Raw genomic sequence first — 70445 nt, 5'->3', positions numbered from 1 at the left:
CAGATTCCTCTGCAACCTGACAATGTCCCACGTTTCACCTTCTTGGTCCCTACCATCAACTGAGAAGCCTCGAGGAAACGATACCACTGGAAGTATCTTCCCCAGGGGATGAAAAACTCGCCATTTATTTGTCAGTGGTGCCTCTCTTCCTTGCTGTCCCCAGTGCGCGCAGCTGTGGAAGCCATCATCCTGCACTACATGGATGATGTGCTCGTGTGTGCCCCCAATGATGACTTACTGTCCCATGCACTTGACCTGACAATCGATTTTTTGGTTGCTGCAGGGTTTGAGCTTCAGGAGGAAAAGATTCAAAGGTGTTGGGGCTTTCCCCGGCATTCAGGTGGTTTTAGAGTCTTTCTTGCCCTCTGCAAAGCTCAGAGCCAAACGGATGAAAGAGACGGAATCTTTGAGCTCTGATTTTCAAGGTTGCATACTTATTGTTTCTTATCTTACAATTTTCTCAGAGTCCAACAGATATTTGCCACAGCTTGGACTTCTGACGTCTCCCCCTGAGCTGGGTTGTCCTTATCTTTTATACTAATTGCTACGTATTTCTTATTTACTATTTCTTACCAATGTCTATCACTATTACTAAAAAGGTCATCTTTACTCTGACCCAATCCTCACTAGCTACTTTGTGCCACGTCACTGCTGAAATGGAGTGAGGGAAGGAGAAGGAAGAAGAAGGAGGCAACGCCCCAAATTCTCCATCTTGTCCCCATTCACTTCAATGCTAGGAGTCTAAATATACTGTTTTTTCCACCCTGGGATATACTAAACAACAATCTTTCACACTCTTGTGGCCTGCAATGCTTCCTGCAGTGCAAGAAGCCTCTCCCATGGACTGAAATCAAAGCCAGTGTCTCTCTGAGCTCTGGGCTGGGGTCCCAGACCCCCCTGCCCAGGTCCCTGACCCTCCAGGGCAACCAAAGGAATGCCCTGGACTCCAACACAAAGGATGCCACCTTGGAAATACCTGGGTCTGAAGATTGGTAAGCGGACCATTGTGCCACAAAAATTGGCTGTCAAAAATAACATCAGGACCTTAGCAGATGTTCAGGAGCTGTGTGGGTCTTTAAATTGGGTAAGACCTTGGCTAGGTCTGACCACTGAGGACCTAGACCCCCTCTTCAATCTGTTAAAATGGGGAGAGGAGCTAAGTTCTCCTAGGACCCTTACCCAAGATGCATGAGCAGCCCTAGAAAAGGTAAAGAACTGTATGGCCACCAGACAGACCAACAGGTCTTGCCTGTCAGACTTGACATTTAAATTCATCATTTTAGGCAACCTGCCACACCTACATGGGATGATTTTTCAGTGGGAAAAAGTAGAAAAATCAAAAAAGGACAGAGACTGTAGGGATCCCTTCTTAATCATAGAGTGGGTTTTCCTCAGTCAGCACCGGTCCAAAAGAATGACCAGGCCACAGGAACTAGTAGCAGAATTGATCTGGAAAGCCAGGACTCGGATCAGGGAGTTGGCAGGATGTGATTTTGAGTGCATTCATATCCCAATTGAGGTAAACTCAGGCCAAATCACAAAAGTAATGTTGGAGCACCTGCTTCATGAAAATGAAGCTTTGCAGTTTGCTCTGGATAGTTACACAGGTCAAATTTCAATTCATTGGCCTGCCCACAAATTATTCAGAGAACAAAATCAGTTCAAATTGTCATTAAAAAGTGTTCAGAACAGGAGGCCCTTAAATGCTCTAACTGTTTTTACGGATGCATTCGGAGCATCCCACATGTCAATAATAACTTGGAAAGATCCTCAAACTCAGCAGTGGGAGAAAGATATTGTCAAGGTGGAAGGATCACCTCAAGCAGCTGAGTTGGCTGCAGTTGTTAGAGCTTTTGAAAAGTTTCCTGAACCATTCAATTTGGTCACAGATTTGGCTTATGTAGCAGGTGTAGTATCCAGAGCTGAGCAGGCTGTACTGAGTGAGGTCTCCAACACTGCATTTTTCAACTTGCTCTCAAAACTAGTAAATCTAGTCTCCCACCAAGAGCAACAATTATATGTGATGTACATCAGATCACACACTGATTTACCAGGATTCATAGCTGAGGGCAACAGAAGGGCTGATGCTCTTGCTGCACCTGTGGAGATGGCCCCACTCCCAAACATCTTCGAACAAGCAAAGATCAGCCATCAGCTTTTTCACCAGAATGAACCAGGCCTAGTTAGCCAGTTCCACCTAACTCGGGAACAGGCTCGGGCAATTGTGGCAAAGTGCCCCTTGTGCAAGCAACATGCACTCCCAGCCCTGAGTGCAGAAGCAAACCCCAGGGGATTGAACAGCTGTGAGGTATGGCAGACAGATGTGACACACATCATGTCCTTTAGTAGGCAAAGGTATGTCCATGTATCTGTAGACACCTTTTCTGGAGCTGTCTATGCCTCTGCCCACACAGGGGAGAAGTCTAACATGATGCCATGAAACACCTAGTACAGGCTTTCTCCTTCCTGGGCATCCCCAAATGAATAGAAACTGATAACGGACCCATGTACACATCCAAGGAGTTCAGAAGCTTCCTGCAGCAATGGGGAGTAGAGCACAAAACTGGCATCCCCTACTCCCCGACAGGTCAGGCCATCATGGAAAGGACCCACCTGAATCTCAAAAGAGTCCTCAGCCAACAACATCAGTCTCTAAAAATAGAAACACCCCAAATCCAGTTATCCAAAGCCCCGTTCACTGTGAATTTTTTAAATTGCACGTATGAAAATCTTAACCCACTGATTGTGCGCCATTTCAGAGAGAACTGCCAACTACAGCTGAAAGCAAAGCCACTGGTAACGGTAAAGGATCCAGCAACCAGGGAAACAGAGGGTCCTCATGATCTGGTCCCTTGGGGTTGTGGGTATGCCTGTGTGTCCACTCCTCTAGGTCTCAAGTGGGTGCCAGCCAAGTGGGTGAAACCTTTCATACCTAAAAGTGCCAAGCCACCTGCAGAGGCCCCACAAGTGGCCAGTGCTGCCTGGAGAAGGAGAAAGTGCCGAACCCTCTCCTTCTAATTATCCTTTTCCCCTTAACAGTATTTTTCTGAACAATTTGTTTGCACTAGATGTCATGTGATCACGACACGCAAAGCAACCACACGGAGACAAGAGATTTGCAGGGCAGAGATGTTCCTCCGAGAGAGCCCAAGGCCGAACCAAGGCCGAGAGCCCCTCTGCCTGTTTATTTCTTACTTTTTATACATTTGTGGGTCTAGTTGTGGATTGGCTTCTGGAGTTATCACCTCCCAGCCAAATGGCCAGACCAACTGCCAGTTAAAATTGTTTTCAGGTTGGAAATATGCAAAGGACAGGGAATGAAAAACAAAGGATTTTTTTATGTTACATGTGTGAGAAAAAGCAAAACTGCTCCTAATATTGTACAGAAGCTAAAGAGACTGACTCCATCTTATGAACAATCAGAAGATTGTTTTTTAACAATCTTTAAAAAACTCAGAAAAAACAGAGTGACCCTGTCTAAAGGAAAAGGTTCACAGCCATGCAGGGATCTTTGGGGGCCTGAGGAAAAATCCTTCCAACTCTGGTTAGTCTTTCAAGCTAGCCAAGGCAAAAATGGAGAGAGACAAACACAGACAGGGACCTATCAGAGGGTTAGTTAGAATATTGACATCTGTTTTGACCACTGAATAATGTCAGTTACGACTTTGGGAAGTACCATATAAAAACCCTTGATTTGCTGCAGGTCAGCCTCTTTCCCTTTGGCCAGAGAGAGAAAGGTAACATTGTGCAGTAGCCAGGGGTCGGCCAGGCCCCAGTGCCCTGGCCGGGTGGCTGGGGCTGGGCTTACCCAGGCCCAGAGGAGTGGCTTTGTCCAGGCTGTGCCTCTGGGCCCCATCTGATGCCAGCAAGCAGGGCAGGGCAGGCCTGCTGGCTGGGCCTCTGATAAGAGCTATGGGCCCCATTTAGGCCAAGGCTGCCCCAATTTATACTGAGGGGTGGGCCAAAAATACATTTCTGATCCTGCCTGGGGGTTTTTTGTTTCATTTTGTTTTGTTTTGTTTTTGGTTTGTGTTGTTTTTTTTCTGGACTGCCTGGGCGCTCTGATCTCTGATGCTTCTGCGTGAGTTCTTCTCCCCCTCACCAGCGCAGCCTTGAAAATCTTAACACCATGAGCTGCAGCAAGAGAGGAAAAGACTCTGGGCAGATTTAACCCTTTCCTGGCAACATGAAGCTGCCAAGGCTTAACTTTTCCCTGAGAGAGAAAAGAAAGGGACAGAGTGGACATAGAGAAGAAACAGCATGAAATCAGTGGAGTGAGAGTGAAAAGACTATTAGGACAGAGGGTTGAGGAGTTTGTCATTCCATTCTTATTGAGCCACAGAAATGAACTTTATATGTAGATTGTCCCTTTAAATCATGGGGAAAATATGCATTTAGGGAGATGATTATTTAGTTGCATATGTGGATTTGAGCAAAGATGTTTGTGATGGACTAAGTGAGAGTAATCCCATAGGATGCTTGAACAGAGATACAGATGAGAAGCCCTCTGCGCCAGTAAAGAAGTGAGAAGATATCTCTGTACCTTGAGATGAAGAATCCTTTGCTTTTGGAGTTATTTGTCTTTAAAAGGTGACACCCCAGTATGCAACAGTCTAAGACCCATGACCCATAAGCAGCTTGGGAAACTGCTAATAGGAGGGGTCACAAAAGCAGGTTTCCCTGAACGGTTGTTTTTGTGACAGTTAAAAAACCCACAAGAGGACTGTTCTAGGTTGTCAGTGGGATCCATGACTCTAAGAGAGACTCTTCTCTTAAAGAATTGATGAAAGACTATTGTCAGATAGTGAAACTGACTGAAAATTACAGGTTTTGTCTCTTTATATTGTTTTGTAAGAAAGTTAACTGTTTGTAGGAGGAGGGAAGAGCGTTTTTAGAGTTTCATTCTGTTTTGCTTTAGTTTTTTTCCAACTTTCTTTTTTCTATTCTTTTAGTATGTGTTAATAAAACTATTTGTTTATTTTTAAGCTTGAGCCTGCTTTATTTTTCTCCTAATCTCTCTCCCACAGAAAAAGAATAAACATTAGGACCACTACACTAAATTTGGCAACCAGGATTTGGCGAATGTGAAACCACTACATTAATTGGTGCTTCCGCCCGGTTTTTAAATTAAAACCATTACACCTTATAAACATTTGGGCCAAAGAACATGGCATTGAGTGGCTGTACCATATTCCTTATCATGCGCCAGCAGCCGGGAAAGTATAACAGTGCAAAGGCCTGCTTAAAAACCAACTGGAAGGCAATGGGTGGGGGGACTTTCAAGAACTGGGAGATTAATTTAGCTAAGGCCACAAGGTTAGTGAACACTCAAGGTTCCACCAGCAGAGCAGGTCCTGCCCAATCTGAGCCCCTGAGAACAAGAGATGGAGATAAGGTTCCAGTGGTACCCATGAGAGATATGCTGGGAAAAACTTTGGATTAATTCTGCCTCCAGCAAAGACAATCCCATCCATGGGGTTGTTTTTGCTCAGGGACCTGGTTGTGCACGGTGGGTGATGCAAAAGGATGGAGAGACCCGATGCATACCTCAAGGGGACCTTGTTTTAGTGTGAACATGGTGACTGTGTCTGTATCCATATCTGCATGTATATATGTATATAATTTAAAGGTTTAAATTCAATATAATATGTTGGTATGGGAAAAAAATTGGGGTGGATAATGTTGGGAGTTAGGTTTGTTCCTTTTTTTCTTATAGAATTTTCCCCCATATGTAGCTAAGAGACTAAGTACTGGTGCTTAGGCCATGCTTGACCAACACAAAGGAGGTGGCTGAAAGTCAGGAGGGGGAAGATCACGGGAATCTTGGAGCAGGAAAAGGACAGAGCTGGGGGAGCTGGGGGTTCTTCTAGCTCTGGGCATCAGGGAGGACAGCCAGGCTGTTGCTTGCTGTGGGAGGAGTTCACTGTCAACAGAAAGTCCAGTCCTGGGAAATCTACCATCATCTACTTATGTGCCCAGGAATTCTGAGTGCCTTCACCTGCCCTGCTGGAGCTGGGCGAGCCCTGCCTGGGAGTTGCAGCTTCTTCAGCGCTGCTCTTTTTCGCTACGCTGTAGCCCTGCACACCCTGCCTGCCAGGACATTCCCCTTGCCTGCCAGAGACATCCTGCCGTTCCAGCCACCAGCCTGGGAGTTTCCATCATTCCAGCTTGGTGCTCTCAGAGTCCCAAGAGATCAGACTGCCCTGGGCTTTGTGAAACAAAGCCCCTTGAGGTTCCTGGTTCTGTTTATTATTAATGCTGTAGTTGTTGTTGGTTGTTTGCCTTCTTGTACTTACTAGTAAAGAACTGTTATTCCTTTCCCCATACCTCTGCCTGAAAAGTCCCTTTAATTTTCTAAATTATAATAACTTGGAGGGAGTTGATTGGAATTCCCCATTCCTAGCAGATACCTGTCTTTCAAACCAAGACAGTGTGGTAGGGAGAAGTTTTGTTGAGGTTTACAATCCTTTTGATATGTATTTTTGTTGTTACAGTATAGTATTGAACCCTTTTCTGTTCTCCCTTCAAGGCTCCCCTCCCCTTTTGTGGTTGTTGTCTGGCAGCTCTGGCTTACAGGGCTGTAAAAACATATAGGGGAAGGAGTATATTTGCCCTCCTCAGAGGTAGCAGGGAGTGGTGACACTTGTTACTAGGAGGCCTGGCAAAGTAACATTGCACCACCAATCAAGAGACGAGAAGGGCTCCACCAATAAAAGGCATGGAAGGACTGATTGACAGGCCTTGGGAGGCACTGAGTATACATATATGGGCTGTGGACTGTGAGGGGGACCAGAATGACATATAAGGACTACTTATGAATATTAATGATGCTGATGCAGTCTCAGGTATAAAAGGCTGAGATGCCGGTCTGTGAGTGAGCCTCTGATTGACAGAAGGAGTATTATCAAATTCTCAGTGTTGTTCCTGCCTTTGCTTTGTAATTTTTAATAGTTTCAAATTAAATTTTGTTTACTCATTCCTGCCCATGTTTTGAGTAATTTATAACAGTAACAACTGTTATAAAGACAGGGCAGCTTTGGGGCTGTCACTGCTGTGGCGTCACAAGCAGGGAAATATTAGGGCTGCAACTGCTCTGGTGTTACAGACAGCCAGGGGAACGTTGGGGCTGTGAGAACTGTGGTGTCACAGACAGAGGAACATTGGGCTGCCACAACTGTTGTGTCATAGGGGAAGGGTGGAGCTGCAATCGCTGCGGTGTCATAGAGATGGAAACCCTGGGGCTGCAACCCCTGCCTTGTCACATAGAGGGCAATGCTGTGGCTGCCACTGCTGTGTTGTCAAAGAGGGGAACATTGGGGCTGTGTAGTGGTTTCACGTTAACTAAATTCTGGTCTTAGTACTTACTCTTTTTTTGTGGGAGAGAGATTAGGAGAAAAATAAAGCAGGCTCAAGCTTAAAAAATTAACAAATAGTTTATTAACACATACTAAAAGAATAGAAAAAAGAAAGTTGGAAAAAAACTAAAACAGAATGAAACTCTAAAAACACTCTTCCCTCCCCTTACAAACTGTTCACTTTCTTACAAAACAACATAAAGAGACAAAACCTGTAATTTTCAGTCAGTTTCGCTATCTGACAATAGTCTTTCATCAATTCTTTAGGGGAAGAGACTCTCTTAGAGTCATGGATCCCACTGACAACTTAGAACAGTCCTCTTGTGGGTTTTTTAACTGTCACAAAAACAACTGCCTGGAGAAACCTGCTTTTGTGACCCTCCCAGGAGCAGTTTCTTAAGCTGCTTATGGGTCATGGGTCTTAGACTTTTGCATACTGGGGTGTCACCTTTTAAAGAAGAATAACTCCAAAAGCAAAGAATTCTTCATTTCAAGGTACGGAGACATCCTCTCACTTCTTTACTGGCGCAGAGGGCTTCTCATCTTTATCTCTGTTAAAGCGTCTGTTGGGGTTTAAGTCTCCTGTAGAATTTTTTCCCCCCTCCGAAGTTGCTAGGAGACTAAGTGCTGAGTGCTTAACTTGGACAAAAGAACTGATAACTTAGTTTTGGGGGAGGGAAAAAAGCTCCCAGAGAGAGCGGAGGGTGGGGGGATCTCGCGGCTTTTCTTTTCTTCTTCCGGGGGGGAGCACCGATCGGGCCACGGCTGGCTGCTGCAGTCCACGGGTAACGAAGGAGTCTGGTCCTGGGAATTCTATCATCTGTTGGAGTGCCCAGGAATTCGGAGTTTCTTCGCTGTCGTGCTGGATTTTGGGTGAGACCGGGTCCCACCGCTGCAGCTTCTCCGGCACTGCCACCTCTGCCTGCCGAGGACACCCCCTGCCTGCGGAGGACAGTCCACCGCGCCCGGCTTCCAGCCATCAGCGCCGGAGCTTCCACCGTTTGCCCTCGGGGTTCTTGGTTCTGTTCTACTATTATTATAATTGCTGTTGTTTTTTTGTCTGTCCTGTTATATTTACTAGTAAAGAACTGTTATTCCTTTTCCCCATAGCTCTGACTGAAAAGTTTTTTTTTAATCTTCCAAATTATAATAACACAGAGGGAAGGATCTGAATTCCTCATTTCCTAGAGAGGCCTGCCTCTCCATAGCAGACACCTGTCTTTTCAAAACCAAGACAGCATCTTATAGGATGAGTATTACTTAGAGCATCACAAACACCTTTGCTCAAATCTACGCACAAATCAAAACAATCATCTCCCCAAATGCTTATCTTTCCCATGATTTAAAGGAATGATTTAAATATAGAATTCATTTCTATGGCTCAAATAAGAATGGAACCACCAACTCTTCAACCCTCTGTCCTAATAGTCTTTTCACTCTTGCTCTACTGACTTCATTTTGTTTTTTTTTCTTTATGTTCACTCTGTCCTTTCTTACCCTTTCAGAGAAGGGCCAAGCTCTGGACGCTTCATGTTGCTAGGTGTCTTGGTTTGAAAAGCCAGGTGTCCGCTAAGGAGAGGCAGGCCTCTCTAGGAAATGAGGAATTCAGATCCTTCCCTCTGTGTTATTATAATTTGGAAGATTAAAAAAAAACTTTTCAGTCAGAGCTATGGGGAAAAGGAATAACAGTCCTTTACTAGTAAATATAACAGGACAGACAAAAAAACAACAGCAATTATAATAATAGTAGAACAGAACCAAGAACCCCGAGGGCAAACGGTGGAAGCTCCGGCGCTGATGGCTGGAAGCCGGGCGCGGTGGACTGTCCTCCGCAGGCAGGGGGTGTCCTCGGCAGGCAGAGGTGGCAGTGCCGGAGAAGCCGCAGCGGCTGGACCTGGGCTGACCCAAAATCTAGCAGGACAGCGAAGAAAACTCCGAATTCCTGGGCGCTCCAGCAGATGGTAGAATTCCCAGGACTAGACTCCTCCGTTAACCGTGGACTCCAGGCAGCCAGCAGCCGCCCGATCCATGCTCCCCGGAAGACTGAGAGCCGTGAAACCACCACCCTCAGCTCTCTCCGGGAGCTTTCTCCCTCCCCCAAACTAAGTGATCAGCTTCTTTTGTCCAGGTTAAGCACTGTCTAACTATCAGCATTTAGTCTCCTAGCAACTTGGGGGTGGGGGGGTGGAAAAATTCTACTGGAAACTTAACCCTCAACACTAGGAAAGGGTTAAATCTGCTCAGAGTCTTTGTTTCTCCCTCTGTAGCTTGTGGTGTTAGATGTTCAAGGCCACGCTGGTGAGGGAGGAAGAACCCACAAAGAAGCATCAGAGATTAGAGCACCCGGGCAGTCCGGAATCACCAAAAAAACCCAGGCAGGATCAGAAATGCCTTCTCAGCTTTACCCTCAGTGTAAATCGGGGTGGCCTCAGCCTAAATGGTGCCCATAGCTCTTATCAGGGGCCCAGCAGAGATCTCTCCCTGTTCTAGGGAGGTTAAGAGAAAGTGGTTGTTGTAAAGCAGCAACCTCTCCTTCCACCCCACCCGGGAGCCGATAGAATTCAGCCAGGCCTCAGGCCAGCTCCCCCCCAAAAAGGGGGGAGCAGCAGGCCCAACTCGATGTTACCTGTCTCTCTCTGGCCAAAGGAAAGAAGAAAAAGGACCCACCTACAGGAAATCAAGGGGTTTTATATGGTACTTCCCTGTATGGGTTTTAGTGTTAATATTTTTGTGGGAGGGAGAGATTAGGAGAAAAAATAAACAAAGCAGGCTTTAGCTTAAAAATGAACAAAAATAGTTTTATTAACATACATTAAAAGACTGAGAAAAGAAAAAAAAAAGTTGAGAAACAAGAAAACTTAAACTAATGAAAACTTAAACTTAAACTTAAAACAGAATGATACCTTAAAACACGCTTCTTTCCTCTTACAAACTATTAACTGAGATAAATAAAGGATTTTAAAGTGTCAATCCCATAAGCTACTAAGTGTCCAGGTTATTAATTGACGGTAATTAGTTGTTGTATCCTAATGTTATCTGTTATTTGTAAGTTATCCGTTTAATGTATTGATGTTACCAGTTCTCTGTACCCCAAACCCCAGTTATGTGTGTTTTCCCAGTTGCTTCCCAGTTCCAGAAAGTCCCCACACCCCCTTACCTTATAATAAGTTAGGCCCCGCTGCTCCTCAGACAGCCTGAGCCGTCATTGCCTCGCCACCGAATACAACATCGACACCACCCACCTTACCATCAGCTCCTCCCCGCCTGCTCGTCAACCCAGAGACCTCGTCCACTCCTCGCCTGCTCTGGGCCCAGCACCACCCCTTATGGAAATCAGGCAGGCAGGCCGGAAGTGCACTGGACACCAACAACCCCCGAGGACGACGAGCCGACCCGAGATCTGGGAAGACGAAACGCAGTGCTGGGTGAGGAAAGAGCTCATGTACCCGCTGACGTCCTCCAGCCGCTCCTGAGAATGTCATCATAACCTCGGAGACCCTCGCTAGGAAACACCCCCCCGGACCTGAGAGCCCTGAGTGAGACCTATTGGACTCCCGCGAGGCGAGGCTCCCGACTCTGCGGCTGCGCGGCGGCAAAGTCGTCTGGACTTCCTCCTCGGCGGTGTCTGGTCTGAGCAGCGGTGGTGTAGGCATCCCATCCCCGAGCCGTCCCTCGTTTAAAGAGCTGAAATAATAAAGGCATCAAAGGAGCTAACACCGTCTCCTGCCCTGATTATTTCTAACATTAACTTTGTTATTGAACAACATAGAAAGACACAACTTAGGATTTTCAGTCAGTTTCACCTCTTAGAGATAACTACTCATTACTCTAGGAGAAGAGTCCTAAGATCTTTTTATGAATACTTTTGCTACAAGACAAAATAGTCTAATGCTCTCATTGTTACACATTCTGCTGCCACCCGGAGTTTTCGCAGACTGTGATGTTCTATCCGCAGAGCTTCTCAGTGTACCTGGGGTATTATTTACGAATATTTCTGATCTAAAATTATCTTTGTCTCAAAAGGCTGAGACCTCCTTTTTGACCCAGGAGCAGAGATTTCAAAGTTCCCAAATAAATCTCTATTACACCAGTCCTTAATTTTGATTAGAATAGCATTCTACCCAAATAATACTAAGATGTTGTAATGAACCGTTCATTTCTTCATAATTTACCTTAGAAAAGTCCGGTTAAAAGTGTCCACTTCTTCAATCCTATTCCAATATTATTAGTTCTTTCACTTCTCATCTAACTGACTTCATGCAGTGTCTGTTCCATGTACCTTCTGGTTCTTCTTTCTTTCTTCTTTCTCTTGAGGAAGAATTGTGCTTTAAAAGTTCTGTGTTGCTAAGAAAGGGTTAAATTTGCCCGGGCTTGCAAAAGCCACGTGCACGCGCCGAGCTGCAGGGCTAAAGAAAAAAATGCAAGGCCGTGCTGATAAAGGAAGCTGGTAAAGGTCCTTTTTTCCACCCCTCGGTCTCATCTAGGGCGGTCCAGCTCAAAGTTGTTATGGAGCTGCAGGCTTGCTTTCTCTGTTGCCAGCGGTGATTAAGCTGGGCCATGTTTTGGCCCCTTCTGCTGCAGTCTGAGCACATGGCCCTGCACTGCCTAACTGCAGCTGCCCCTCTCCCCTGCCAGCAAGCAAGGGAAAGGGGCTCAGCCGGCCTAAGCCTTCCCCATGCAGGCAGCGGCCCTCAGACACCTGGCCAGGCCCGGCCCGGCCGCCCAAAAGGGCAGCAAGGCCTGACCCAAGGCCGCCCGCCACCTCCGATGTTACCTCATTGCTGATCCTAAAGCAATAGAGCGAGGCGGTCCCAGCAGATTAGTTTTAAATGTTCTTTCCAAAGTTGCATTGACACTTCTTATTGGTTAACATAGCTGCCAATATCCCAGCCTGCTTTTTGATGGGTCCTTGTCCTCCCGCCCCTGCAACCCACCCTATGTTCAGGGCAGGGAAAAGCATTTTACATTTCTCTATATCTAGAAAACAAAATTGTGCCAACCCATGATATTCCCAAAGTCATAGCCAACAATTTTCAGTGGTCAGAATAGATGCCAATATTTTAACTAACTCTCTGATAGGTCCCTGTCTTTTCTAAAGCAATTCCCAGATCCTGACCTGGAGAATTATTCTACATTCTTCTATAATGAAAAAAACCAAACTGTACTAACCCATTACAGGCTGTCACCATAGTGATGTCAATCAGAGGGGAATTTTGAGGCAGCCACTTCTGTGGTGTCATAGGCAGGAAAACATTGGAGATGCCATTGCTGTGGTGTCATGGACAGGGGAACATTAGGGCTACCACCACTGTGCTGTTACAGAGTGGAACCCTGGGGCTGCACCTGCTGTGGTGCCACAGAGAAGGGGACTTGTGGCTGCCAGAGTTGCAGTGTCACAGACAGGGGAACATTGGGACTGCCACTGCTATGGTGTAACTAACAAAAGAATGCTGGGGCTGCAAATGCTTTAGTGTCAAAGAGAGGGGTTGCCATTGCTGTGGTCTCATAGAGAGAGGAATGTTGGGGTCACCATGATTGTGGTGTCACATAGGGAACGTTGGGTCCGACATCCCACTGGTGTCACTTAGAAGGGAACTTTGCGGTGGCCACTTCTGTGGTGTCATAGAGAGGGGAACGTTGAACCGCCACGATTGTGGTGTCAAGGTTAGGGGAACGCCGGGGCTGCCACCCCTGTGGTGTCACAGAGAAAGTAACATTGGGGCTGCCACTGCTGTGGTGACACAGATATGAGAATAATGGGGCAGCCACTGCTGTGGTGTTACAAAGAAGGTAACGTTAGAGCAATCACTGCTGTGGTGTCACAGAGAGGGGAAGGTAGGGGCTGCCACCACTGTGTTGTCATAGAGACGGGAACGCTGGGGCTGACACCGCTGTGGAGTCACAGAAAGTAGGACATAGGGGCTGCCACAGCTGCTGTGTCACAGAAGAGGGGAAGGCAGGGGCTGTCACTGCTGTGGGGTACCTAACAGAGGAACTCTGGGGCTGCAAATGCTGTACTGCTGAAGAAGGGGGAAGGTTGATGTTGCCACTGCTGTGGTGTCAGGTAGGGGGAACGCTGGGGCTGCCACTGCTGTGGTGTCACAGAGAGAGGGACTTGTGGTTACCAGAGCTGCAGCATCACAGAGAGAGGAACATTGGATCTTACATGCCAGGGTTGTCACCTAGAAGGGAACTCTGGGGTTGCCACTTGTGTGGTGTCACAGATAGTTGAACATGGGACCTGCCACCTCCGTGGTGGCACAGAGAAGGGAATGTTTGGGCTGCAACTCTGCAGTGTCAAATTTATGGGAATGCAAGGGCTGCAACCACTGTGTTGTCCTAGCAAGTTGACAGCTGGTGCTGCCGCTCTGTGGTGTCACAGACAGGAACATAGGGGCTTCCACTGCTGTGGTGTCTTAGAGGGGGTTATGTAACCAAAAAAAATGTGTATTCTATTTCATCTGTTGAAAGCCGTTGGGGAGAGATTTTTTCCTTATCTCTTGTAACTCCAGGGGGGAGAGAGGCGGATGCCTTCTGATAATGGCCCAGCCATTAAAACCGGGGGGGCAGTGTTTCTTATTTCTTTCACCACACGTCCATCCTCCAGGGGGATATATTCTGATAATGGACCATTAAGACTCAGCAATGACATGGCGCATTACATCATCCCATTATGAGATGCTCCACCCAGTGTGGGGGGAGCCAGCTGTTCCTAGCTAGATAAAAACTGAGACTGAAGAACACCAGGTATCTGGTTTTTCCACTGGATCCCTGGAGGAAGACTAGACCCATCTTGTCACCACTGGATTTTTCTACAAGATCATCTCTACTCCACAGAACCACATTTGTTACTCCAGGAGGATTTATTTAGACTAATTCCAGCACCCTGACCAACAGGGTGTCAGGTTGTGTCACTGACTCTTTGTTTGCTCGCCTTTTTTTTTTTTTTTTTTTTTAATATTCCTAGTAGAGAACTGTTACTCCTATTCCCATATCTTTGCCTGAAAGCCCCTAATTGCAAAATTGTAATAATTTTGAGGGAAGGGGATTTACATTCTCCATTCCAAAGGGAAGCTCTAGCTTTCCCTGGCAGACAACTGTATTTCAAAACCAAGACAGGGGGACATTGGGGCTGCCATTGATGTGGTGTCACAGAGAGGGGAATGTTGGGGCTGCCATCCCTGTCATGTCATAGAGAGGAATGTTGGGGCTGCCACCACTGTGGTGTCTGAGACTGGGAAACATTTTGACTGCCACCTCTGTGGTGCCACAGACAGGGGAACATTGAGGCTACTACTGCTATACTGTTACAGAGAGGGTAACATCGGGGCTTCACGCCTGTGGTGTCACAGAAAGGAATACTTTAGGGTTGCCACTTCTGTGGTGTCATAGAGAGGGGATTTCTGGGGCTGCTACCCCTGTGGTATCACACAGAGGGGAATATTGGTGCTTCCACTGCTGCGATGTCACAGAGAGGGGAATACTGGGGAAGCCACTGTTGTGGTATCACAGAGAGGGGATTTCTGGGGCTGCCATCACTGTAATGTCATAGAGAATAGAACATTGGAGCTGCCACCACTGTGGTGTCACAGAGAGGGGGATGTTGGGGCTGCCACCCCAGTGGTGTCACAGGGGGATGTTGGGGCTGCTAGTGCTGTGGTGTCACAGAAACAGGAGCCCGGGGCCTGCCACCCTTGTGGTGTCACAGACAAGGGAACGTTGGGGCTGCCACTGCTCTGGTGTCATAGGGGAATGTTGGGGCTGGCATAATTATGGTGTCACAGACTGGGGTAATGTTGTGACTGCCACTGCTGTGGTATCACAGAGAGGGGATCTTTTGGGCTGCACTCCCTGCAGTGTCATATAGAGGGGAACCTTTGGGCTGCCTCCCTTTTGGTGTAACAGACGCGACTGTTGGGGCTGCCACCACTGTGGTGTCATAGCGAAGAGGACATTGCGATGCAACCGCTGAAAAGTCATAGAGAGTGGAGCCATGAGGCAATGAGAGTACTGCAAAGTGTGTCCTTAGCAGCAATTCACCCCTTTCCAAATAAATATGTCCAGACATACAAGTAGCATTTTCAGCTTCTTGGTTATCATCCAACTTTCAGGACCTGCTCAGGAAAGTGTCATTGATCCAAATGCACTATAGAATGCAACTGGTACCTTGAGGTTTCCTTTATTCTCAGAGGAAGTCTTCCCTTGTGGTGGTGTGAGAAATGTTTTTATTAAGTTATTAAGTTATTTTTGTAAGATTTTAAAGTTATTTTTATAATGGTTGAGTCCACTGTATACCCCTGTGTTCTGCATTGGTTGTTTTGTCTACTGTAAAACCAGACGTTTTCTGTCATTCATCCCTTCCCTGCACCTGTTGCTGTCAATCCCCCCCCCTCTCTCCTCGTGGTCGCCCTGTCTGTCACTCGGAGACCCTTCCCTGGCTTCTAGAAAACTCCGGGAGGGGTGCCGAGTGATAGGCTGGGGCCCTGGAGACCCCCTCCCATCATTTCGTGGTTGGTCTCCAGTTTTAGGGTTCACACCCCGAGTTAACCCCCTGATTCCTGTAACTGGCTGACCGGTTGTCACCACCCCCGTTTCCACCCCCCCTTAAAAACTGCCGCGCACCTGGCCTCAGGGTCTCTCCTGGGCAGCAGGTGCAGAGTGCAGAGCTCCGCGCTCCCTCTGTTTCAATAAACCTACGTTACATCCTGCTCGGGAGAGTCCGCCTTTCACTTAGCTGCCGGGGTTGCTTACGTCATCTATGTGCCCGTCGCTGGCGGTGGGATCCAAGTTCCCACAGGGAGGAAGCGGTGCGCTTGCCTGTCGCTCCGACCTTACCACGTTGCCGCAGTGAGACACTGAGCTAGCCTGTGGCTGCGCTGGTCAGCGCGATTTCTGGACACTGCGACATTCCCTATTTTATATTTCATGGGGCAATAGGCTGTGTTTTCCAGAAGACAAAAATGCAGCAGCAAGAATTCAGTTATTTAGTATAAAGCTTAAACTTTCCTGCAGTGCAGTAACTCAGCAGAGCTTAAAATTTGCAACTTGCACACACATAATTTGCAAAAAATAAATGTTTAACCTTTTATTTCTTTCTGCCACTTTTTAAAGCCATTTCCAGTGATACTGGAGCAAACAAAACCTCAGTTTTATGACACCTTTTCCATTTACTCTCTCCCATCTAGACCTCCTACAACCAGAGTTCAGCAAGATGAACAAGAAAAGACAGCAGAAATTCATTGTGTTTAGGTAAATTAAACAAGTCCAGGACCCAGTAATTCCCAAATTCTAACCCCAGACCTGCCAATGACATGCTGTATGGCTTTGAATCACTTGGATTTGGGCATTTTGTTTTCAAATGGGTACATTGGAGAAGCACATACTGTGCAAAGACTGGAACAGTCTCAGGACATATAGATTAAATAGCATTAAAGCCCTTCATAGCCACTTCAGTGAGATTTGTTAACAGGCAAAATTTACCTTTTTAGAAATCTTTCATTTGAAATAATTTACTAATTTTATGGATGAAGTCACACTACTTAAAACTTTACCTAATGATAAAATACAGAGATAGTGAGAAAAGAGAATTACTTGCTAATCACAACCAAACTCTCTCCCATCAACAGAGCTGTCTCAGGACAAACGGGTCAGTACCATCCAGCAGCCAAATGTTCCATAAGTGATGCTGAGCTGCCCTCTAGTGAAGTCAGAAACCACTTTGAGCACCTGGATTTCTAAAATTCCGGTCTCAGAGAAGGTTAAAAGCATTGCGTTGAGGCATACTGGGGCAAGAATAAGGTACATTGTAACCAATATAGAAGGTAACAAAAATAGCCACAAGCTAGAATAACAGGATGAAATCTGGGGCAAGAAATAAGGGAACAAAACTTTCAAAAATGAAGGGCAGAGCTTGCTTTCTCAGTGAGAAAATCCCTGAAAGCTAGCAAGAGAATACACATGCCTAGAGGAGAAAGGTGAAAAGGGCACAGTGAGGAAGACATCCAGCCTTCATCAGGGGACCACTGAGGAAGATGCAGAGCATTCCTTGGTGTGACCACCAGGGTCCACTGCAACTGCACTTGCATATGCTAAGTACTAAGAAATAGTTTGCATAACCACGTATTTTCTAAGGAAAACTATGAATATGCATAAAGCATAACCATATATTGTAATCTGCTGCATACCTCTGTGTGCACTGTTAGGAGATTTCCTCGCACACTCGGCACGCTGAATAAAGAAAAAACCCACTTCTTGTCTTGGAAGTGTCTCTTGGCCTGGTTTGACGCAATTGAGTCCCAGACAGATTTCAGCCATATTTGTTTATAATTGAAGAATCCTACAGCAAGCATCTCAATACAGCATGCTTATGATTTAATTTTACTCTTCCATCCTAAGATCTTCAGTTTAAATACTGTACTCAATTTAACACCTCCAGAGCATACTCTGCTTTTTCCTAGATCTGTGAATTCAAGTTCTCATGTTACAATGAATCACTGGGAAAAAAACATTTCAAAAACCTAATTAAATTATAAATAAAAATATATAAATATATAATATATAAATAAAAAATTATATCTGAACATACAGTATTGTATTTTTTAAAACAGCATGACAAGATTTCACCAATTGGCTCTTATAGTCAAAATTTTTGATAATTTTTTAAACATTTTTCTCATGCTCAGAGTACATCTTCTGGGATGCCACTTTCACTGAAGTCTTCATGACTTCAGTGCTGGTTACTGGAGCACTTTGGTGTTGTTACTGCCTGAAAAACTGCATTGTGGGAAGAGGTCAGACATGAGTCACAATCTATTCTCAAATCAGGGTTTTACTGTAGCATTTCCCTAATCAACCTTTTTTTAAAATGAATTTAAGCAGAACAAAACAAGGTAGTCACTTCAGGAAGAGAGAAGAGATGCAGAATTTGGCAGCAGATGAAGAAGCAGTGGCAGCCCCTCTACCACAGTCCCTGCTGGGGGACCCTGATGGTATTACAATTTCATCACTGATTTAAAAATGTGATACTCGGGATTCTTTGCTTTCACAAAAAGATAAGACTGAGGTCTTCCTTATGAATTAAACCCATGTTAGACACAGTTGTTTCTGTGACACTGGAGGCAGGAAAGCATAAATGGAGTGGGTTTTTTTTCACCTCTTGCTTTAGGGCACCTCGAAGGTACAGCTGGGAAGTAGGGCTGCGCTGCAACACCAACATCAACAGGGTCTCAGGGGAATGGGCTCCTCCAGACAGCAAAATCCTGTTTCCAACTCAGCCTCAATTGAACTGGGCTGATGGAAAAGCTCCTGCTAAGTGCATGTTTACACAAAATTTGTTTCAGCACTGTAATATTATATAAGCACTAGCATGTTTATAATAATTAAGGCATTTAAGCACTTCTGGAAGAGATCAGCTTGAGTGCCAAGCAATAAACTCTTATTTGTGAGCTTACACAAAAAGCATTGGAGTAAGTTGAAACAAGTTGCCTGGAAACTTATCAGATATATTTATTTAAAAATCAATCAATCAATCAAACTTTAGAATACATATTCTATCAGTTCTTTGTAGCTTCTACATTAAAAAACAAAAACCACAAAAAACTTTGAGTTTGTCAGCATCCTTGTATCTGCAGGTTACAACACCTAGGGAAAGACCTGTAGAGATAATTTTGTTAGTATTTTCCAAACACTGAGCCATCACAAAATTCTATGCAAGCTCAACATGCAGCAGTCAGAGCTGCTTCCAGTCTAAACAAGTTCAGCCTCCCCTCATTAACACAGTTTTTATCAGTCAACTGTATTACCATCAAGGCTACAAGTTTTTCCAGCTTCCCAAGAAGACATTTAAGTACACAATAAAATCATATCCGCACACAAACTATGTTTCAAACATCAGTAATTCATGTAGTGGGAATTTGAAATGATGCAGACTTGTGTGGGCTCACAATACTTCAGAGCAGGATCAAGCCAAGTCCCTGCCAGCCTGCAGCTGTTTACCAACACTGCTGTTTGATTTAAATATAATCAGCTCAGTCTGGCTGACAGCAGTTCTTAGTTGAACTATCAGCTTGCTGCATTATCAGAAAAGCTGAGAGTGACAAGGCCAGTCCTACTCCAGCCCATGAGTGACCCAGGCAGGACAGATCACACAGGGCTAAGAAATTCTTCCTGCCATCTGCAAAGTGGTGGCAGCAAAATGAAAATTTTCAGGCTCCTCAAGTCAATGTTGTGAACAGTTCTAGTGCTATTTTCACCTAAGTTCCTGGTTCATTTTCTCCTGTATCTTCTTTCAGAAGGATGAATAATGTTTCAGCCTAAAGAAAAGAAATTGAGATATTTAAAATCTCTCAGTAATCTGTTGAGGGGACAACACAAAGAAACAACAGCTCTTCAGCTGAGTATCCTCAGCTAATCTGAAACATCAATGATAAAAGATAGCAAACATTCACCTGCTAGAATTACTTAAGTGCCATTATAATACGCAGTTCAAGTTAAAATAAAGGACAAATCACAAGATTTAGTCATATTTAAGAATATTTCTATACATTTTCCCTGTCCATCTTTGTAAATCACAAAATCTCATCTTAAAATTAAGCAGTTTTTCAAGCACCATGAAGTTCTGAGTTGAAAAAAAAAGAAATAGTCCTGCTTGGAGTTAGCACTGCTCCTCACCCGTGACCACACCAGCAGGGGAGAAAAATAAAAAAGTATGCAAATAGTGTATTGCAAAATCAGATAAATGATAAGGGCTGTCATCCAGCAGGGAAAGCCAACTCCACACTCCAGTACCTCATCAGGTGAAATTCAGGTCATGAATCACTTTATCACTTACAGTCATCTGCTCCATCTTACAGAACACAAACATTATCTTGGATTAATGGACCTAACTTAGCACCTACCTAAATAACAAAGCTTTGCCTTTGTTATTTGCTACAGAGAAATATCCACTTCTGGGAGAGAAGTCCATAGATTGAGTTAGATAAATCTGTTTTCTTCTGAACACCGGGAAGTTTGAGAATACAGTATATGAAGGAAGGTGCACCTATTGAGAAATAGGTCAGAATTTAAAGTTAGGAAAAAAACACTAAAAATAAGATTAAAATACAAATCTATAATTGGAGCTCAATGTTAAGTTCAAATATGCAGTTATACTCCTACCTTACATGACTCTACATATAGAATTCTATTGGAGAAAAGGAGCAGGGGAACACACCATGGAACCAATTATTGCAATTCTCAGGCCTACAAATCCCCTGATTAATTCAACAGTTCCACTGTTGACCAGAATTCTGATAAGGCTGGCAAAACCCTGCCCCCATAGTAAGAAGGTTACAGTTACCAGCTACTGAAAAGTCACATTTGTTGCTGAGCTATATTTACAGCACTGAAATAGAATCACAGACTGGTTAGGTTGGAAGGAACCTTAAAATTTTCATCCAGTTCAAACTCCCTGCTATGGGCTGGAACACCTTCCACCAGATCAGGTTGCTCCAAGCCTTGTCCAACCTGGCCTCAAACACTTCCAGACACTATAGAGGGCATTTTAAAAAGGTAAAAAGGTAAAGTAAACTACAAAATGCTATTTTCAGAGCAACTTTACTAAAGAAAATAAAATTATATTCTTGTAAATGCAGAGTGTCTTGGTCATGTCCTGATCTGGTTCGTCCAGCACCTTTTATATGGTATATGTATCTGCTTCATATCAGTTTTATTATGTGACCAGCAGTATATTTTTAGCAAGATATAAAACAAATATTGCAATAAAGAAGCTGAACATACCAATTTGACAGCCTCATCAGTGTCACGGGAAGCCACTGCCAAAATCTCTGTGGTGGGATTAAAGGTCACACAGGTGGCAGAAGTAACAAGGTTCATTATGGCTTTAACTGGTTTAGGATGGTTTTCTTTGAGGCAGGCATCAGTAGTGTATAAATTTACAACTCCAGAAGATGAACTAAAGAACAAAATTAACAGAGTATACCAAAAAGTAACAATTCAGTACATATTGCCTTGTTATCTATAGACACTACTCACCTGAAAAGATAATTTCCAATTACTTACTGAAGGTTGTAATAATATTGTTTGGAGGTTGATTTTTCTTTGGAGTTTATAAAAATATTTAGTGGAGGGATTTTCTTTCTACTTATATAATAAGAGACTCAACTGTGGAGAACCTTGATGAGCCCATCTCTTACCAGGATGAATTCAAAGCAAAGAGAGTGAGGTATCAAAATATTCTGAAATAATTCAAGTTTTTATTGTGGCTTTTTTTAATAACTGTAGCATAAGCTTATTTTAAAATCCTCTTCTACAGTGAACTAGGAAAAAATATACTGTACTCCCGTATTTATTTGCTACTCTCATTTAAAAGAATCCAGACACCAGCCAAAACTGCATCTCAATAAATTTGGAGAAACAGTTTCAGCTTGTGACTTTGAGTTGAGGCCCCCTTTGAAAGCCTAACATGCTGCCTTGCAGGAGACAAATTCAGAGTACAGGGAAGGGAACTAGAAAAGGGAGAAGATATTGAATCAACATTCCTGTTACAGAATTTGTGATTTTAGTCAGGGTGATTTCAAAATTAACTGCGGAACGCATAGAAGGCAATAGTAATACCAGTATCAAGCCTATTGTTTTAGATGTACTATGTTATTTTATATTTACACAGAAAAAAGTAAATTCTTATCATAAAACAGGTAATATTCATCTATTCATGTCTACTGTAAGCTTATTAGAAACAAACCATATTCCTACATTCTCACCAGCCACCCGTAAGTTCACTGAAGAGCTTCAAAACGGGAGCAGAAGCTGTCAAAGTTCAATCACTTACCCACATGCCACATAATAGTTATTTTTTGAAACAGCGATGCACTTTCCTTCCAAAGAACCTTCATCTTCAAATTTGTGTAGACACTTTCTACTTCTCACATCCCATATGAAAACTTCGCCTTCCTCTAGTTGCAGAATGAAGGATATTACAGAAAACACACATACACATCACTTTGTATGAACTTTGTTGGTCCATTTTGTTAAAATAAATTCAATTAGATGACAACTAGAAGCTCATTTACAACTATCAAATATAGGGTATTTTAAAAAAAGCCCAACAATTAAAGGCATACTAAAACAGTTAATTCCACTCTTTAATGACTGATCACTTAGATGTATTTTTAGGAGAGATAGTAGCATAAAATTTTAAAATTATTTTTCTAAAATGGTAAGTGACTTCTAAGAACACATTCAATTTGAATGGAATTATGATTAGAGCTGCTGGAATACTCACTTGAATAGCTATATAGTTTACTGCTGTCTGGGGTGAAAGCAGAGGCAGTGCACCTTCCATTCACCTTCATAGTGCTGATCAGTTCTTTTGTCTGTAGGATGAAGAACAACGCTGACAGAGATTCTATCAAAATTCTACAGAAAAGTTGTTTCTTGTCCCACAAGATCTAAAGTTAGCTACCCTGACATTCAGAGAACAGCACCAACATTTTCAGTGCCTGCAGAGCAGAGCACAAGCTCTTGTATCCAACTGCAGCTGGATCAGCAACCACTTGTCTGCCCTCTCACTGAAGGACCTGAGTTATACAAAACTGGACTTTCTCCTTTAAAAGTATTTTTCCCTGTAAAAGTTTAAAATACATCCACGTGCCATCATAAGGCATTTTAAAATTCAGCTGAAAGATTGCTCTATGCATTATGAATCAGTGTTTGGCATGATTCATGAATAGGGTACAGCAGCATGCACTAGTACAGCTCCCAAAAGAGCAGTCCTGTATTTTTCCCACCCCCAGGTGCCTGTTCCCATTCCTTTTGCCAGCATAGTGTTGTGCAAGCAGCTGAAATACAGCACTGACACACTACTTCTTCCAGCTGAAAACCTGATGGAACTGCCCTGAGCTCCACCAGCCCCATGGAGCTGCGGAACAGAGTTTCAGAGAGTCCAAGATAATTCCCTAAAGCTGCAGTGGGTTGATTCAGCAGCACATTTTTGACAGCTGTCACAGTACATGTTATACCTTGGCTTCAGCTGAAGGTTACATTCCCTTGCAGATGAGATAAAAGCAGATTCAAAAGGGAAAAGGCACCAAGGAAGTGAAGCTACATGAACCATGCAGAGAAAGTACCTTCATAGACAGCAAATGAAGGTAACCTGAAGTTCCAATTAGCAGCATAAATGATCCATCTGGAGAGAGTTCAAAATTTCTGAGAAATTTTTCCTCCACACCTTTAAAAAGAGATTTGAAACTTGAAATTGGTGTAATTTATTCTTTGGCTTCAACATTTAGAGGTAGGATGAAGATGACTAAGACCTGACTCCACTTCAGGTTTTCATTTCTGCAATATGCTGTCACAGAGAAGCTGAACTCAACCTTGCTCATGTGTGCTAACATATCCCAGACAAATTACCACTAATTTATTTCCTTGAAAACAAGTTAAAAATACAACCCCCAACAACTCACTGCACTTCCTTTTAAAGCAAATTCATGTGCCATCTCAACTTCAACTGTACCCAAACACTCAGAGCTGCAAAACATACCTCGTACTTTTGGGACAGGGATGATACTCCCAGCTATCATGTCATACACAAAGAACATGCTGTGATGAGTACCAGTGGCTATAACTTGTTCTCCATCCACACTGAAATGAGCCTTATAAATTGGAAAACTGTCTAAATAGATGCTCTGTATTTTTGGGTTCCTTATACCGTCCACCTTCAAAAAAGAAAGTAACAAATCAGGTTGTCATACTGAGGAATATATCAAATACTTTTACAGAGAAAAGTCATATCAACTTCTCAGCTGAGACTTAAGTAGTAAGAGGTACACCACTGTGAAGCATTAAACTCTTCATTTCTCCTACAAATGATCTGGCTCTTAGCTTCTCCCCTCATGTAACAGGCACTTCCTGCCTTTCTGATAGACTTCACACCTCATCTTGCCCATGCTTTGTTCAAATAATCACTTCTACTGTGCTTTCTCTAAATGGAAACATCTGCTTTGATTTGGATTTTCTTGCAGCTCTGTGGGGACATTCCACTTGTGTCTTGACTATTTCAGTGATACTGGGCCATGCTAAAAGTTCTCAAATAAAATTAGGATCTTTAGTTTTCACAGGAGCATGGCAGTGTCTCAGGATGAACACCTTCTTCCTGCAGCACAGCCTCTCCATCCTCAATGTGATTTCACAGCAATTTTACAGTCTCAAAGTAAAGTGGGCTGCTTCCCCCACTACTGACTCTCCAAGCAATTTAGGAACAAAAAACCTCATTAGTACTTGTCACTGCAAACCTTCAAACCAAACATTTTTAAACACAAGTCTTCAGCTAAAAGCTGAAACAAAAAGTTTGCCAGTACTCAGCATGTGCTTAGTGTGAAGTCACAGGTGAAAATTTCTTCCAAGATGCCTTTAACCAAGAAATTTCCATTGTAACCACAGACATTACACCCAGTGTGCAGAGGAAGAGAGAAAAGAAAGCCTACCACTCCAGACTATTTCATGTACACTCAAAAAAAAGCTCTATGTTAGTGACCATTAGCAGAGTACAAACTGAAGTTCTTCACCTGGAAGAGGGACACAGAGCGATCATGCCCAGCTGTCATGACCACTTGAGCTGAAGGATGAAACTGCACTGTCACCAGTTTACCATTGGCAAAACGTTCCTGGTTTGCAGGAAGGCAGGTGCAGATCTATAACACAGATCAGACAGTTAAAAAACCCCCAACAATCACTTATGCTTAATAAAACGCCAATTACTTTTTATGCTACAAGACCTCAAGCCCTGTGATGAAGTTTTGGACAGTATGAAGTGAGTACAGCACACACAGTCCATTCCAGGAGCTTCTCCAATGCAAACACAGGCTGAACTCACCAGCATTTCTACTTGCTTTAAAACTGAAGTGCAAAACCAACTGCATTCTAACTCATCAGATAGCTGTAGGAGACAGGTATGAGAAATACTCGTTTAAGGCTGTCTCCTTAAAGATCATTTCAGTATCTTCAAAGTTGTGGGAGAATTCCATCCTCCTTTTGCAGAAATTAAAATCCTACTAGAAGATGCTATTTAGAGTGCAGAAAATTCTTATGTCAAACAATCCACCTCAGTTTATAGTTTCATGCTTTCATGTGAACTGTTTAATTTGCTTATCCTCTAGAGCTTCTAGTCACAGAATCACTAATTTTATACACAACAGTCAAAGTGTGCACTCAAGTCCAATGGAAGTGGAAAGATAAGGTCTGTGTTTACCTTCAAAATCCCTCTTGGCAGAGACTCTGAGCTCGTTATGAAATTGCCAGTCCTGCGTAGCAGATCATCATCTTCGTCGCTATCACCTCATTAAACCAAAGCACATGGAAACAGCTAATTGCACAAACACTCACAGCAAAATCAACACATTCCTCACTGAAATGAATTAAATTAAAGCACACTGAAAGAAAGCTGACATATCCAGCCTATTATCACACTACTGAAACTAAGACATCAAAAGTAATTATCTTCTAGCAAGCTGAACAGGGAACCACAGAAACACTTAACAGAATAGTATTAGACATATTTACTATCACTCAAAGTCCTTTTGGATTTCTTCCTGTTTTGTAGATCAGCCCAGGCAGGAGCTCCTCCCATAGCTTGCTGAAACCTTACAAGAAAAGAGGAAGAGAAAAAAACCCATAACTTTTGTGAGACATTAATTTCCTTCTATGTGTTAAATACTTAGAAGAAGCACAATCAGAATTTTGCAGGACTACTTGCACTGCACTTAGAACACAATTCAAGTTTTTAATTAAAAAAAAAAAAATCACTTTTTCTTGCATAACTCCCTAGAAGACAAATTAGTTTGGGCACTTTGATACAAGTATTAAAGAAGTCAGTGTGGACAATGCTAATGCACATTTTATTTACTACTCTTAGTATTATTTGTGATTTTAAGACTTCAAGTACTGCAGGAAGCACTGGGTTTAAAGAGGCCACATGAGCACAGTGGATAAAGAAGAAAGTGACTTTGAATGTCAGATATATGTATTTTAACCTTCTAACCCAAAATTGTTGGGTTAGAAGGGAGATCAACCCTCTGGAGATCATCCAGTCCAACCCCCACACCAAGACAGTGTCAGCTGGAGCAGGTGACATGGGAACATGTCCAGGTGTGTTTGGAATGTCTCTAAAGGAAGACTCCCACAACCTCCCTGGGCAGCTGTTCCAGTGCTCTGTCATCCTCCACAAAAAGACATCCTTCCTCATGTTGAGAAGGAACTTTTTGTGTTTATGGTCACTGCCCCTCATCCTATTCTGGGCACCACTGAAAAGAGTCTGGCACCCACCTTGGAGACGAATGATCTCATCCGAATATAGTCACCCACAAAAACATTAGTGAAACTCACTGTTCCTCAAGTCGTTTCTTCAGCTTTTTCTTAGTAAGCGTTGTCTCGGCATCACTTTTCATGAGATCTTTTCTGTACTTATGGGTCATACCAACACTGGAGGGGAAAAACAAACCAAGGCAACTTACACGCACTCCCAAGTGTAATAATTAATCACACTCCCAAGTTTGATTGTTCAAACCAAGGCAGAACGATAGTATACGCTCCCAAATAACTCCCATCACCCAACCTGAACTTACTTTTCCTCGGCTTCATCATCCTCATCCACCCATGCCGGCTTTTTGGGCAGTAAGTCACCTTTCGCTTCATTTTCCACCCCCGAATCGCGGGACTCTTCCTGGAGGCCTTTCCCCTCTGCAGCAGTAACCTGAAAACAACCGAACAGGCCGTGAGACCGGGAACACGGCTCGGAGCCTGGGGGGCGAGCGGGCAGGGCCGCCGCTGTCGGGACGGGCAGGGCCCGGGCCTGGATGTGTCGTACCCGTCGGGGCCCGGCCAGGCACCGCAGCAGCTCGTCCTCCTCCACGTTGAGGCTGTCGCCGAATACCAGCTCCTCAAGCTGCCGCTCGGCGCCCGACGCGCAGCTCAGCGCCTTCAGATGGCGGGCGCGCCGCGCCGCCTCGGCGGCCACCCCCTGATTCGCCACGGACAGGAGCCACTTCGCTGCCCGCTTGGGTTTCGCCATTTTGGCCGCTTTAGTCGCTTTAGACACTGCCTTCACCGCCTTCATTCTGGGCGCTTTCCCCTCTTTTACAGCTCCCCCCTCGTGCCCCGCGGCCGCCACCGGACCGCGCAACGCGCACCAGACCCGGAACCGGAACACGTGCACCCAGCCACGTGAACCCCGTTTAGCCCCGCCCACGATAGGTTCATGCTGCCGACCCGCCCCCTCTCCACGTGATGTGACGAAGCCCCCGCCCCTGGCGGCGACCCTTGATCACGTGACTCCTTTCTTCACCTCCCTTTACCCCCACGCCCCCGCCCATCCCGAGTTCCACGTGACCCGGCCACGGCTGGGCCACTCCATTGCAAGCCCGGGGAGGGGGGGGGCAACGACCCAGCCGTGAGGTAACACGCGTCTCTCACCGGCTGCTTATCGGCCTCTCACCGGAACATCCCATACGCACCGCCATTCGCTGGCGGACAAGGCTGCTCTTACTCTCCGCGGTTCCCGCCTTACTGCGGAGCGCCCAACCCCGGTAACAAATGATTTCGCCCAGAGTGGGTGCGATATGGCAGTGGGACCGCCCCGCACAGCCCGATCCCGGCGGGGGCGTGCCCGCGCCTGCGCAGCTGTCCGCTCGTGTTGTTGATGTCCCGGCGGCCGTAGTCCGTCCTGGACGGTCCCCGGCGCTCGGAGCGGCTGAACTGCCCGGGCTGCCCCCACTCCGCCGGCCCCGACCCCGACTGCGGGTACCCGCAGCGCCCGAGCCCCTGGGGCGAGCGTGTAGAGGCAGCAGGCGGCTCCAGCCCATGAGGGCCTGATGGAAAACACAAAGGAAGTGGTGAGTACCGGAGCCCGGGGGAGGCGCGGCCGCGCGGCCCCGCAGAAGCCCCTTCGCCTGAGGGGGGGAGTGGCGTGGGCTGAGCCGTGGGCGGGAGCTGAGCGACCCTCGGTGCCCGTGTGTGGCGAGGCGGCCCCGCAGTTCATGGAAGGGAGCTGGAGCCACCCCCGAGTGTTGCGGGGGCGGCTCCGCGGGGCGCGCGGGATTGTGCCCGCCGTGGGCGGGGGCTCCAGGGGCAGAGCCGGTTCTGCTGCTCGCGGAGGGTCCTGGGGAACCGCGAGGGGTCTGGCCAGGGCACGTGGGGCTGGCATGCCTGCACCGCTTTGTTGCAACCTGGCTGTGCGGGGTCGGGTTTTGTCTTTCCCCCCTCTTTTCTCCTGCCTCGGAAAAAAGTTTCAGCTTCTCGAGGACGCGCTCGGGTCAGTTTCTCCCCCTGCTCCACTGTAGTGCCGGGTTTCAGCAACTTCCTCCTGCAGTTTTACTTTTAAAGTTCAGATTCCCGGCGTGCTCATGTTGAGTGCTGGAGTGTTTTGTTTAATATCAGCGCTTCGAAAGTTTTGGATTCTTTGCGGCCACTTCCTCCCTCCCGTGCCATTTTTATGACTTCTGATATAGTGCCTTCGTTCTCTTTGTAAGGAGTAGTAAACTCGTGAAACGAGTTTCAGGTTGTTGCTGGAAACGTTTGAAAGTGTAGCAATTTCTGCCCGGGGTGGCTTTGAAAATCAGACGTCCTACTACAAAGCATATGTTGATTATGGTAAAAATTCTATGTGTGAAAAAGCAATTTATTTTAAAATGTGGCTGGCAACTGTTGCAATTTTTCAAACCTAAACCTAGTCAAAACTGAAAGCTGCAGGGCAATCTCTTCTATTTTGAATTAAAATTATTTTGCAGGTTTGAGGACCTGCAGTTACTTATTTATCGTATACAACAGTTTGATTTTGACTTAAAAGAAATGGAATAAGGCTATGTGAGTCTAATCTGGAGCTTTTAATGAGAGGTAAAACAATATATTCCCTCAAGACGGCAACATAACTTGGCAGGTCAATTGTCTTTACTCATTTCTTCAGCCTAGGCATCACTTTGAAGAAGTGAGTAACGTAGGCTGTAGGAGACTATGCAGAGGGATCTTGTCTCCCAGGAATAGTTTAGGTGCTGTTCTTGAGAACATGTGGGCTTGTGCACGTGCAGAAAGACTGCAAACTGGAAGTAAGATTTCTTTTCCTTAAAGAGTGAGGTGCCTCTGGCAGCAGAGGTAACATGCAAAAAAAATTGCCTCTGGTTGGGTTTCATTTCTCTTACCTTCTAAAATTTGATTTAATTTTGCAAGGCTTTTTATATCTTCTGCAAACCACTGCTGCATTTCTTCATTTCTCAGGTAAGTTGGTACACTCTGGGCACGTGGGATCATTTGCTGAACCTGGCTCTGAGCACGTGGAATGAATTCAGGTGTTGAAGACTTGGGTTTTGGGTTGGTGGTGGTTTTGGGGTGCTTTACATTTAAGTTTGTTGTTTTATTTGGGTTTTTGTTTTGTTTGCTTGTTTTAGTGGTAACACAGTATTTAAAGTGAAATATTTGCCTCTTCCAGATACTCCTATAACGGCTTTGTAGAAACATAATGGAGTTTGTAACAGTTTTTTAGTTTTATCAGAATTCAGATATTTCACATATTAATTATCACACCCCCCCCCTCCAAAATTTCCTGCTAATGTGATATATTTTTTTATGAAAGAGTCTCCCCTCTTGTGTGAAACCCCCTGGGGAAGAGGCTATGGACAAAACCATTGGCAAACATCAGAAACTGGCTTCAGACAAAATGCTGTCATACATAGCAAATGAAGAGACAGGAAAAAACATTTCTGTAATTTTCCAGCAGAGATTTTACTTATAATAAGAGTGGAAGGCACATTTCCAGATAGAGGTGAGTTGCTTATATGAAAAAGTAAGTTTGGTTGGTTCTGATTTCCAAGAATCCCAAGATGTTTAGCTTTGGGGTTTTTTTGTTTGTTTTTAATGAAAGCTGAAAATGTGTTTAAATTGATACCATGTTTGAATTTTCTATTTTGGTCATGTTCTGAGGCACAATTAGGCTTTAGATCCACAGGGACAAGCTACTATTCTACTGTAAATTATTTTGGCCAACTTGCATTCAGAAGAGTTGTACTAAATTAGTTGTATTGTAGTGTTTCCTTAACATCCAAAGCTGAAACTAAGTTTATAGCATAAAGCATCGATGAACTTTTGAAAACAAAACCTCTGCATCAAATTTAAGTGTAACTTGGAAATACCTTTGGATCCGTTAAGGATACGTGATTAAAGCAAATCTGTCTCATGATAGACCCTTGGCTTGAAGGATGTTGTGCCCTCATTGCTGACCTTGGCCTCAGATCCCATCTGCCCATAGTTCTCTCCCATTTGGGGGGGTTGGAGCTGAATGTAGGAAGTGATGCTTTTGTTCAAGTGCTGGTGTACCTTTGCTGAGCTTACAGCTCTTGTACTCCAAGCTCCAAATTGCTGCCATTCTGAGTTAAAGCCCCAATTGCTGCCAAGCTGAATTAAAGACTGAATTCAAAAGTAACAACAACCATTTGGAGTGGTTTGAAACCTTTCTGTGGCTGTTTTGGATTATCCTCCTGTGGCCAGCTGCACTTACCTGGGAGCAAGAGGTTTGGTTACATAATAATTTTCTTGTAAGTTTTTACCTTCAAAACTCTTTTGCATGAATTTTGCCAATGCTTGAGTGTAGTCTTCATCAAGATACTAAAGCCATTTTGTGAGTAAGTGTTTGATTTCTAAGTAACATGAAATAGTTTTTGGTTTTGCCATGGATTGGTCACCCTTTGTGCCCATTTTTTTGTGTTGTAAGGCTAGATACTACACTCAAAGAATGTATGATATAATGTGTTGATCAAATTCAATGTGTATATATATATATGTGTGTGTGTGTGTGTGTGCATATAAAAATGTATGTTGAGAGTGAGAAAGTGGTTATTTTCTTATTTGTTTAGAGTTGCCTTCCTGCTCTCAGGGAAACCAGTTTCCTTAACTATATTATTTTTCATACCACTTGCCTTATGTAATGCTTAATTAAGAGTATTTCTTAAAAATACTCTGTCAAGTATTCACAGGGAGGAGGGGAAGAACAAGAAAATGGGAAGTTGGGCAGAATAAGAAAGCAGTTCTTAAGGGTTCCTTTCTCCACCCATCCCTTCAATAAAGTATGCAAGAAGCCCCCCGAGCAAGTAGTACAGGATGATTTGCCAGAGCTACATTTCACACTGCTCTGACTGAAAACCTCTGATGAGGACCCAGTAATCTTATTAGGAAAATAAGCCTTAGCCAGAATGCCTGAAAGTTTGTCTTGTTCTTTTGTTTGTGTATTACTTTTGCTTAATGTACAGAGAGACTCTGTTAGTGGAGTAGTTGCTCAAGCTGCTGTTCTTTTGGCATTAGCCAGATGCAACGTTCTGTTTTATAGCAAGCCAGGTTCCTGCTCCAAGCAGTTTCTGTGGATAGAGAGGAGGCTGTTCCCAGTTTTGTTAGAAATTGAACACTGATAGGGCTACGTTTTGAGCAAAAGCCAATCTCCTCAGCATGAATTTTGGTGCTAGGTCCAGCTTTTAAGAGTAGGAAACTGGTTTGATATTAATCTGAGGGTTGGGGGTTTTTTTGCACACCTGTTTTTGAATCCAAGGCTCTGGAGCTGCTGTGGGGAAATGCTGGTTCAGACAGACAAGGTGTTGCTGTCCCCTGTGGAGCCTAAAAGGACTCATCAAGAATTGTTTGTCCTTCAAATGCCTAGAAATGACTTAGAACATTGCTTGTTCCATCACCTCACCAGGGATGAGATGAGACTCTTTGACCTGTCATTTCATGGGTTCTCCTTTTGCCTTTTCCAAAGATAGGTGGGGTAACAACAAAGGAACAGAGGATGTATTCATAAGGTGTAGATAGTTCCAATTTCCTGGTATCACTTATGAAGCTCACCATAATGTATTAGAGGCCACCAGCACTTCAGGAACTGTTGATGAGGTGTTTGAGAGCTTCTGGAAAAAGACTGAGGTCCAAGAAAATCAGAAAGTGGGAATTTTTGTCCTTAATTTTCAAAAGAAAAAAGTGGAACCAGTTAGCAAGAACTCAGCAGGAATTGCAACCTGCTGCTGTACCAAAGCCTCTGCTTCATCTTGTTTATAGTTCTTTTTGAGGTATATATTGTCCTTTTTGTCAGGATGTTTGAGCTTTGAATTCAGAGCAATGCTCCAACTTTTTTCACTTCCAGATGTTAGAGCCCATTTTCTTTTGCTCTTCTGAATTCTGCAGGAAGGGTTGTCGAAGCTTCCTCAAGTTCATTTATTTCTACAAATGCTGTGCTTCAACATGGGTTAAAAAGAACCTCTGTGGTATCTATTATCAAAATAGAAGTGCTTTTGAGTACATTCGAGAACATTTTGAATAGTTTCCCCTACTGCAATCCAGGTAATAACTACAAGTTAACATTAAGAATGTCCTGCATAAATTATCTAGCAAATGTGGTCATCTTCTGGCAAAAGCTGGGATACAAATGTTTTTATAAAAGCTTCAGTATTATTTTAAAATTACAAGCAAAGCTGCTGATTTGAATTGCAGATTTGATATTTAGAGATTTTGAGTTGGAACAATTTAGCTGAATATTAAGTAAATGGAAAGGTGATACATGAGATTTGACAGTGTAGTTAAAATCAAAAAATTGATGATTGCTACTTTTGAAATGGTATAATGCTGAAGAATGAGTTTTCCTAAAGTCGAGCGCCCAACTTTCCATTTACAAAGAGAAACTGTTTCCTTCCCATCTGTGGATATTTTGGCAAAGAGAATTCAGCAGTAATATTGAGGTTCTAAATGGAAGTGATGCAAAAGAGCAACAGAAAGAGCCAGGTGCAATGTTGTGGTGGTCACCTTGCCCTGTGCTTCAGCTTCTGGTTCTTCACCTTGCCTCCAGCTTCCTGGTTTTTCATTCACTTCTCTAGCAGTGGGAGCAGAGCTGGCATGGGGAGTTGGTGGGATGGGGAGTGGGCTGCACTTCAATTCCTTCTGAGCCGCAGCAGCATTTCACACCTCTGCCAGCAGACCACTGAGCAAAGTTACCACCCTATAGGGCTAGGTTCTCAAGTCTGGAGTGGGAAGGGAATATCCTGAGACTGGCTTGTGCTGCAGCCTCCATAAGACAGCTGAAGACATCGAATCACACCTTGGTATGGGATGAGATGCTAATCTCTTAGTGAAATCAGACCAGCTGACTTAAAGAGGATGAGGGCATGAAGAGGGAGATCTTTCTCTGGGCTCTGAAACACCACGAGTATCTGTCTATAAAACCCTCTGTGCATCATAGTGCTCTTAGTAGTACTGCTGGGAATGGTTCATATGGAATAACACTTTATATCTTAGCAGAGACTGTGGTCAAAAGAACTGAAATACTGTGAGAAATTAAGGAGCTCCTGAAATCTTGAGGAAGATGACTAGTTTTCATTTTCTGCTCTGAAAATTCCTGACAATGTTGGCAGGACACTGTATCCATGGCAACGTTGTGCTCAGCTTCTGCCTTAAGCTACACACATGAGCACACACAAACAAGTCACTGGTTGTGAATGCTGGTGGCCGATTGTACAGGTGACACAGGATAGGTGACACTGCTGCCAGCACGTGTCAGGGCTGGGCTATGTCTACCATGGCTCAGTGTTTCCTCTAACAATCCCACAGGCACTCTGATTGCTGGTTTCAGTGCCTTGACAAAGTTGTCAGGTTATGCTGTATCCTAAATTTGATTTAATACAATTTTAATTTTTTTTTTTTGGCTGAGGAGTATATTCATAATTAACATTACATTGACTTATGTTGGTTTTTTGTTTCAGAACTACCGTAAGTGTGTTAAAAGTGTTTGCCTTGTTGCATAACCTTTTGTACTTACTGGTTTTTTGAGGAATATTTTTTTTTTAATAATTGCATGCTAGGGTTGGGTCAGTTTGGAAATCAGTTTTCTCTTGTATCTATTAGGAAATTCTTCCTCAATAGGATTTATTTAGATTGAAAAGGAGAATATAATATAATAAAGGGATAGCATGGCAGAAAACTGCTTGAATGAGATCTAACCATAAACATGTTCAGGCATACACTCTAGGACAGGGATTTGGGCAGTTGTGACAAAATCTTGAAGCTATGAATCCAAATGCAATTTAAGAAGGAAAAGCCCAATCTTTTTTTTTTTTTTTTTTTTTTTTTTTTTTTTTTTTTTTTTGTCTGCACTGACTTTTAAATAAATTGAGCTCTTGGAAAAGGAAGTCCAGCCAGAGGCTTTCTTAATTTTTCTTCCGTTTTCTGGTCTGTACTTCATTCCCCTCACTTGTGCTTTTATTGTAAAATTTCTTAGTTTTCTCTTTATTTGTTATTTCCTCTCAAACTTATTAGATACTGTTTAAGATTATGGGAATAATATGAAACAAATTTTTTTTTAGCTTAACGAGGGCAGCTCTCATGGGAGTAGCTTTGTTTCAATAGAGCTGTGTAAGATACTGATAAACGGAAAATTGTCACTGTATCAAAATGCATGTGGTGGATGTGCCTTAGAAAAAGTACATCAGTTAATCTCTTGCTTCTTTAATATCTTTGCTAGAAATTGCTTAACTGTCAGGCCTTCTTCAAAATTGTGTGGTTTTATCCTACTTCAGACTTTTTGATTATAGAAAAACAATTATATAACAAGTGTTTTGTATATGGTAGTGGCAAATTAGTCACCTTTCTCTCTTTCAGCATTTGTACAAACCCTATTGCCATAGTAACTGAGCTGTTATAATGGTTAATGTATTAATCCTCAGAACAGCCCTGTGAGCTAGAGAGGTGCTCCTGGTTCACGTGGGAGTCACAGACTCATAGGGGCGCTGAGTGATTTATGGATAACCCCACAAGCCAATGAGAGCACAGAGCCTCTCATTCCTGTTCCTGTAGTATAAGTGCCCTCTTGATTGAACTGTCTTTTCTCTGCCCAGCTTTCTCAAATGAATGAATTTTAGTGAAATTGGCTGCAGCCATCTGGAACGTGTTTATTTGCATATAAGATCCATGTGGCTGTCAGTGTTCAGCACCTCAGTCTTAATGAACTCTGAAAAATACTAAGGAAATTAAATGTATGGATGTCTCCTATGTATTCTCAGTGGATCATGATAGATTTTTTTCTTCCTGTTCATCACAACACCAAAAACTGGCCGTTTTTGGTCATAACAATGCTCATGTAATTGGCAATACATGGCTTATATCTGTGCTGATACAGCAGTGCCTTAAAATGCCTGCTTTTGAAGACTGACCTGTGAAACTTCTTAAGGTTGACTTGGAAATCTTTGCATTCAGAACATTCTGCTATTCTTTGGTGGTTTTTTTTTGGTTTTTTTTTTTGGTTATTTTTAATTTTTAGATAGAACGTAGTTCCCGAGTGGAAAGGAAACGCCGAGACTCGTTCGGGATGTTTGACGGTTATGATAGTTGTAGTGAGGACACCAGCAGCAGCTCCAGCTCAGATGAAAGTGAGGAGGAGGTTGCTCCTTTGCCATCCAGTCTCCCAATTATCAAGAACAATGGGCAAATCTATACTTATCCAGATGGCAAATCTGGCATGGGTAAGTATGTGCTGTGTGAGTACAAGGAATTGGATATTGATGGGTTTTAACCTGTGCTGGGTTTTGGGGGTCCCATCCCAAAGGTTAGTTGCAACTGAAAAGGGACCAAAGCAGCTAAAGGTTGGGGTTGGTTGGTTTTGGGAGAGGGAATTGTTTGGGTTCTGTTAAACTGATATAAGAGAGGTTTTGAATCCTGCTGACAGGGAAGAAATAGTTTGGGAACATCTGCTCTCTTGTCAAATGTGTTGTCTCTGCACATGGATGTGTGTTCTCACGTGCAACGGTTTTATTCTTGGAGCTTTGAGCTCAATGTCAGTGTGTTCTATCTATGCCAAGGCATACCTTCTCTCTGCCCTTTATGTTACATATACAGTATGTTTAAATATATTTCTTCCTATACTAGGGAAACTTCATTGCTGCTACTGTATAAAACCTGTTAGTGTGTACCTGTTCATTCCTCCTTAGCTGTGAGCTGGAGGATACTAGGAAAATAAATTTAAAAGGGAAAATTTCTTTTGTTATCAGGGAAAAAAATATTTTATGTGAAATCCTAGTGATTAGTGTAGAGCTCTCTCTGGGCAGAATTTGGGTATTGTCTCACTGGCATAATTGCTCTCTGAGTCTTACTCATCGTGGAGTACAATGTTGGTGATGCTGTCCACCTCTGAAACATGACTCTGACCAGAAAAAAACATTGGTGGGCTGGGGTACTTTGGATATACTAATTTATGAATCAAACTAGAGATCTGGTTTTATTTCAGGTAGGAAGTATTCAATATTTAGAGGAAATCAAGATTGGCAGGCCCAGATTCAAAGCAGTTGCTTCCTTGAGAACGGTGAAAAATCAAAAATCGCCTTGAGTTGATTTAGCTGGGTCATTCACTTTCACTGGGGGTGAAATTAATAGCGAGCAGAAAGACATACGGTTTCACCAGTGAACTTGAGGTTCTTGGTGTTTCACTGATACTAGTGGTGGTCTTTTAAATTTTTTTTCCACTGCAATTTTCTTTGGGGTCAATCCCTCAGACACTGATGGTACCACCTCCAGGACCTCAGTTCTGTCCTCTTTGTTCTGAATTTTTACTGCATTTTCAACTACGTTCTTAACATTTTGGGGTTATTTTTCTCTCCTCTGATTAGCTACATGTGAGATGTGTGGGATGGTTGGTGTCCGGGACGCTTTTTACTCTAAAACCAAGCGCTTCTGCAGTGTGTCATGCTCCAGAAGCTACTCCTCCAACTCCAAGAAGGCCAGCATTCTGGCCAGGCTTCAGGTAGCGGTACAGACACCATTTTCTTTACATCCTTTTTGTTGTCCGTGGTGGTGAAATTGGGTATTTGTACAGATGGCTGCATGTTTTAAGATCAGTTTCTTGGGTTTGAGGGTTTTCTTTATAGAGTTGCAAAATAGGTATATGTCCGTTGGCTTAAAATATTAGTCAAATAATCATCCAGGTGTGTTTGTAGTATTCAAGAGAAGACAGAGAAATGTCAATAAATATCATTATGCCCTGTCTCAATTTCATTGCAACAAATGCCAAGAAATTGCATTGCTGTGAGTTAGATTAAAAATTCTTTATTTTGACCTGCTTTTAAGGGTTATCTTTTTTTCAGGTAAACAACAGTGGATCTGTAATGTCTTTTCAAGTTGGGATAGTAGTACAAAAGTCATCTTTTGGACACTCCTTACTACTGGTTTTTATATTTATTCTATAATACATGTAGTTGTGTGATAATTAATCTCTGTATTTCTAATTTTAATTTAAGTCTGCCAAAGATAGCTGCAGACCTGTGAAAATTTCCTGATGGTGTTTGGAAAAATGGTATTTACTTGGGCTGGGTTTGTTTTTTTTGGTTTTTTTTTGTTGTTGTTTGTTTGTTTTTGTTTTTTTTTTTGTTTTTTTTTTTTTTTTTTTGTTTGTTTTTTTTTTTTTTGTTTTTTTTTTTTTTGTTTTTTTTAGGGTAAGCCTCCAACAAAGAAGGCTAAAGTTCTACAAAAACAGCCCTTAGTGGCTAAATTAGCAGCTTATGCCCAGTACCAAGCAACTTTACAAAACCAGGCAAAGACAAAAGCAGGTAACAGCACATAAATGGAGCTGAGACAAAAACACTGCAAGATTTGTGCTTCATTAACGGCTTCCTAACTAAAATAACTTTTCCTTAGCAGCTGTTCCTGTGGAAGGTTTCAGCTGGGGTAGCTACATCAATAGTAATAGCTTTACAGCAGCTCCTGTTACCTGCTTTAAACACGTGAGTATTTCTCAGTTTGTGTGTTCCTTCTCTGTGTGTGTGAGTGAATCCATGGAAGTTCTTGAATTCATTTTTCCAAATATTTTTCATGATCTGTGAAATATAACTTGATTATGACTACTTTTTAGAAAAAATTCTCTCCTTTAAAACCATTCTGAACACTATCAGTTACTTTCATCATATATACACTCTCATAAACAAAAAGGAAGGCTCTTACTTACTTGAGAATTGTTTTTTCTTTTGTTCAAGTCACAAAATGGTCCCATGTACTGCAGAGTAATGAACCAACTAAGTCAAGCTGTACTGAAAACAGTTACAAAAGGCTTTTTAGAGTAAGTCAGGCTTGTTCCATTGTGTTGGACTGATCTTTTTGTTACATACTTAGATTTGGGGTTTTCTTTCTTAATTTTTAGTCAGATTCTCCCTGTCAGTCTTGCTTCCAGGTAGTCTAGTATGGGGGAAAATGAAGGCTGTTTAGAAATCTGAAATTCAAAATTAATTTTCTTTGGTTTAGAGTTTTAAAAGCTTCAGATGTAAAGACATTCTTTAATGACTGAGGAGATTAGGGGTTGGGGAAAATATTTAGTATCATCTGTCTTTAATGTGTTTATGAAATTCCAGTAATTAGATATTAGACTGACAATTAAAATATTGTCAGTACTTTCTGTCTCTAACACCTTCTGTCAAAGCTTTTACTTATCTCAGCATATTTTTTAATTTGAGGAGTTGAAGTGTTCTGTATTACAAAATTTTTGTTTTGCTGGAAATTATGTACTGAAAGTTGTAACCAAAACATTTTGCCTCATGGAAGTTGTCCATGAGACAGAAGAGACACATTTTCTCTCCCGCTCAGGAATTTCTGCCGAGCCCTCTCAGCTCATAAACCAGTGGGAGTTGAGGGCTCCTGGCAGTTGGCACTTTGTGAATAGTACCTTTTATGTTTAGAGGCCTCAGCTACTGCCCAAAACAGAGCATTGCATTAGGAGGACTTGGGGAATTTGTATCAAATTCCACATGCTCGATTCAGCATGTTTGCACTTTGCTTTCACAGCTGTGTACATGTAATAAGTGATTTCATAAATTCATATCAAAAAGTGTAGTTTGATAACACAGGCTGTGCTATTGTATCTACAAATGTCTCAGGATGGGTGGCATCCTTTATTAGAGACAGCTACAATTGTCAGGTCACTTGTAAATTATGCTCCAACATAACATTTTATTAAAAGGAGTTGTATCTTCCTTTCTCACTGCTTCATTCATTCAACTGCGCAGTGCCCTAATAATGTGAACCAACACTACATTCATGGTCACATTGTACCTTGAAAATTTTCACAAGAAAATGGCAATAGTGCTACGAAGTAGCCTGAAAGTTGTTTCTTTTCTGTGCTCATTTTCCTTTTTCATACAAGTAAAATGCAAATCCTACAGTTTTCTTTAGAGATTTCTACTTCTTTGGTGGATATGAGTTAATGTTATAAGGGTATGATTTGCATATAACTTTACTGTAATTATTTCTTTGAAAATTACATTATTTAAACCAGTCAGAATCTGAAAAACACATCAGTGCTCTTTTGTTAGATCCTTCTTTCTCCCACTCCACTGATAATTAAACTATTCTTTTTGCCATTCTGGAAAGATTGCTGTTTTCTGTGCACTGTATTGCTTTGATTTGTAAAAGTTTGTATTAGTTGATGTTTGTTCACCATCCATGTTATGGATTTCATGCACCTCTATGTGTGTGATGGAATATGTAAGCTTATTCTGTTCAACACCAAAGTTTTGAATTGACAGTAAAATCATGACATATCTGCCCTTAAATTCATTATTCAACTAAATATATTGAATTTATTTGTTTTACTGGTATATCTGTATGGGTATTTGATAGGGAACATTAGGATCAGTATTAAAGAAAATTTAAGGGAATTATGAGATGTGAGACTTGGCTTTTTAATTATTTTTTCTAATAACCTGGCATACTTCAGTATCTCAGGTCTGATGTACATTTCACACAACAGTTTTTCTGGTTTTGTTTTCTTCCTGGGAAGTTATTTCTTCTTCAGTTTAAACCAGTTACATTTTAGAACTAAAGTGTCTAAATCTCGGGAAGTTCTCTCTCTTTCTCTTTATGATAAGAATTAATTTCAAATTTTTTTGGTGTGCTTTTTATGCTTCCATGTTACCTGTATTCCAGACTTGAGTGTTGAGTTACACTAATGTAATTCAGTAGCAAGAGTGGCCATGCCCATGACTTGAACATTTAGTAAACTGAAGTAGGGAACTACTTTGATTTATGTCCTACAGGAAGCCCTTGACAGTGCCAGAGTTCCCATTTGTTCACCTTGCAGCCTTTTTTTCTATTATTATTTTGTCAAATTGCATTAAACAGGTACACAGCAGTAGCTGCTGCAAGGAAAAAAGCTCAATTTAATGGTTTTAATGTTGAGTTATAGCTTAGTCATATACAGTGAGCTCATTGCTGACCTGCATTTCACTTTTTCTCCTCTAAACACTTTTTACTCTTTTCTGTAGTTGCTTTTATTAGTTCAAACCATTCCTACAACTGAAAGAAAATTACAGTGGTTTGAGTTGTTTTTCAGTACTACATACTGGACAATTTTATGCACAATTAAGATCAATTATTTATTTTTACTCTGTTGCTAGTGAGAGGCACATTTCCTGAAGTTCTTTATTTCAGCTGAATTTTATTCTGAGCTGAAGTATTTTCATTATATTGATTTCTTGTGGTTTTAAACTACATCCAGTGATTTAAGGGAGCATTTCCAGGATGCTACACTGGGTGGCAGTGCTCTGTTTTGAAGGTTTTTGTTTAAGCCTTTTTGCACGTTTTCTCTTCTGGCATTACCTGTTGTTGGGGCACTGCTCACACATGAGGTTTCAGCACTCCATACAATTCAGGAATTGGTAGCATCACTGATGGAATTGGTAGCATGACCATCAGGATTTGCCATTAAAATCCTGATCTAATTTAGTGTCTGGAATCATGTCAGTGTTGATGCCATCCAAAACCTTTAGAAATCACTTACTTAAGCCATGTGAGCTCTTTGTGCAGGTGTGTATGTGGGAATACTTGGCCTTTAGGTGCTCCTGTCAAACAGGCCCTTCCTGACTGCACCTTACCTTGCAGAGAAGGCCCTTGGTGCTCACAGATAGACTCCTCCCAGGTCATGTCCCGGAGCAGGAAGCCAGGAACCAGCTCTTCCTTGTTTGAGAGTGATGTGAAGTGGATCTTTTCATCATGAGTTTGAAAGGTAAATTTGTTCTTATCTGTAAATGATGGTTCTGCTAGTTCATACTATGCCAATCCAGACTGTAGTCACCTTCTAGCCAGCAGATAAGTAAGACCTAACACTTCTCTAGTGCGTTTTGAATTTTTAAAAGTACTCTTCAAACACTGATTGATTAATCAGATGAGGCAGAGGAGAGATGAAGGAACATGGCTGTCACAGCCCTGGTTTATCCAAGTCTTCCTGCTTCAAGAATATCCCTAATGAGTGAAGGAGATTAAGATGGTGGAGTGTAGCAGGTGTGCTGTAAACCATCCTTAGGACAGTACCATTGTCTGACATTTCAGCAGTGATGCTACACAGGATGGCTCCCTTCTTGAAAGGTGAGCCATGTGGATTGGTGTAGGAGAACTAGCAGAACCAATGTTTTCACAGACAAGGACAAATTTAACTTTCTGCTATTTCCGTCTATACCAATCCATGCTCTAGAAATGAAGTTTCTGTTATAGGTTGAAGTCAGGAGAAGTGTTTTGATATACTATTCTCTGTGAATCAACTGAATAGATGAGCAGGCAGTAAAATGTACTTCAATTGAGTGTGGCTGGATTATGAAATTATTCAGCGCTGTTATTTTTGATTGTTTGGCCTCATCTGTATCACTATACAGGCAACAAGATTTGCTAAAATATGCAGTTTGAAAAGTTTATTTCCCCAATTCAATACAAAAGCCTACACATGTCATTTTAGAGAGGGTAGTGAGCATGGGATGGGATTTAAGTTGTATATGCATGTTTTGTGTGTGAAAATAAGCCATCATCTTTTCAGTTGGAATTTTCTCTGGCTGCTAGTTGGCAGAAGAGAGCTCTGTTGTTTAGACTGGTGTAGATGGGACATAGCAGAATATGAAGAAACCAGGCTTCAAGAATAAAAACTGGCATACTTACATTTCCTTTAAGAGTTAAAACTTGTTTTAAGTTTTGTAAAACTCAAATACTTCAACTAGTGAAGGCTTTCCTTTTTAAGGTAAATTCAGCTTTAGCTGATTGCCAGCGAAATTCCAATATTGTAATTTCCAGTCATTCAGGATTAACCCAGATTTCTTCACTTGTAGCTCTCAGCAAAAATTCTGTGCAGTTGGAGGCTATTCCAATTGAGTGGTTCAGTTCTCTGGGTTTGCAAAGAGCTTTGTAAATGAGACACAGTGCAGAATCAGGGGATCCCTTCTTCAGTTGTCCCAGTGATAGCTGGTTAATCTCTGAACTGATAAGAATTTATTTTTTTTCAGAATTGATGTGACTGTTATTATAAAACACCCAAAATATGAATCTCTCTCTCCTGGGTAGTCTCAAGTTTAATGCAGACTGAGAAATTTTCTAGCTTGTTACCAATATAACTTCAGTTGTGTTAGGGTTAGAATTTAGAATTTCGGTTTAGCACTGTGTGTTTCTGATATCTACAATACCATCTTTGACTGACATTTCATGATTCTCTGTTCAACAAAATGTTCTTCTGGAGATAGCAAACTAAATATAATTTCTATCACCAGCTTCGGCAAACCATTACAAGTTCATCAGGTGGATATTCCTTCTTGTTCCTAACATATTCCTCACATGGGACAGTGTGAGGGATATTGTTGTGCCTTTCCTTCTGGGTATTCATTAAAAACGTGCTACTCAGAGCCTTCTGTTCTTTTTGCCTGTTCCATGGAGTGATCACTTGCAGGTGATGTGAAAGCCTGTTCCTCTGAGAGAATGTGAACCACTGGGTGATAAACCCCACCATAATAAATCATCAGAATAGATTAAATAAATAATTTTTAGGCATTCTTCCAGCAGCATGTCTGACTTGCAGAATGTAAAGGTTTTGATGTCTGTGCTACAGGTACCATGATTTTCTTGCAAGTAGAATTGCATAGCGGTTTCCACCATTCTTACTAACATTGGTAGTTTCTTCCTAATTGAAACATCATAGAATAAAACTGACCTTTGAGAATGTACAATCTGTGCTTGTGCTTAACTGCTATTTAAACTTGGAATGCTATAGTTTTTTTTCAGTAAATACACAGGAATAATTGGATACAATTACAGTATTACACATAGTACACATCAAATCAAACCAAAGTAAGTTCTCATAGAAACAGTGGTTTCTAACCATATGTTTGTTATATGTATAGTGAATGTTTTGTCTCTTAAGTTGCTTGTAGAACACTGAGATAACAAAAAATTAGTATTTTCACATGGTGAGCTGGGGACTTTTTAATCCCAACCTTGACAGGCACCCATGGGGACTTGCTGGGGTGATATTGCAGAAGGAGTGCGAGTGGAGGTTCCAAACACAGACTGCAGCCTACCTACCAAAGTCTTCTGGATAGCTGGAATTGTAAAATTAGCAGGTAAATGTATTTTAGTTGAAATTAAAATAATCAAAATAACTGTGTGTGAAGGAATCAAATACTTTAATCTGATCACCTGGTGATAGTAATGCTGACACTGGTCAGGTTGGCAGAGCTGTGTCTGTAGGCTACACATTGTAGTGCTGTCACTGTTCTACACTGGCTGCTGTAATGCTTGAGAATGTCTGTCCTTGGTTTTGTTTTTTTAATACTGCCTCAGTGCAGTAAGAACAGTGCAGGGCAGATAGGAGATTGTATAAGAGCTGTCAAGAAGCCTCATACGAATCACTTTTTCTTGGTAAAAAGTTAGAGATTCAAGGTCACTGATCTAAGATATGAAAAAGCAGATATTGTGCATAATTAATTTTATCCTCTTATGTACAACTTCTAAAGGTTTATATTTCAATAACTTTAATTTTATTTAAATTGACTTACATGATAATACATGCACATTTATCAAAGTAATCCATTCTGTGCATTAATAGCATCCAGAAATGTGCCTTAAAAAACCCTTGCTATTAAAAATTGCATTTAGAAAACCAGTGTAATGTTCAAGAAATATTCATACATATTTTATAATCGTGTTTCATTCTTGTATCTTTCAAAACGCTTTTTTTCAGGCTACAATGCTCTGCTGAGATATGAAGGCTTTGAAAATGATTCAAGTCTTGACTTCTGGTGTAACATTTGTGGGTCTGACATCCACCCAGTTGGTTGGTGTGCAACCAGTGGGAAGCCCTTAGTTCCTCCTCAAAGTATGTAAATAGTAGACTTACTGTCTGATTTCAAAGTCTCTTTATTAAACTAAATTTGCTCATGGTCCAGATATCAAAGTAATCTTTTACCGTAACAATTGTTTCAGCAGTGATGAATTGATAATTTTAACTTTTGGAAAAATAAGAGCTTGACTGATGCTGAAAGTGTTTCTTGGAGTAGCCCATCTGATGGAACTCATAACTTTTAAGATTGGGGTAGCAGCAGTTGGCTAATCAGTGATGGGAAAGTGCACTAATTTTATTTATACTTTGTTATTAAATTCTTTATCCTGGCCTATAAACTTAGTCTTGGGTAGCACTCATTCTCTAAAGAGGCTTTTTTTCATTATTGTCATCTAGGCATTTTAATAGTCATCTGGGATATCTTCTTTACATATTCCAGGCTGTATTATCGTCTCAGATTAAATTCAGGCACAATTAAAAATCAGTGGCTTATTTTTCCCCTTCATTTGCAACAGCCGTCCAACACAAATACACAAACTGGAAAGCTTTTCTTGTGAAACGACTTACTGGTGCCAAAACACTTCCTCCTGACTTTTCTCAGAAGGTAAGGCCAATGCAATATCAATGGTGTTCTGTAAAGAATACTGCAGCAGTGTGAAGAACTGAAATATTTTATAGTGGCACTTCAGCTTCTCTTGCAATGAGGGAGATACAGTAGTTTCTTCCCTTAAATGCAGTTTTTCTTGGAGTCCTTTCTCCACTTATGTCCATGATTGTCAGTATGTATTTGGAAAACTGCTCTAGAATGAATAGCTTGCTATAAAAACTAGTTAGTCAATTTTAAAGTACCCCATTTAAAAAATCCACAGAAAACCCAGAAGAGTTCGTTAGTTGTCCTGTGATATATAAGAGAAATGAAAACTGATTTTTCTGATTGAGGAATGACTTTTATCATGTATTATTTCAACAAATTGAACAGAATATGTTAATATACCATGGATGTAAAAGGAATAAAGATCACACTTAAATCTTAGTATTTATTTCCTGCTCTGGACTAGGTTTCTTTCTGTCTTAGTCGTGTCTTCAGGTGTGACAGGTACCGTACAGTGTGCTGTAAGTTTACTCACCAATATCGTGAGATGATGGTGCATATAGTTCTTAGTAGAAATATGAGACTTAATTTGTTGTTTCACACTGCATGTAATGTTTAAAAACAACCAAAAAGCTTTCTGCAGTTGTTATTTTTTTTTAAAGTTGGCTCAGTTAGAAGACAAATTATATTGGCAAGATCTCAGTCCTTTGGGGATGAAAATGGCAAGTGACAGATACTGATTTTTAAATACAGTCTATTTTCACAAAGCAGATTAACTTGTTTCTTTTCTTTTGTGTATTTTGAATCAATACTTCTGTAGATGTTCAGCTTTGATTATGTTGAAGGTTTATGTTCCATGCCTTAAAATGACTTATTTTAATCCTGTTTTTAAAATGCTGTATTTTGAGTGGATGACAAAGCAAGAACAAAAAATCTTGAGGTTTTAATTGTTAAAGTTGTTTCTCAAGGTAACTTCACCCATTGTTAACAGCTGAGCAAACTTTCATTTTGTCAGTGGAAAATTCCTTGAACTTATGTGAGAATTGTATCTCCTCTTAAGGAATGACCTTGAAACAATTAAAGCATTGTAGGATCTATTTTTAGTTTTCTGAAACATTTTGTTACAATTAAATAACATACAATTAAATAGAAGAGAAATAATTTGTGTTGTAATTTCTCCAGGTTGATTAAGAAGTTCAATTAAATGACAAGTGCATCAATACTGTGCTTTAATAGATGGGTGATGGAAAACCAGAGGATATTCTTACAGAATATGTGTTCTGTGTTGCTTCGAGGTATCTGAGAGTATGCAGTACCCATTCAAAACTTCCATGAGGGTAGAAGTAGTGGACAAGACACACCTCTGCCGGACAAGGGTGGCGGTGGTAGAAAGTGTCATTGGGGGCCGCCTGAGGTTAGTGTATGAAGAGAGTGAGGACAAAACTGATGACTTCTGGTGCCATATGTACAGCCCACTCATTCATCATATTGGCTGGTCTCGAAGTATAGGACACAGGTTCAAAAGATCTGGTAAGTTTGGTCTGAATTAGAGGTGTTTTGTGGGCAGAGTTGGCTTAAGCAGTTCTCTTGCTTTATAGAATTAATCTAACTTGAATAATGGTATTTTAAAACATTATGTAATGTGGCCCAGAGGTTTTACCCATTCTATTACACTCAGGAATTTCAGTTAAAATTATAATTAACATATTATACAGAAGTGGAAAAGGCACAATAACCTTTAGGTTGATTTTTAGTGTTTAGGACATTCAATGATAAACAGAGTTCAGCAAACTGTTGGCAGAAAAACCTTTAAATGCCCAATTCAAGCTTGGTAAACTTCACTTTTCATGCTGATAACTGGAATTACAGCTCTGCTCCACAAACTCCTAGTTTCTTCTCATCTAGCTCCTTTTTTTGTACAATACAATGTGGACACGTATCCTTGTAGATACAGAATTCCTCTTTACTTGCAAGTATAAAGACTGTCCTTTATATTGCAGTATTTATGTGCTTTAGAGGGCATTAGGGAATGGACTGGGAAAGTGAAATGAGAGTTTGATAGAAGGGACACAATTAAGTCCTTTGCTACCTAAAATACAAAAGCAATTGTAAATTGAAATAGTTAAGGTTTCTAAACAACAACAACAGCAAAAAGTCTGGGTTTTTTATTATTTCTCTCTTCCTTTGAGCTGGTATCCCTTGTCAGAGAGAGAATTTCTGTAAAGCATTCAACAAGGCTTCCCTTCAGGAAAAAGCCTTCAGTTTTCCTAGTGCTTCAACTTTCACTGAAACCATTTATAAACAGATACATATAGATACACATATCCATATATTTGTATTTAAAGTGATTATTTGTAATTATATAAATATATATATAAATGCAAATTTCTGTCATGGCATAGTGCAGAGTAGTTTACCTGCCAATTTTTTGCAAAAGCTTCTACGTAATACTTTCATCAATTTTGTGATGTAATCAAATGGTCTTGTAAATACTGGATATTGTTTTTTTTCCATAAATGATGTTTGTGTTATAGAGGCAGCTCAGGTTGAAGTTGGCAAGGAAAATGGATGGATTATGTCCTCCTGGTTTTTGCGATAGTTATTATAAACTGTGGGCCTGCCACACCAGTGATTGTGTCGTGTTGGTTAACATAGTCAGAAAAACATATTATTTGCTCTGTGAACAAAACTTCTGAACAATATTATAGTAGTATTATTATTATTCCTTGTAGATATTGCAAAGAAACAGGATGGACATTTTGATGCACCCCCACACTTATTTATGAAGGTGAGTTCAGTAGCTAGAACACTCTTTGCACAGTTGATTGAGGACCTTTAGTTCCTGTTGTGTGTAAACCAGACCGGAAACTCTGTTTACATCCTAGCCCAACACAAGCATTTCTGCTTTTATTATCCAATCTGACCTTCTTGATATAAGCAGAGGTGGTAGAACAGGTATTTCAGTCTGTTGTTTTGGCAGTGTGGAGGTATGTTTTGTTCCAGGCTCATTAAAATCTTTGTTTCTGCTGCTGTTTTGTGATTCTTTAGGTAAAAGAGGTCGATGCAGCTGGAGAGTGGTTTAAAGAAGGCATGAAATTGGAAGCTATTGACCCCCTAAACCTTTCAGCAATATGTGTGGCAACGGTCAGAAAGGTAAGAAAGCAAATGTGCATTTTGGGGAGGCAGGGAGGAATCCTTTTTCCCTAACTTTTATTCAGGCTTGAAACAAAAAGCTCCAAACCAAAATTAATTGAGGTCATTCACACAGTGAATGGGGTATATCTGTCAGTTGTTTATATACAACTGCATTGAAAACATGCTCATGTATATTTGACTTTATTCTCTGAAAATTCAGTCTTAGTTTTCATTAGAATGTATTTGTAAGATGAATTTGCAGGAAAATATTCTGCTAATTATACCAAGTGTTTTGCAGCTGTTCAAAACCAAACCTCATCTTGCTGACTTGCAGAAGTCTATGAAGATATTTTGAGGCTGTCCTTCTTTCTTAGCTTCATTGAAAAGGAGCTAATCCATGTGGAATGTGCTTTAAAAGAGAAAATGTAAAAAGCAGCTTAGCTGAGTTGTTTAACCTTTCTACTGAGGAGAGGCGTATGGTTATGATTTTGGGTAATGGTGTACTGAATATCCTTCTAAGCTGAGGAATAGACTGAGTTATAAAGCTTTAGAAGTAGAGATGATGTTCACAAGAAAAATAAACTACAGATCAGAAAAAGGAAATGTTGATCTCATGACAGCAATTATCAAAGATACATGTAAGAGTTGTATTCATAGTCCTGGAGACAGTTATGATTTGGGGGGGGTTGTTGTAATTGAATGTCCTTCTAAGTATGCTTCCGTTATTGTTGAGCTTCTTTCACTCTTGAAACATGGCATACTTTCTTTCTAGCTTTCTCACCCAGCTGAAGGTATTTAATGTGGAATTTTTGTTTCTCTTTACCAAGGTATTAGCAGACGGCTATCTTATGATTGGGATTGATGGCTCAGAAGCAGCAGATGGGTCTGATTGGTTTTGTTACCATGCCACTTCCCCTTCTATTTTCCCTGTTGGTTTCTGTGAAATTAACATGATTGAACTAACTCCACCCAGAGGTACAGGTAGCATTCTGACACCTTTTATTGTGAATATTGCTCAGTGATACTGTATGTGCCGTATCCTTTGTTTCTTAACTCAGTCTACAAAATTCAGGTCACTTCTTAGGACTTTCTCAAGTCTGAAACAAATATAACAGCTTTACTTTGAAGTAATCTAAACCAGAGGTACCCAACTCTTCATTTAGAAGTTAAATTGATTATTGGCTGAAATAATAATTTGATGTCAGAAATTGGGGATTCCACTAAGTCAGTGGGAAGTGTGGGAGTCACTAAAAGGGCTCTTCAGAAAGTGTCACTGGTTGGGAAGTCCTGGCTACCAAAACAATTAATGAAACATTGTGAAGAATCTCAAGCTAATTCACAACTACACTAATCAATTTTTGGAAGGCTATACACAAATGTGAATTTTAGGACTGTACACTGCATAAAAGCCTTTGTGTGGAAAAGCTGTCTGTTCACAAGCTCATGTACCTATAGAAGACTTTACCTCCCTTTTCCCATTTTTTGCCTTGGTCTGGCACTTTTTAAGAGAATCATAGCTGTATAGCAGCAGATGACAATTTTCTAGGGTTTTTTCCCTCCGTCTTATTCTTGTAGGCTTCTACTTGTATTTAATGAATTGTTTTTCTAGGTAATAATACAGTGTAATGCAACATGAAAAAAGTAATTTCATATCATTTTTTGTTGTTGTCAAGTGACAACTGTTACTCTAGAGTGTGTTGAAAGGGCAGTTATACAGGTTTAGTTTTATGTTTCAGTCAGCTCATTTAGTGAATTTATTGCCTAGAAATCCATGGGCACCAGCATCCCTCAAAAATCTGAGGTGCAGAGACTCTTGCAATAGAAGCTTTTATGGGAGGAAATGCTTGCATATCAATACATATCAATCAATTTAGAAATACATATATGAAACTGAGACAGGAGAAAAACTTGCCTTTGGTGATAAGACTACCTCTTCACTCTTGAAACACTTTCAGAATGTGGATTTTGTTGTTAGCATGTATATGATACTTAGTGTTTCTTGTATCACAGCAACCTAATTCTTTACCTCTATGTACATTTTACCTTTTACTGCAGTTTTTCCTATATCCTGTGTCGTCAGTGAGAGGTGTTTATCAATCACATGTGCAATATTCTAAAAGTCATTTGGAAGAGGAATTACTAGCAGTAAAATATAGAGCGTAATGCGCATTAGTGTTTTTAATAGGATCAGAGTGATCGGGGCTCTAATGAGGAGGGTATTTTACTTTCCAAATCATGGACTGGAAAGTTGACAGTTTCTTAATTCTGACTGGTCTGACAAGGCCCACATGCGCATTTCCTGTGTGTGATGGACTTGAGTACAAATATATTGGTGTAGCAGAGGAATGTTACATTGAGAAGAAAAGCATTAATATGCAGAACTGATACTGTATTGCCATTATTTATTAGCTCTCCAGCTGCATCTGTTCATGGAAATATTCCATAGCCAGTGTGAGCACTCTTATCCAAGTAGCATTTAGTATTGTGGATAACTTCAGTTGCTGTGAAATCATTGGACTTTGCAAAGCTCATTCCTCCCAAACAACTTCATCTCATGCTGAAATCAGTAGAAGATGAAGATGCTTAGGCATTTTGAGGGATGGGATTGAATTTTGGGCTGTGGGCATTGAGTGTGGCAGCCCTCTGCCCCCAAAGAGGTGAGATTCAGACCTCTCCTGTAGCTCCCATGCCATGCCCACTGCACTGCAGATTTTCAGGATGTCCATCACTGCACACTGCTGCAGAGAAATTCTTCCGGCTGTTGTTGCTCCAGCTACAATTAGAGAATTATTAGTTTAAGCAGTTGTTGAAGTTGCCCAAAGGAAAAGATATTCCTATGTTTTATGCATATTCAGTAGCAGCTACATATATTTTTGAGAGATTGTTTTCTTCTCTTTATAATAGCTTTAAAAAAAGCCTCTATTTTTCCATATTACATATTACTGCTATTTTTACCCTTACTAAACTTTTAAAATATTTATGTTTATTCTTACCATTCAGTTCCTGACAATTTAAGTGTTTCAATAGTGGAGCTATTTCCCCACAGGGAAAAAAACTAGATATTCTTAATTCCATGATCTGTTCTGGGTCATTTGTGTAGGGCATTTGTAGAGATGAGAATCTGCGTGGACAAAAAACTTCCAGTTAAAGTGATTAATCTTAACTTAAATGACACCTTTTATGTTACCCAGTGTTTCATTCTTCTTGGTTGTTGCGAATGGGCAATGTCCAGGTGGCTGTTTGTCCCTTACATCAAAGATCAGAGTGTGGAAGTTTCTGATACTGATGTTTGACTTTTGTTGTCTTTTTAGCTGTAACACTCCCAATGTGTCATTTTTGCTGTTGTTCTTACATGTGAAGTTTGCAGCTGATGTATGAAAATGTTGTTTAAAATTCACAGGTTATGCAAAACTCCCTTTTAAATGGTTTGACTACCTCAGGGAAACTGACTCAATAGCAGCACCAGTAAAGCTCTTCAATAAGGTAATGAAATCATACATGTTTGTACTAGAATTAGTATTTTCTTTACATTTTTGCACAGTGCATGGGATGGAGCCATTTGTTAAATACAATTTTGAAAAATAAGACTTTTAGAGATAAGAACCATTTGAGTAAACAAAGGTTGATATCTCTAAAATATTAAACAGATGCAGAGGTACAGGAAAATTCATCAGTGATACTTGGATTTTTTTCTATATTAAGTTGATTGAAATCCCTGTTTCACTACTGTGCTTAAACTGTCTTAATGAACATGTCTGTTTACTGATGTTTGCCTTCTTTCCTTCCCCAGGAAGTTCCAAACCATGGGTTTCATGTTGGCATGAAACTGGAGGCTGTAGATCTGATGGAGCCTCGTCTGGTGTGTGTGGCCACAGTGACACGCATTATCCACCGGCTTCTAAGGATACACTTCGATGGGTGGGAAGATGAATATGATCAGTGGGTGGATTGTGAGTCCCCAGACCTGTATCCCGTGGGATGGTGTCAGCTCACTGGATACCAGCTCCAGCCTCCAGCACCACAGTGTGAGTCTAGCTTTGTCAATAATGGAAATTATTTCCATGGGGGCTCATTTTTCTACCCTTATCCAGTTATGTCCCCAGGTATAACAAAAATAGAAAAACTCTTGCTAATGCCTGGAAGTTATAATTCAAAGTTCTAATCTTTCCCACTTTGATTTCTAAAGTACTTCTGAGTGTTTTTTACTATTTTTCAAGGCCAGAAGTTGCTGATTTGATGCAGGGAAAAGAGCCTCTTGTCAGTTCTGGAGGAGCTTGCCAAGATTTTATATTGCTTTAAGACTGGCAAATTATCTGTTTCACCTCCTGAATTTGGTGGAACTCACCTGTGCAGAAGCTGTATCTAATTTATTACATCACAGATTGTCCTGTCACATTATAAGCAATAATAACTGATGAAATATGTTTCAAGAACTGTTTTTTAATGAGGGGGTAATGAGAGAGTTTGTGTTGGTAATGAGAGAGTTGGTTTTCCACAGTAAATTTCTGTCTTTGCTGAGTCACTAAGGAAATATTCTGTAATTGTGTAGCAGCTTTGAATCTAAAGTTACTCATTTTTGTTTTTTATAATAAGCATAAATTTTGAATTCTTCATTTTTGCAGCATCAAGGGATAGCCAGTCAAGTTCATCCAAACAGAAGAAAAAAGCTAAATCACAACAGTACAAAGGACAGAAGAAAAGTGGGTGACAAAATAGTTTGTGGTCTCTACCTAAGTCCCTGTTCTAATTGGAAATGTTTGTGTCTAAACAGGTGTTATGCTTAAAGGTGCAGTATGCCACAGAAGGAACTTTTTCATTGAGAATAACCACTTTTAAAAAATTCGTGATAGGGTAGATGTTGCTAATAATATTTTTTGTTGCTAAAATAGATCAGTTAAGTAATATGTTGGCTGTGTACTATATTGGTAGTTGTACTGCCTTGTACAAAATACTCGGGTATCAACAGTTTTCCCTCTGCTGCCTGTAACACAGGTGAAGGAATAAGAACCAAGTTACTGGGATCAGAAAGAATGAGGTGTAGAAAATTTAAATTATCATCTAACTGGCTTCTCTTTGAAACAAAAAAGCTACTTATTTGTCAGATGTCTTGGTTTAGGCATCTATGTAAATTAAGTTTTTGTATTACTTCATTCAGAAACAAACAGCATTGCTGTATGTGGCTGTTCTTGTCACAGTAAAACACAGTAATGACATTTTTAAGAATCTGCAGTGTTCAGGCACTTTCTACGGTAATTGATTCCCTTGGAATCAAATTGTCAAAATATAAAATTAGCTTGCTTAATTTAGTCTTGTTTCAAGATTGTTTCATTGTTGTATAGCACCAATGTGAGGAATTAAAACCATGTCTTCCTGGTGAATTTGTGAATGGATCTATCAAGGCAAATTGGATCCTTCTTCCCCAGTTGCTGAGAATACAACCTTGGCTGTGTTGATCTTTGGTCATGAAAAGAAGTTGTCTGGTGAATGCCACAGATGAAACAGATGTCTGGGGAGTTCTTAGAACCTCTTGTTAAGTGCCTCAAAGATTGCACTGCTTTAGGAAATAAGCAGTAAAATAAACAGTAAAATCCAGATCCTTTTCAGAATCTTGCAGCAGTATTTTTTAAATAGAATTCAGGTACTGGAAAACTCCTGATTTTAGAACATCTGGGGAAAGATGTGAGTGCTTTTGCTTTAAGCTGGGGATATATGGCTCTGTGGTTAATTACCTTTGCGTAGGACCTGGTTTTGGATAATTCTGCACTGTCTGAGCAGATTTTGTTTGGCAAGCTGTTCTAGACCATCATACTCCTTACCTTATCCCTTTCCTAATACCTCTGCTACCCGTCTTACAGTAAGTGTGACCCTAACCTGGAAAATTCCTCCTACTTAGTGCCATAGAGAGCTTTAGTCTAGCTTTAGAAAATTTAGTCTAGGGAAATTCTTTCTTCATTTCTCACTAACCTAAGGTAAATGTTGCCTGTGGAAGCAAGGAAAACTGATTGTGTTCTGGACTGTTTGCTCAATACCAAGAAATCCTTAATCACCAGAATATGAGAGAGCAAGGCCATGAACAGTTAGAGCCAGCTGCCTCCTATATGGGTTTTTTCTAAGTAGGTTATGGCAGTGGAAATGCTGAGTCACAGGAAGTAACACTAAAATATCTTCTGAAGCTTTTTCTTGTTCAGCACTTGTAAATAAAATAGAAAGTTATTTTGTAAAGGATCTCCATTACAAAACCATATAATGCAGCTGTGATGTTGTTATGGTACCATGTAAAGTCACCACATATGATTAACAAGAAACTGTCATAAACTAGATCAGTTTTAGCAGGGCAGGGTTATTTCCACACATTTTTCTCGTGTACTCACAACACAGCCCAGGATGTCATTGAGTCATTCTGCTGTGTGTAATTATGCAGATTGCTGCAGCAGTGTACCCCTCTTCCTGGGAGCACTGGAAGTGCACATGTTCACTGGGAAGCAGAACGGATTGCATTGTAAATGCTTCAGGAATGCTTTTGGAGACACTTGAGAATCGCCCCCAATTCCCTTTTCAATAGTGTTCTAGTGAGTAGGGTTTTGTGCTGTGTGCCTGCTGTTTAGAAGGCTGTGTGCGTGACTTCTTGAAGGGTAACATGGAAGCATGCCCAGACAATTAATTAATAATGAAGGATGCAATATCTGCTAGTATTGTCTGCTTCCTCTTAGGTGTGTATATCAGATTAAGGTTACTGAAAAGATAATCTGACCCACATATTTTCAAGGTTAGGATTCTGTAGACACCATTCTTTCTTCGTCATTAGTCTCTTTAAAAGGCTTATCCTGAAGTTGTCTTATACCACTCTGCTTAAATATTCTTCTTATCTTTAGCATATACATAATCAGTTATCTTTTCAGGGCTGGGCTTTTGTTTGTCTGACAGTGCTGATAGGACTGAAGCATCAACAGCCACAGTTTTGATGTAGCTGAAAGCATTGATTTCTGTTACAGATCTTGTACCCTGAATACCACAGTGAATATGCCTTGAGCATAGAATAGGAGCATCTTAGTGATAAAGGAGAAACGTGGTAATTCGTATGGAAAATGTTTTAATAATATTTTTTCATGAAATGCAGTTTAACAATTTGAGGGCATTTTAGAAGTTTTTTCTACGTGCTGAAATGGTTATTTGTGTTTGTAAGGCACGGTAAAAAATTTGGAATACCATTCTAAGGGAATTAAGAGCATATCTTTTTAGAGGTGATAAACTTTGTCTGGAGAGGATTATTTCCCCAGAATCATCCTTCTGTCTCTTAGGCGCACACACACTGAAACAACTGCAGCCTGAAACTGAGCCAAGATGTCTTGGGTGCCCAGGTAGAGGAATGTGTGTGACTATGCAGTGTAGCTGAAACAGGACTAATTCACAGCATTTGTATTTCATTGATAGAGCATGAAATAAGTGGGTCATGGTATTAAGCAATTCCCTTGAAGTTCCTATCCATAGCCTGTAGAATTCAGGGACGACAGTGTGGTTGTTGAGAACAATATTTGCAGTAATAACTGAGTGGTGCCATTGTACAGGCCCTGGTTTTTGAGAATGGGTGAATATCAATCAGAACCATTTCTCAGTGAACAGTCAGAGTTGCCTGATGCACTTTAATCCAAGTGTTTATTTTAGTTTGACTTGATGTTTAGAGAGGAAGATACCAGTTGGGAAGAAACCTGTCAGTTTGTCCAGCCCACCCATGGCAGGTGAGGTGCGGAGGAGCTTCTCTGGGAATGACAAGTTGATTCCTCCTCCATGCCGAGCCCTTCCAGCACAGACAGCCCCTGAGGCCTTCCAGCCTCCCAGGAATAGCCAAGAGTTCAGTCCCAGCCCCCAAACAAGTAACTGGTCACAACAGAGTGGGAAGCTATGGTCCAGGATGTCATGTGCTGACTCATCCAATCTTTTTTTCCCTTTTTTTTTTTTTTTTTTCCTTTTCCTTTCCTTTCGATTTTAGTTGGTTTAGGTTTTTTTTTTCTGCTAGAGAGCTTTTCATTCTCACCAATGCACCATGTCACTGAAATAATAATAGCAGAGGGTTACAGCTGGTTTAGGACTTTTGACAAAGAAGATTGTGGTATGCGTTACTGAGAATCCCAGAGGGGCTCTGCAAAGTTTTAAAATACAAAAATGCACCCTGTAAAACTGCATGGTAATGTGCATCTGGGAATATTTATTGGATGTAAGTAAATCATTATTGTGTATTATTCTTTGCAGAGAAAATAACTATATGCTGTAAATAAACATTTTTGTATTTGTATCAGAAAAAGCCAGTTATCTGGGAAAATACCTTTGGAATATGTTATTTGAAATTTTCTGGATTACTGAGAAAAGATATTTGAAGCCAGTGTAATGGTGTATCTGTATGAGTGAGCAGAGAAACTATTAAAAATTAATCAGTAATATTGAAATTCTGAATATATTTAAGATTGATAACATAATGTAATCCATCTTCAATGATACAAGTTCACTTCAAGGATATCTGATAGTTTTTCTCTTCCCTTTTCCTGATATCTCTGGCAGCATAATGCAGCAAATTATTGCTAACAAATATGTTTTGGCAATAGCACCTGTCAGGCTGAATGATGCTCTCCCTGCAGGACAGTTGCCAGGCTGATAGATTTATCCTCAGATTTGCTTGATTAGTCCCTTAAGCTTGCCTTAGTCTGCATAGGCTGCCCTGTCAATACTCTCTGCTGATTCTGGAATACATCCAGAACCATTTCTCTTGTCCATGTGTTATCCATTAGCAGACTAGGAAAAAAGGAACCCACATACAACCTTTAGGCCCAGAGGAACACCTTTACTCTATTCTGCACACCTCTCAACGCTTCTCAAGGACCCCTTTAGTTTCACTTCGTGTTCCTACCAGTGTGCATGTGCCGTGTTTAACAGAGCCTTTGATGCCAAAGAGAAGCCTTGCTTAGGGGAGCGTGTTCTGGAGCATCTATTTCTGCACAATTGTTCTTATGTCAAGTCTACACCTGCATTGCATTTCTATAGTGCAATGACATATACAGTCTGAATGTCTGTGTTATTAGATCTCACAGTTCCTATGAAACACCTGTGTTCCTTAGTTTCTGATACTCAGTGCTTTCTGTGATCAGTTGAGGGGAACTTTTCAACACTGAGTTTTGGTAAGGCTGGACAAAATTAACTTTGTGGTGGAGCCTTCTCATTATCCGAAGATGTTTGTGTTTATATTGAAACCAGCAAGATCATACCTTTTCAGTCTCTTAGAAGGAGGTATGACCTTGAGACCATCTAATCAGTTTAGAACACGTTTGAGATTGGCCAGAACGCAGTAATTATGTGCATACTCCTCAGCATCACTTATTGCTTGAAACTGCAGTAGCTGTAGGACATATGCAGGCACAGTGCAGGGGATGTTTGCATGACTTTGAATGGAGTCAGTGGAAGGTAAGTAACAAAACAGCATCTGTTCTAAAGCATCTTGTCCATGGGAGATCTCAGTAAGGTTCAAATCCAATTCCTTCCCCTTTTGTACTGTCAGGAGCACAGGAGAAAGGTTCAGCACTTCTTCATCTTGGTTTGTATGAAGTGATTTTGCTCTAGCAAATTCCTGGTGCTCCATTAGGGTGCATGAGTACTTCGCATCTTTCAGTCATCTGAAACGATCTCTTGAGCACTGAAATTCACCTGTTGGACTGCTTCATTTTTAAAAAGAACCTACAGCCAGCCTGGCAAAGGGAGGAGACTGTTCCCAGAGATTCACCAAAATCTGGAGCTCCGTTTGTATTGGTTTTGGGAGGTTTAAAGATCATGTTATCAGACACAGTCTATCTCTGTGTCCTGGCAAATCACTGGGACACTTGTAAAAATGGAATGCCCATCTGCATTTCTTTTCCTTCAGTTGGATGTCTTCCACTAGTTTTACTTTTTTCTTCTTTTAAGTAATTTGGTGTGTACCTGTAACTAAGCTTTTCTAATGGGGAATTGTAGTTAAAAGCTGTATAATAGGAACAAATTAAGTAAGATATCATTAAATATCTAGATGTCAGGACTTTGGTTAAAATGGGCCAGAGACAATCCAAATCCAGTAACTGCTGTTAATACCATACCTTCAGGAACTTCCTACTCATGGAGAGAAGGGAAGCAATGTGAATAATGGGTTGGTTTGCATCCCTGACCTCTGTGTAGCCTTTGCTTAAGGCATTGTAGCATAGCCAAGTAGCCAATTGTGTATCTTATCATTTAGACAGCACTTTGCTGACCCCAGAGATCAGGAATCTTTGCCAAAGTTGGGCATGATGCAGGGAAGAGTACTTGGGAGAAAAATAAGGAAGGGATTGTGGGCTGTGTAAGTGGGAAGAGGAACCTATTAAAGAAAGATGAGGAGAGCTTGTGTTATGCTGCAGCAACTTTTGACATCTACTATCTTAATATTCAAATTTTATTATTGTTTAGCTCAAAAGCTGGTTTCAACATAGAATATAAAAGAATAATTAAACAGCTTTATAAATTAACTGCTGGGCTATCAGTAGCAGCAGGTTCTGGGTTGGGGTTTTTTCCTTTCACTGCATATTTCTGCATTTCAAGACACATTGACAATGTATATAAACTTTATATTCAATAATTATAAACTTTGATACTTTTCTCATTCATTTAGTCATAGAGAATATTTTTTTATATAATCAACCCTTTAATGTGGGTACTGCACCTTTAATAAATGTTTACATGTTTTGTTTTCAGTGTTCTTTTTTATTGTGCTTATATTTTGCTAATCATCTCTATTCATTAATGAAACTGGAAAGGTAATTGTGACATTATTGCTATTCATAACATCTTTGTCTTAATCTCATTTCCATTTAATTTTGACACAAGAAGAGAGAAGATTTAAACTACAAAAAATGCTTTGCTTTAATGAAACTTACCTTCTGGGATCTTAAAATTTTAATGATAGGTCGAGAAATCTTTGTCAGTGTTTTGTTGTCTCACATAGACTGTTTGCAGTAAGTGGGCTAAGTAATTTGAGTTGTAGGTTAACTGTTGGCCATTTTTGATTGTGTCAAGACTAAATAGGAAGCAAAGCGGTTTAAAAGTTAGTGGTTTAAAATACTCAGTTCTTGAGAAAATCTGGCAGAGAATATATTATTGTAAGTCATTTGAAATCTGTTTAATATTAGAGCACAACTGTAGATTCCATCTGCAGTCACAAAGTGTCTGTTCTCTATGGGATCCTGAGCGTTAAAGCGTTGCTAAAATGCAGAATATAAGAAAATGGCGAATCTGAGATGCTCCCAATGTCAATATTATTAAGTAAATTAAAGGAAAAGTTGCACTTTATATAGATGTTTAATGTCAATTTTTGATTTGTAGTGACTTCATTACAGCTGAAGGAGGAATTGCTGGATGGAGAGGAGTACAGCTTCCTGCAGGGGACATCTGACCAGGAAAGTAACGGCTCTGCCAGCTACTACATCAAACAGGAACCCTGAGGCAGCTCCCAGGAGTGAGGGGCACAGCATTGGTGATAGGAAAAGAATCTTTCTCCAAGACTGACTGATTCTGTTCCCACTTGGATGGTGCAGTTCAGATGACTGTGCCTGGGGTGCTTTGCTAAATATAGATGAATTAGACTCAGTTCAGAATTTTTTGGAAGGGTGGGGAAACTATTTTAGTGATAAAGATTTTTCAATTTATTAAAAACAAAAACAAAGGACACTTTTGTGTTGTATTTGAAGCTTTTGAAAGAATTTTGTAATATTTTCAGGTTCAGATTTATTGTGCATTGTTAACAAGAACTGAAAATCTAATTTTTTTGTAAGATTAAAGTTTATTTAGCATGATTGTGGGAAGCAGTTGGAGGAAGATATAGTTGCAAATACAAATGGAACTGTCATAACAAATGAACCTTTTTGGTACAAGTTGGGAGACTTTTAGACTCTTATGAACTGCACTGGTCACGCCTCTGTTTTTTTAGTTGTGAAAATAAGGTTTTAAAGCCCTGATTTAGAGGCATAAATTATATGTGGAAGATAGTCCTGTGAAGCTCTACTCAGTGAGTAGCCCCAAGTGCAACAGAGCCATTGTCTGAGGAAGATTTTAACTTTTCAAGGTGTTTTTATTTAAAGTACCCTTTTTTATATAAGGATTTGTTTTTTAATGTTCCTTAGGGTCTGATTCAGTGCCCATTAATATCAGTAGCCTTGTCTCCGTCAATTGCAGTGGGCATTGTATTGGATCTACAAAGCTCTTGTCTGTGTATGAATGTCTGTGGTCTTGGAATGCTTCAGCAAATGTTTACAGAGCCCTATGCCAAACTGGAACTTCAGAAAATTCTCTCATTGGAAGATTAGTTGTAGCTCTGAATTTTGACTGAAGATGCAGCTTAGATGGACAGTGACTAAGGATTCCCTTGATATTGGGATGGAACTTGTGAGTATTCTTGTGGTTTTTTTGGTTTTTTTTTTTCCATTCAGAAAGTCCTAAATGTTTCCTTACCATCTTAAATAGCTATCTGCGACCATTCAGAGCTGATGTGCCACATGGTTTAAGGTGAGCTGAAAGGAGCCCTACATTGTGGATTAAAAATTAGTACAGTCCTGCATAGCCTGCAATATTCGTGTCTTGCTACAATAGTGTAACATAGGAGTTGAGACTTGAGAACAGTATCAAAATTACATGGTTTTAGTCTATAATTCATAAACTAAATTTGCCTGTTGCCTGGAATTCTTGTCTCATGTCAAGCATCCCCTTAGCCCTACCTGGGCAACTTAAAAGGCAAAAGTCCCATAAAAGGGTGAAAATTATGACTACTTAAACACAAAATATTTTTGCAGGAGCTCTTAATTATTTGGGTTTTTATCCTTCCATATTTTTAACCTTTGTGCATTTTTGTAAATGGAGTTGATGAATGAGAGGTGGTTGATCAGCCCTGCAGAGCTGTGACTGGAAGAATGTGCATCAAGAGCTTTAGCTTTTACCAGTAAGGTTCATTAACTAAACTCTCAGGAATTATCTCATAAGTTCTGTAAGTGCTTCTGGGTCTTCACAGGTCCCCTTTGGAGCAGTACAATGATATCTGACTCTTGACCATAAGTTAGGGCTTAAAAAAAAGTTGATCAAAAATTATTAACGTCTGTATTCCTACAGCCTAAGAATTACTTTATCAACCCACAGAGCCCCAGGAGACCATTTTTGTATATTGTTGTTTGAGCTTAAAAAAAGTGCATAGAAAGTTGAAAACCAGCAATTTGAATATTTTCTAAAATATTGCTCCAGCTTTGGGTACATAGTATTGGTGATATGCACAGGTTTACCTCATTCTATGCAAGCGGGGTTAATTATGTAAAGTTTTGTATTTAGTAGTGGGAGTAAAACATGTCCTGTACAGTGTAGGAATGTCTGCAATTCTTTTCTCCCTTACTGGTAAAATTTCTTAAAATGACCTGCTTTAACAACAGCTTCTTCTATTGACAGAATCTGTTAATCTGATTACAAGAATCTATAACTTCAGGTGGTAAAGACATTTTACCTCTCTAAAATAGCCAGTTAAAAGGACTTTGTTTGACCTGGTAGACTTCAAATACCTTATCTCAGATTCTGACCCACCCATGATGTTTACTTTGAACAGCCTAGATTGGAGAAGTAGGATTAGAGATCATTGTAGTGACACTTCGAGCCTTGATTGTTTTCCTGTGTTCTCGATTTAATCTGCTGTAAAATCCAGCTCTGCAAGCATTGATTTCATTTGGTAAGTATAGCACTATGTTTTTTAGGGGTTTTTTTTTTAATGCAACAACTTGCAGGTTGTCCCATCAGCTCAAAGAAGGTTCTCACAGTCTTGCTTTCTTCTCCCAACAGCTTCTGACTTCAGAAGAAAAAATGTTGCATTAATTAGTGTGTCATACTGTAGAAGGTTGGGCTAGTTAAAGAGTGAGGTGCATTGCCAGGTCACTAAACTGAGTATTGCCTTGTGTATTGCCCAGGGTCATCCCTGATTTCAGAGTTGGTCTGCAAATATCGAGAGGGAACATTAGTCCTTTACACACCTCTGTGTTGGGAGAAATATAAGAATCTGTTCTAATGTCAGTATTTCTAATATTCTGTTATTCATCAAACACTAAAGTCTGTGAGGTGGTGTACGTTCTCCGGTACCCGTGTGACTTCAGCAGTTGGTGAAATGTCTTTTGTGTCTTTGAGTTCATAATATTCCTCCGTTGTGTAATTGTCAAGTACAGTGACGTCTGTGCTAAGCAAATTGCAGAAGGTGCTGGAAGTCACTTGCTGAGAAGCTCAGGGAAAATCTGAGCAAGGTGCTACCAGGGATGCGATCTCCAGAGCGCCTGTGGGGTGTCCATGTGGCATCTCCCTGGGTTTGCAGAGCATTTCCATGGCTCTGAAATGTTTCTCTTGGCTTTTATGCCGTGGTACCTGGCTGAGAGAGCAGCAAATGTTGGACACCTAAAACCTTCAATGGTGTCAGACTAATTATGGCATTTGGCACAGCAGGTTTTTCTGATCATGAGGCAGCCCAACCCATCCCTGACTTGGCTGCTGCCCCTTTTCTTATTCCAGATATCTCTGCTGATCTTTGATTATTACATTATTTTCAGTAGAACTCTCTAACCTGTTCCTTGCTGCATCTGAGGAGAACTACAGCAGTTATTGATTCCTTGTTCTGTGGATACTAACACGGGTTTCAGTATTTGTTTTGGTTTATTGTTTTCTGTGTTGTGAATACCCTCCCTCTATCTTTGTATGATGGTGCTAATATATTTGGTAATAATCCTTTATTGGGAAGGGATTTTAAAAAACTGTGATTTCAGCTGAATTTTTCTTCCTTTTGATTTTTTTCGTATTTAAAATGAAAAGCCACAAAAAAGGCATCAGCTTTGGCCCCTGGGAAAATGTTGGGGCGGGAACCAAGATTAAAAAATGGGTTTTTACATAATTTCTGTATGTATTTGATATATAGATCAATATCTGTACAAATTTAATCTTTTATTTTCTTGGTAATTTGTGTGGTGAGTGAGAGAGTATTTAAAGCTTTCTCATGCAATGTACATAACTCAGTGAAAAAATGCTTTTGGAGAAATTAATGTTACTTTCATTTTTATGAGACTGCAGATTTTCAGCATGGATGTGAAAAGCATTAAAATTATAACTTTGTGTACAAGATGAAAATAATTCACTAAATTTGCCTTTTTTACACAAAATAAAAATGATTAAAAGTCTTTTTTCTGAATAATGATGGCTTTGTTTAAAAGACACTCTTAACCTTATTAGAAATACCTATAGTCTGTAAAAACATGAGTATTTTAAATACATTGGTGTGATGGCAGATTCTGTGAGACCCTGAGCACAAGGTAAAAGAGGTTTGATAAGAGAAGATGAATTAGATAAACATTTCAGAGAGCAAGCCTGTCACTGACTCTCATTTCATTTAGTATTTGTGTAAGGAGGGAAGTTTTGTGGTATCCCTCTTTTCCTCTAGCTGTGTTGGAAGTAGCTCCAGCCTCCCTTCAGCTCTCCCTCTGCAAGTTTGCCACTGCTCGAGTCCAGCAGCTGTGCCAGGGTCATGTGTCAGTGGTTCCTGAATGAGTATTTGAACAGGGGTCTGTTGAAAGTGAATGCACCACAAGGAATTAGCTCACACCCATTTATTTGAGTCACTTTCAGCACTATGATAACTGGGGCTGCTCTCAGGGCAGCAGCTGGAATGAGATGAGGTGTTGGAAGGCACAAATCACTTTCGGAACCTATCACTCATAGATCCAGTCATGTGCACAAGGCTTGAAGTCAATGAGCTCTGTGGGTTTGAACCACAGGTTGATCTCCTTCTGTGCACTCTCCATGGAGTCACTGCCATGGATGATGTTCCTGTGGAAGGAGACAAACATTGTTCTGTATAAAAATACGCTTTCAACAGCCTTGTTCTCAATTTGCAAAAACTTGGATGAAGCAGCTGGAGTGGGGAGGACTACCTGAAGTAACAGCAGTAGAGTGTTCCAACACCCCCCTCTACCCCCCCCAAGAGCTAATTATGCCTATCAGCGTCACTCTAGAGCTACTGTTCTATACCAGCCCCTGCCTGAGCTTACATGCTGCTCTGGGGAGGAGCTGGATTGCACCATCAAGTCAGCTTTGTACCACTTTCCTAAGCAGCAGCTGTTTACTGTGACCTGCAATTGAAATATGATCAAACTAAGGTCTCTACCACAAATTCTGACTTTCTAGACTAAAAGACTGCCACCAGTTTTTGTGCTGACAGGTAAACAGGGAGTAGGAGTTGTTGAGTTTTTAGTATCAATTAACAGTTTGAGTACAAACCTTCCCACTTGAATGCAGAAGTCACCACGGATAGTGCCAGGCTTGGAGTCTGCAGGGTTGGTTTCCCCCAGCATTACTCTCCCAGTTTTAACCACATTGAGTCCTTCCCATACCTTAAGGTAAAAACCACAAAAATTCTGTTAAGCCATGTTTATGCAAAATACTGACAATTCATCTTTGCTCTATGATACCTTTCAAACAACAGCTTTACCACTAAAGACAGTAACCTTGCCTAGATTCTCTCTTAGGCCTGTAAAGGTGAAAAGGGAAATAAACGTATGAACTGGAAGTAATTGTAAAAAGGACTATCAATGTTGTTACTGCAGTGAAGGAGATACTTTACCAAGCCTCATCTTTGTATACAGAGTATACTTTGTAAAAGGAGTAAATATATAAAGCCAATTCCCAACCCTTTCTGTTGTGTGAACAGGGACACTTTGCTGAATGGTCTCTCATATCACACCAGGAGATGCCATTAGAGCAAGGACCTTTTAATTGGGGGGAATGTAAGAATGAATGACACATAAGTTGAGTTTTTGTGTCAGAGAGCCTGACCTTTTTTTGCCCAAAACAGGTTTTTTGGTGCAGATTTGCTTTCAGGAATTTTGCTTTATGCATTTTTATATTAGGCATTTTAATACTAATTTTATATGTGCACTTTTCTTGTTATATAGTAGTTTCACTGTCTTAATCTTAATTTTTTTCTTTTGCCACTATCAGAACTAGATAGTTTGGAAAAAAGCTTCTGTAACACTATCTCTGAATATTCCTAATAACTGATACAGCAAAGCAAATATATTCAAGAAAGTAATCTTTAACTAAAATCAAGCGACTTACCATGGCCACAATAGGGCCAGAGTTCATATATTTAACCAAACCAGGGAAGAAGGGGCGGTCTTTCAGGTCAGCGTAATGTTGTTTGAGAAGGTCTTCAGAGGCCTTTAAAAGGGTAAATGTAACCTTAAATATAGTATTCTGAATATTATTAACTAAAAGGTGTTACAGGTGTAAGACTATGGCATTAGTGATTAGATTCACTACTAATTAATGTTACCAACAATGCTGCAGTGCTATTGTGGGTATCAGTGGGAGCTCCTGCTGTAAAATTAAAGGAGTTCTTTGTGGCAGTGCTGGGAATTGTCAATAAGATTTAAATAGAATTCGGGATCCCGGGGTGATGTTACCCAACACAACCTTTCAGCCAAGGCCAATTCCAGTTCTCAATCAAGCTACGTTAAACCTCTGGAGCAAAATTCGCTTTTTTTGGAAAGGGGAGAAGCCATGTGCCGGGCAGGAAGCCGGACCCGACGCGTGCTCCAGCACATCCGCCATCAGATCCCCGTTCTACCGCACGAGAAGCCACAAGGAGAGATTCTCGGTGTGAGTGTGGGTATGGTGAGCCCTTCTCGGGCAGGGCAGGGACGAGGTTTGGCGGCAAGGCGCGGGCACTCACGTGCACGAACTTCATGGCCACGAGCCGGAACCCTTTCTGCTCGAACCGCTTGATGATCTCCCCGACCAGCCCACGCTGAACGCCGTCAGGCTTGATGGCGATGAAGGTGCGCTCGCCGTTCCCCGCCATGGCGCTGCGGGCGGGAGTGCGGCGTGAGGGGACGCGCGGCCTCAAGGTCGGCGGCGGCCATGGCGGCACCGCCCTGCCACGCGGCACCGCCACGGACTGTCCCCCCGGCCTCACCGAGCACGGCCCGGTCCGGTCCCGCGGAACCCCGCCAGGCCACTCCGCCCGCACCTCCCATGCCCCTGGAACGAGAGGCCCAGCCTCACCTAGCCGGAACTGCTGCCGCCGCTACCGCCTGCGCCGCTGCCGACGGAGGAAAAGGCTCAGGGCGAGGCGGGCGGGTCGCGGATTCCCCGCCCCACGCAGAGGAGGAGCCGCCGGGCCGGCCGCGCTTCGGGGGCGGAATCGCCAGCGCCAAGCGAGCCCGGGTCAGGCCAGGCTAGGACGCGATGAGATGAGATGAGATGAGATGAGATGAGATGAGATGAGATGAGATGAGATGAGATGAGATGAGATGAGATGAGATGAGATGAGATGAGATATGACATGACATGAGATATGACATGAGATATGAGATGATGATTGAGATGCGATGAGACGAGACAAGATAGTGGTCGCTGCCGGGCCCGAGGGGCGGCTCTTGGCCAGGCCCAGCCGCATCTGTCGCCTCTGCCACCTCGAAGTTTATTAATTTACGGACGCAGCAACTGTGGTTTAAGCCTTTAAAGCACTGAAACAACAGTGGGTGTTTAACAAAACTAAATAAGTTTCTACTCATTTTTTGCTGGGTTGGCTGCTTTCAGGTATCACCACTGCCTGAGGGTTGGTCTTGCCAAGTTAGCTGCACAGCACAGCACAGCTACAGCTCCTCAGAAGCATATTTATCACAGAAAAGCAATAGGGGATCCATAACCCAGGAACATTATTGGTAATCTTATTGGGAAGGTGAAGCTGCCAAGTGTCAAAACCTCACAGTCCCTGAGCGCGTGTCACAACATGAAGCAGGGAGTGTGTTGTTACTTTTTATGATGTTTACTACTTGGCCCTTTCCTAGTAGATACAGCACCTTTTCCTGAGCAAGTTATAATCGCACACCATCACTGCAGGCGGGATATCAATGAAATAACCTCTGCACTCCTTGCACTCTCTTATTGAGGGGCCAGTTAGTGGCTCCATAGGGTCAAGTAGTGGTTTCACTGGACCCACTCAGGCACCTCAGCCATGCAGGAATGCTGGTCTCCACCTCTTCCTAGTCTCATCACATTAGAAACTAATCATCAGCTTCCTGACAACCCCCATACCTCCAGATAAACCACATTTATCTCTTTTGTAGAATCAAGAAACCTCAAGTAACCTTTCAAGGAAAGATTAAACTGGAGACTACCCATCCCATGCTCAGGTTTGTCACATATTTCCTTTCCTCCAATTTCTTTTATTCTAGTGATTTATGCTCTATTACAATTAATGTTTTCCAGAGAACCTCACAGCCTCCCCTACAGCTTCATAGTTAGAGAATTTGTTCCCCTTCCTTATACTCATTAATTAAATATAAGACAAAAAATATAAAAATGCTTCCTTTTTTTTTTTTTTTTTTTCCCCCACTGAAGAAACAGCAAATATTGTTTTATTTTTGCCATCTCTTTTTAGGAGCCCAATATTGCCATAAGGTATCATAAGTCTTCAACATTCACTGCTGTCTCGGTTTGAAAGACAGGTGTCTGCTAGGGAAATCAGGAGCCTTCCTTGGAATGGAAAATGTAAACCCCTTCCCTCCGAATTATTATAATTTTGAAATTAAGGGGGCTCTCAGGCAAGGATATTATAATAGGAATAACAGTTCTTTACTAGTATGTATTACAAGGCAATCAAACTAACAGCAAGTATGACATTAACAAGAGAACCGGGAACCCAGTGACAGCCTTTCTCGGTCACAGGCGCTTTCCCTTTTGTGCAGTTCCAGTCACAGCCAGCAGGGGGTGCTGCTGACTCTTGGGGAGCACGTGGCAGTGGCGGCTGGGCCAAGATGGGAAGGGGTGGAGGAGAGGCTTTGCTTCCCAAAACCCTGTGGCAGTTGATCCTGGTGCCCCAACAGGACTCTGAGGAGCACGAAACTGCAATGGCAGGAATGCGCAAAAATCCCAGGCTGGTGGACGAGATATATCAGGAGCTCTGAAGATGTGGCTGGATCCTCGGGATGTCTCGGCAGGCAGGGGGTACGGGGCTACTGTGTAGCGAAAACTCAGAGCAGCGCCGAAGCAGCAGTGGGGATGGGACAGCTGCAGCCCGGGTCCCCGCAGGGCAGAGGGGAAAGCCCAAGATCCCGGGCACCCGAGCATACGGGGACAGGTCCTTGTAGTGAGGTGGGTGTCGCTGTCAGGTTGGATGTGGCATACACACACACACACATGATCAAGATCCAACATTATAGTTTTTATTCTGCGTGTTCTCCAGCTTATATACTCTTAACAAACCATGATCCTAAGTCATTGACTACATCACAGTAACTTATTATATTCATTGGTGGAAAGCAATTAGCGTCAATATATTCAGCAAAAGTTTTGTGAAGAGTTAATAAGGCACATATACATGTTTACTTATGCACATAGTCTAACTACAAAAATTCTTTATGTATCTTTTAAAATCAGTTTCCATGCTGACGGCCTTGTCTTCTTCCTTGCTATGGATACACTCAAAAGTCATCAATTGTTGTTTCTTCTACTAACATTGTTTTGCTTGCAGACCAGCTGTCAAGCCCCTGCATATTTCCCCCTTTTTGTATTTGAGCGACAAACACAGCTGTCAAGGATTTTTGCAGAAAACCAAGCAGACAGGGAAGACACAAAGCAATGATTACAATTGCCAACAAAATTAACAAACCAGTTTTCAACATGGCTTTTAGCCATCCAGTGATGCCTGAACTCTTGAAAAGACTATTCAGCCATTCCCATCCTTCATCCACCTGTAATTGACTGACTCTGTCTTTCAAGTTTGCAATGCTTTTGTAGATTGATTCACTGTGATCTGATAAATTCATGCAACACATGCCTTCAAAATTGTGGCATCCATGAATGACCATGAGCTAACAATAAAAAATCAATAGCTACTCTGTTTTGTAAAGTAGCATGTCTAATGCTATCTACATCTAACAATAACCCACTTAAAGCCACAGATATGTCATTGTTTTGCTTAGCTAACCAACAACTAAGTTTATGCAAAGAGGCTAGAACATGAGCTGCAGCTACTCCAGGTGTAACAATTGATGCAGATGCAATAGAAGCAGGTGCCCAAAAAACCACTTCATCCCGACACTGAGAAGTAAATTTATGTCAAAGTGATCACTTACTTCTTATTTTTTGAAGCATCATTGTTATGTTGGGTGTCAATGGAGTCATCCCAAACTGCAGGGACCCCCTGTTATTCTACTTGGAATACCAACCCAAGCACGATCACCACAGATTAAAAACATACCCTTGGGCAGCTGCAAAGACACATCAGAGGCATGTGATATATGATGTGAGGTGTAGTTACACCACCAACTTGTGTTTCTGTATATATCTAGTGTTGCATTTACATTTTGAGACTGCCCTCCTGTGGTCTTGTCTTTCCCTTTGTAACTAACCATTACACAAGCATCCATTTGCAATGATCCCAGCAGTTCTAGCTCCTGTGGTTCAATGGCAACCTGAGGCAAGTGTGCATAGATACTATCCCAAAAATCTACACTGTGTACAGGATTCATTGGTTTACAATTAAAACTTGTGAGAGACAAGGCCAGTTTTCAAGAGGTACACCAACAAGACACTTAGAAAATGGATTCTCAGGATTGGAGACTGATAAACACAGTGTGTCTTGATGTGTAGCCTTAGCCAGTGTCACCCACATGTTCTGCCTCGATTGTGGTGGAATCTTCCATCCTGTTCCTTCCTGTGCTCTCCAGGTAAGGCTTAACACAACGAGCAGGAATCCAGCGTTGTCCATTTTCTGTTGAGACACAAGCATGCCCCTTTCCCCAGGTTATTAAATCTACAGGATCACTGACCTCTAACCAAATCTCTCACTTGTACCTGAGCAGGCTTCTACAACTCTGATTTCTTCAAAATTAAAGAGGAAAAATGAGAAAGCAAAGGAGGTAAAGAAGTTGTCTCCCTGTAGGATAAAAAGTTCAGCACATAAACTGCTTTGTCCAGTTGTGCCTGAGGGGTTTCTCCTTGCATTCTCCCTTTTTGTTTTTGAAGCTGACGCTTCAGTGTACCATGAGCACGTTCAACAATAGCCTGTCCAGTGGAAGAAAAAGGAACACCTGTACTATGTACAATGCCCCAAGCAGCTACAAAATGCTGTTTTCTGAGATATATAACCAGATTCATTATCAGTCTTAATGTGCTG

At 41.3% G+C, this 70445-nt stretch overlaps 3 protein-coding genes across 19 annotated transcripts; 1 reads left to right on the top strand and 2 right to left on the bottom strand.

The window, feature by feature from the left end:
- Window positions 1-18835: 18835 nt before the first annotated feature.
- Window positions 18836-27576, bottom strand: UTP18 (UTP18 small subunit processome component). Its single transcript, XM_040081845.2, has 14 exons — window positions 27214-27576; window positions 26972-27099; window positions 26733-26828; window positions 25911-25990; window positions 25600-25685; window positions 24917-25042; window positions 23893-24067; window positions 23480-23580; window positions 22636-22726; window positions 22183-22306; window positions 21132-21306; window positions 20252-20394; window positions 19607-19666; window positions 18836-19007 (listed from the first exon to the last, which is right to left on the bottom strand). The coding sequence occupies exons 1-13, from the start codon at window positions 27460-27462 to the stop codon at window positions 19642-19644; spliced, it is 1599 nt and encodes a 532-aa protein (XP_039937779.1). The 5' UTR covers window positions 27463-27576; the 3' UTR covers window positions 18836-19007; window positions 19607-19641.
- Window positions 27577-27909: 333 nt separating this feature from the next.
- On the top strand, window positions 27910-63444 carry MBTD1 (mbt domain containing 1). Of its 17 annotated transcripts, none has more exons than XM_058422901.1 (20): window positions 28042-28237; window positions 29616-29686; window positions 29971-30159; window positions 32559-32714; window positions 35680-35881; window positions 36643-36717; window positions 37022-37161; window positions 37843-37957; window positions 38046-38131; window positions 43651-43768; window positions 44389-44523; window positions 45003-45091; window positions 46375-46609; window positions 47812-47867; window positions 48128-48232; window positions 49042-49189; window positions 51615-51697; window positions 52005-52239; window positions 52837-52914; window positions 59585-63444. In XM_058422901.1, the coding sequence occupies exons 5-20, from the start codon at window positions 35728-35730 to the stop codon at window positions 59701-59703; spliced, it is 1971 nt and encodes a 656-aa protein (XP_058278884.1). In that variant the 5' UTR covers window positions 28042-28237; window positions 29616-29686; window positions 29971-30159; window positions 32559-32714; window positions 35680-35727; the 3' UTR covers window positions 59704-63444. The 17 variants fall into 17 exon arrangements, with proteins under 17 accessions (XP_039937492.1, XP_058278884.1, XP_039937486.1 ...); XM_040081552.2 differs by lacking the exon at window positions 29616-29686 and adding an exon at window positions 29568-29615; XM_040081558.1 differs by lacking the exons at window positions 28042-28237; window positions 29616-29686 and adding an exon at window positions 27910-27931.
- A 411-nt stretch (window positions 63445-63855) lies between these two features.
- Window positions 63856-66446, bottom strand: NME2 (NME/NM23 nucleoside diphosphate kinase 2). The gene is made up of 5 exons (XM_040081662.2): window positions 66326-66446; window positions 65994-66126; window positions 65378-65479; window positions 64541-64653; window positions 63856-64090 (listed from the first exon to the last, which is right to left on the bottom strand). The coding sequence occupies exons 2-5, from the start codon at window positions 66120-66122 to the stop codon at window positions 63973-63975; spliced, it is 462 nt and encodes a 153-aa protein (XP_039937596.1). The 5' UTR covers window positions 66123-66126; window positions 66326-66446; the 3' UTR covers window positions 63856-63972.
- Between the last annotated feature and the right edge of the window lie 3999 nt (window positions 66447-70445).

The sequence above is a fragment of the Hirundo rustica genome, chromosome 18 (assembly GCF_015227805.2).
Source record: "Hirundo rustica isolate bHirRus1 chromosome 18, bHirRus1.pri.v3, whole genome shotgun sequence".
NCBI lineage: Eukaryota > Metazoa > Chordata > Aves > Passeriformes > Hirundinidae > Hirundo > Hirundo rustica.
This window is presented reverse-complemented; position numbering and strand designations above follow the sequence as displayed.

Bases quoted from the DNA above. Each gene is read 5' to 3' on its own strand.
- UTP18 (XM_040081845.2), bottom strand. From the start codon at position 27,462: ATGAAGGCGGTGAAGGCAGTGTCTAAAGCGACTAAAGCGGCCAAAATG. The intron at 26,829-26,971 runs GTAAGTTCAGGT...TTTCCCCTCCAG, and splicing joins GATGATGAAGCCGAGGAAAA to TGTTGGTATGACCCATAAGT. The intron at 22,307-22,635 runs GTGAGTATTCCA...TTCTGCAACTAG, and splicing joins TAAACTATATAGCTATTCAA to AGGAAGGCGAAGTTTTCATA.
- MBTD1 (XM_040081542.2), top strand. From the start codon at position 28,217: ATGGAAAACACAAAGGAAGTG. The intron at 29,616-35,679 runs GTAAGTTGGTAC...TTTAATTTTTAG, and splicing joins TGCATTTCTTCATTTCTCAG to ATAGAACGTAGTTCCCGAGT. The intron at 47,868-48,127 runs GTGAGTTCAGTA...GTGATTCTTTAG, and splicing joins CCCCACACTTATTTATGAAG to GTAAAAGAGGTCGATGCAGC.
- NME2 (XM_040081662.2), bottom strand. From the start codon at position 66,122: ATGGCGGGGAACGGCGAGCGCACCTTCATCGCCATCAAGCCTGACGGC. The intron at 65,480-65,993 runs GTGAGTGCCCGC...ACCCTTTTAAAG, and splicing joins TGGCCATGAAGTTCGTGCAC to GCCTCTGAAGACCTTCTCAA. The intron at 64,091-64,540 runs GTTTGTACTCAA...CTCCTTCCACAG, and splicing joins TTCTGCATTCAAGTGGGAAG to GAACATCATCCATGGCAGTG.